Genomic DNA, 67,413 nt, shown 5'->3' with positions numbered 1-67,413 from the left:
GTTCACCTTCCTAGATATGGACGGAGGGGGGAGGACCTAGGACTTACCACAGGGCAGGGAACCTGGACTGCTCTGTGGACTGGAGAGGGAGGGGGAGAGGAGTGGGGGGAGGGGTAGAAGGGTGGGAGGAGGGGGAGAAGGGTGGGAGGAGGGGAAGGGAAATGGGAGGCTGGGAGGAGGTGGAAACTTGTTCTTTGTTTATGTTTTTTTTCTTCTTCTTTTCGCAATAAAAAAAAAAACATTGTTAGAGAAACTTGGTCAATAACTCCTATATCATCCATTCCTGAATCTTCCAGTGTGGGCTTAGTTGTTACAGATTGTTTCCCAATTTCTAAGTCAACTTCAACTATCTCTGTGAGGTAAGGAAGGGCATGGTGCTCTGACTAAAGGAGACCAGAGGCTGCTGTGAGAGAGGCGGCATCTGCACCAAGGCCACTAATGGGGAGGATTTTTGCACAGAACAGCTTACTCAGTGGGGTTGGGTTCTTGCTTTGAGATACCTTCAGCGTGGTTTAGCTGTGCTTGGCTGGCTCTTCCAGACTCTCTTGCAGCTAAGCAGACCTCACTTTGCTTAGCTTGCAGACCTTAGCATCTGCCTTCACATGCTCAGTAGACTAAAACCCCGCTTGGAGTTTCCTCAGTTTCCCAAGGATGTCATCCCAGTGGGTGAAGCTGAAGCAGAAACGACAGAGTAGCTTATGAACAGAGGGACACGTCAAGTAGAACTCCTTTACTTCCAATGATGAAAACAGAACAGTCCGAGTGGAGACGAAGGTCATGATGTGAAGACACAAGGGCAATGCCTGAAGTTGTTTCTTTTTCTCTCATCACTTCCTTCACGCCTGATGCTGCCTTAAAGGGTGTTGCCTAGCAACAAAGAAATGTGATGTATATTACATTGGTAAATCGTCATGTGCTGCTTGAACTCACTAAGAATCTGGCTCTGGAAGCAGAGTTGGCCCCCCTCCACTTTAGACCCAGGTATATTTTTGTCAAATGTTCTCTAAGACCCTTTATCTGGGGATGGGCCAGTGCCCCTAACACTGTAACAGGAAGGGGAGAGAACTGCAAACAACATCAGAAAAAAGACAGCTAGAAGTAAACTACTGTTGATGATCCTGTCTTATTAAAAGGAAAGAGAGAGCGAGAGAGAGAGAGAGAGAGAGAGAGAGAGAGAGAATAGGAAAAAAAAAGAAAATCTTCAGTGGGCATGGGAAGTCTGAAGTTCAACTGTGAGAAAGCTCAATCAGGAAGTCCAGCTGGCTACTGGCTGCCTCAACTTTCTCCAGGCAGTTTCTGATTGATGTTACTTTGTCTGCCCTCTCAAAGGCCACTCCTGGATGTCGTGATCGCCTGACTTGATGATATTTTGCTTTCTATCTGAAACTTCTTTATTCTTTTACTTTTGCTATCTGCTTGTTAAACTTGCTCATTCCAAACAGAAAGTACATGGGTCATTTCCAGACTGTTCAGAACAAAGGGTCAAGGGACAAAATCTTCTGTGGCAGAACTTCTGGTAGGAAAAATAGAAAGGCTGAGTTGATAGGGATTTGTTATCATTATTTGTTTGTTTTTGAAACAGTGGCCCTGGCTGGTCTCAGATGTACTATGTAGACCAAGCTGGCCTCAAACTCACAGAGATCCGTCCGCTTCTGTTTCCAAGTGCTGGGATTACCACATAACACCACATGAGCTGTTTTTATCTTTGAAGACAGATCTCACATAGCCCAGGCTTGCCTGGAAGTCCTGATCCTTCAGCTTTCATATCCCAAGTGCTGGGATTACAAATATGAGTCAAAGTGCCCAGCTGGATAAGGATTCTTAAGAAACTTTTCAACTTCATCTTTAGATTTAGAAATGTACTGAGTGCACAAGCTTTAATGTAGTTTTAGTTTTAAAAAAAAAAGTAAATAAAGAGCAACAGTGAAAAACCAAGATGCCACTTCAAGGTATTGTAGAACTTTAAGACAATTCTGAGGCCATTTCTGAGCCCTCTCAGCCTTAGTGCCTTAGTGTTCCCCCCATCCCCTGGGAACCAAGGACTTAACAACTATACATGCACGTACTGAAATGTTGGGAACATTCCATCTCCCTGAGTCCTTGTGAATGTTCTCCAGATATAACTCAGTTACTAAAATAGGGGCAAGATAACCCTTAGGTGTTGACTCAGTTCCTAATGTTTTGACTCAGTCCCTGGGAAGGGGTCAAAGTAACCCACAGATGTTCCCCCTTACCCCACCTGATCTGGCAACCACTCTCCCGCCCTGGCTCAGACTAATAACTGCCAGTAGCCTTTTGAATAAGCCAATCATAATAGTTGAAGAACAACCCATGAGTTTCCCAGCCTTGTTTCTGTGGCTTTTTGCTTTAAAAGTAGCCTGTAGCAGCTATTCAGGGGTCTTTCTGGCTTCTCGAATGCTGAAAGACCCTGTCGCAACAGAATTAATTAAATCCTCATGCTTTTACATCAACCGTGGTGTGAGAGTGTCTTCTTGGGGGGACTCCTCCTCAGTAACTGGACTCCACGGTCCAACAATATGGTCCTTCAAACCTTTGAAATTCAAGAAATTATACAGTTTATAAAAACACACACAGTGAGGCTGGAGAGATGGCTCAGTAGTTAAGAGCACTGACTGCTCTTCCAGAGGACCCAGGTTCAATTCCCAGTACACCCACATGGCAGCTCACAATGGTCTGTAACTACAAGATCTGACACCCTCACACCGACATGCATGGAGGCAAAATGCCAATGCACATAAAATAAAAATTATTTTAAAAAACACAAAAAATGAATTGAACTATGGCATTGTATAAAACAGAACTTTATTTAACTAAAGGATTCTTCCTGAACTAGCTCTTTTAGTCAAAGATAAGCAAGAGGAAGTACTGGAACACTTGGGTAACTAGGGGAGACCAGTAGCAAGACACTGAGCCTCCTGGAGCAATCTCTGCTGCCCCTCTGGCCCAGGTTCAGCTGCTTTGAATGCCAAAAGATCCTACTTCATCTGGCTTCATGAATTGGAGAATTCTGTAACAGGGCCCCAGACCTTAGTAGGCCCCTAGACCTTACTTAGCACAACTGACTTCATGATGGAAGTGCTATTCAGGCTGTAAAACTCGGGACACAGACAGTACCATCTCCCAAAAACGAAAACAAAGACCTAATCCATCAAAGTCCATAGTTGTGGGAAAGTCTCTAAATGTATTAACCTTTATTTTGGCTTCTGTAGTTTTGCTTCTGGCTAACTATTCTTGTTAACTGAAGTATGTCAACTCAGAGCTTAAAAACTCATCCTGAGTAAGGTTCAGTGCTACCCTGGAATCCCTAGTACCTAGTGTAGTCACTGGTTGGCAAGTAAAGACCTTCTACTGGCTTAAACCCATGTCCAAACAGTCTCCTCTGGTGAATACTCCACAACAGTCCTAATAATCCAGACCCCAAGCTAGAACGGCCACCAAGGTCCTGGACACCCAGTGAAGGGAACTTAAAGTCACCCCCTTTGGGTGCCAGCGCTCCAGGCATGAAACACCCTATCCGGTGAGATGCAGACTCAGCTATGACTTCTGAGCTGTCCGAGTCTTCAGTGAAGGAGCCAAGTCCTAACTTGTCTCCAGCTGGGGAGGTTGAAACCAAGCCCTTCTTCTCAGCTCAGTGCTCCAATCCAACAAAGGAAAGAGACACCTCTGGTCAAAGTAGAGCACACTTTCTCCTCTGATCCAGGTGGGTGCACGACACCGACATGTCTGTGATGCATCAGTGCAACATCCAAAAAAGGTCTTGCTCGTGAAGTGGTTTGGAACAAGAGACAGCTCAGTTTTGAAATCTCCACTTCTCTTCCTGGGCCTTCTGTCTCCATTGCCTGTCCCTAACAAAGAGCTTTGCTCTGTGTCTATCAAACAGGAAAGAAATAAGGAGTCTCTTCTCTAACTCAAAATCTTAACAGTGTTTACAAGGAAAGAATTTATGAAACCTACTGATCCAGGACAGCATTCACCTGTGGCTCGCAGAATTTATTTACTGTGGATACTTGTTTTGTTTAAGGTTGCTTTCAACCTATTGTCTGCTTTCAGTAAATGATTTCTACAAGACACACCACACCATACACACACACACACACACACACACACACACACACACACACACTATTCTGGATTAGGGACTTGGAAGAGCACATATAGTATAATAAAGTTTTTTGTTTAGCTTAGCTTAAAAAAGTCTGATTACCTGGGAAGTCCAAGGCATAGTAGTGAGTACTCCCCCCCCCCCCCACACACACACACACTGTGAGTGAGCATTGATTACATTGTTTTCTTAGATGCAAGTCAAACTTTTTGTTTACTGTTTTTCGAGACAGGGTTTCTCTGTAGTTTTCCAGCCTGTCCTGGAACTAGTTCTTGTAGACTAGGCTGGCCTCGAATTTAAAGATATCTGCCTGCCTCTGCCTCCTGAGTGCTGGGATTAAAGCCAAGTCAAACTTAAATACACTGAATAAGCACAAGAGAAAGAAACAGATTGGGTATGTAGTTTTAAATTGTCTTGAGGCATATAATTAATTTGGTTCCAAGGTTGGGCAAAAGTTTAATTTCAAGAAGCATGAGGTATTTTCAGAAAAAGTTATATTATGTGTGTTCATTGACAGAGCTTTGGACATCTCACTGATTCCAGCTTCCGAATAAGATGATGAGGCTATGGCAGAACCATGATTTTTAAAGTTTTGGGTTTTTTTTTAAATTTGTTGGTATACAAAAGATACGTTAGGCAAGAGATTGTGTTATAGGTTATGTTGTCCTGTACATTATGAGTATAAAATTGGTTGGTAACAGGCAAGGATATGGTATTGGCATGAGAACAGACAGGACGACCAATGGAAGCGAATAGAAGACCCGGATATCAATCCAAACATCTTAGAACATCTGATCTTTGATAAAGAAGCAAAAAATATCATATGGAAAAAAGAAAGCATATTTAACAAGGGGTGCTGGCATAACTGGATATCAACATGTAGAAAAAAAATGAAAATAAACCCATATCTATCACCATGCACAAAACTCAAGTCCAAATGGATCAAAGACCTCAACAGAAAGCCAGCCACACTGAACCTTATAAAAGAGAAAATGGGAAGTACACTTGAATGCATTGGCACAGGGAATCACTTCCTAAATATAACCCCAGCAGCACAGACACTGAGAGAAACAATTAATAAATGGGACCTTCTGAAACTGAAAAGCTTCTGTAAAACAAAGGACATGGTCAACAAGACAAAAACGGCAGCCTACAGAATGGGAAAAGATCTTCACTAACCCCACATAAGAAAGAGTTCTGATCTCCAAAATATACAAAGAATTCAAGAAATTGGACACCAAAAGATCACATAATCCAATATAAAAAAAATGGAGTACAGACCTAAACAGAAAACTTTAACAGAGGAATCTAAAATGGCTGAAAGACACTTAAGGAAATGCTCAACATCCTTAATCAACAGAGAAATGCAAATCAAAACAACTCTGAGATTTCCATCTTACACCTGTAAGAATGGCCAAGATCAAAAACACTGATGACAACTTATGCTGTAGAGGTTGTGGGGAAAAGGGAACACTTCTGCATTGCTGGTGGGAATGCAACCTGGTACAACCCCTTTGGATGTCAGTATGGCGATTTCTCAGAAACTTAGGAAACAACCTTCCTCAAGACCCAATAATAACCACTTTTGGGTATATATCCAAAGGATGCTCAATTGCGCCATAAGGCCATGTGCTCAACTATGTTCATAGCAGCATTGTTTGTCATAGCCAGAACCTGGAAACAAACTAAATGACCCTTGATGGAAGAATGGATTAGAAAATGTGGTATATTTACACAATGGAGTACTACACAGCAGACAAAATAATGACAGCTTGAATTTTGCAGGAAAATGGATGGAGCTAGAAAACATTATTTTGAGTGAGGTTACCCAGACACAGAAAGACAATTATCATATGTACTCACTCATAAGTGGTTTTTAAACATAAAGCAAAGAAAGCCAGCCTACAAACCACAATCCCCGAGAACTTAGACAACAATGTGGACACTAAGAAAGACTTACATAGATCTAATCTATCTGGGAAGTAGAAAGTAGAAAAAGACAAGATCCCCTGAGTAAATTGGGAGGATGGGGACCTTGGGGGAGGATTGAAGAGGGGAGGGGAGCAGAGAAAAATGTAGAGCTCAATAAATATCAAAAAAAAAGCAAAAAAAAATTTTTTTAAAGAAGCAAGGATATATGTGTGTGTATATATATGTGTATATATATATGTGTGTGTGTGCGTGTGTGTATATATAATAGAGTCTTCAGATAATCTTCTAGGGAATAGGTTTGAAGTGCAAAATTCCTGTTGTGTAAAGGAGCAAAGGGGAATATACCCAACAATCTACAGAAACTAAGCAGTAATCAGTCTTCAAGATCTCCAGCCTCCACGTGGAAGCCCGAAAATGTGAGCCTATTTCCCTGTTGACCAAAGGTCAGAGAGTTGAAACTTAGTTATTCCTTCAAGGTTATTGTGTTTCTTCCTCAAAGGTCCCACCTAGAGGTAGGTCAGAGTTCTGCTCTCTCAACAGGTGTGGCTAATAGCCAGACCTCCAACTTCAGGAAGAGAGAAGTAGTTTGTTCCTACTGCAAACAAAAGTCTAAGGATCCAACTAAGGGGCCAGTTCCTTTATGGAGATAATTTTGGATTCCATCCAGGGAGTGGTTTGCCTAGAGAATAATTTGGTCTAGGGTATGAGCATGATTTGTTTTGTTCTAGCAACAGAATATTTTATTATGGATGTAGACCGCAACCTTCTATTGGTCTGTTCATTCCCTTGTATCATGTTAATGCAGTTTTTTTGTCTTACCCCTGGGTCAGGGGTATTTTAAGCAGTTGGAAATTAAATGTGGGTGAATTTCAGTACTCACTGGAATTCCCTCCCAATACTATCCTATATGTTTTTCTGTTTTGTTTTATTATTTTCATTCGCATCTTCATATTCTTTACTAATATTTTCTAAATCCCCACGCTGCTACCCTGGCAAGAGGTACTTCTGTCGAGGCTGGTCCCGACACCTCCAGCACACTGTAAGAACACCCGACTTTGACCTAGAACCTCTATGACCCTTTGTCAAAGTAAGTCTTTTCTTTGAAGTTAACTGCCAGATATTCTATTATCGTCTGACGGATGGCAGGTGGAAGGAGGCAGTTTGTGATTTTGTGGAAAACTTTGGTGGAAAGATGGGAAAAGGAATCACATGGGGAGGGATCATTAACCACCCGGCAAACATGCAATAAATACATACATGTCGGTACACGCTAGGGGGCTAATGAATAAGGCTTTACAGAGGGGGAGCTATCATTCAGACCTTCACAGGGAGGCGCTTGTGGCTGTGTTCTAAATGGCCCTACAGCAAGTTGTCTTTGTAGTTCATGACACTGAAGATAAAAGCTCTTCCGTTCATATGTTCGTATTCTAGGCATGGTGGTGCTCTGGGCAGCAGAGGTAGGTTTGATGTATATAGCAAATCTTGGGCAAGCCAGGGCACATAGTGATACAGAGAGCAAGAGAAAGGAAGAGAGAGAAAGAGAGAGAGAGAGAGAGAGAGAGAGAGAGAGAGAATTATTAAAAACAGGCAACAGAGGAAAGTTCAGTTAGCCTAGAATTTGGCCATTTCCTATCCTCTTTGTTTCTGTAAATATACGGTTCAGAAACAACTTACTTTGTCTATAAATTAGTAAAGGAAGAGAACAGAAGGTGTATAATATGCTACAGGGAGAAAGGAAAGAAGAAAAAGACATATTTACTACCAAAGGAATGCAGAAAAGCAAACGGACCTTGTCACAGAACATGCCACAGGTCAGGCCACAAAACTGAAGGTGTACAGAGAAGGGTCAGCAAATGGGACTGGGTGATAGGAAGGGCGAGGCAGATGTGGGAGTGTGGGTTGGGATTGAAAGAGGAGCTAGCCACAGAGGAGAAGGTTGGCACATACGGGAACTAGTAAGCAAATACAGTGAGAATACTCACTATGGAGAGAGGGGTAATGTGGTAGTTTGAATGTAATTGGCCCCATAAGTTCATTAGGAGTGGCACTGTTAGGATGTGTGGCTTTACTGAGTAGGTGTGGCCTTGTTGGAGGAAGTGTGTCACTGTGGGGGTGGGCTTTGAGGTCTCCTATGCTCAAGAAACACCCAGAGTCTCAGGTCACTTCCTGTTGCTTACCCATGAAGATGTAGAACTCTCTGCTCCTTCCTCCTCCAGCACTATGTCTACCTACACACTACCATGTTCCTCCATGTTGATAAATGGACTAAACCTCTGAAAGTGGTTGTAAGTCACCCAATTAAATGTTTTCCTTTATAGAGTTGCCATGTTCATGGTGTCTCTTCACAGCAATAGAAACAAACCCTAACTAAGACAGATAGCATATGGAGAGGGGACATGGGAGAGGGGCAGGATTATCCCAGAGCAGTGCAAGACAAAACGAAAGGAATCCAATCAAACTCATTGTAGATAGTAGATACCAAAATAAACATCTGTACAGTCCAAATGTTTGCTACCCTCATCTGACTCCTACACTGAGATCTGCCTCACAGAGGGACAGTTTTGGGAAGCAGACCCTTTAGACGATGATTACCAGAAGCCCAACATGTAGGGAGTGAGTGAAGTTCTGAGTGAATGTTAACTCTTTGACGTGAGTCAGCCATGTCAAGGACCAAGGAACCAGAGTCAGGAAAATGGCAAAGCCTTTCTCTGGGTCAGGTTAGGAAAGGCAAAGCCTATCTGAGAACCGGTGTTTAAGAGTAGTTGACAAAAGCCAGGCAGTGGTGGTGCACACCTTTAACCCCAGCACTCAGGAGGCAGAGGCAGGTGGATCTCTGTGAGTCTGAGGCCAACCTGGTCTACAAAGGTTAGTTCCAGGACAGGCTCCAAAGCTTCAGAGAAACCCTGTCTCGAAAAGCTGGGAAAAAAAAAAAGAATGGTTAGCCGGTCTACAAAAGCTAGCATGGCAGCGTCTGTGTTGACTGTAACCTGAGGTTTCTGACCTACGAGACTCCACAGTAACATAGGCACCTACAAGGCTGCCGGCCTACGGAGACGCCACAGTAACATATGAAGGGGTGACTCCATCAGTGTGTGCACAGTCACCTGATATTTTCTGTATGTGTGTCTGTCCTTTCTTCATGGCCCTAGTTAGGGTTTCAGAACAAACTATGCTGGTCAAGGCACCAAGGAGCTTGACTCAGAGGAAAATTCTGAATAGGAAGAACTGGCCTTCACCAGACACCAATTCTGTAGGTACCTGGATATCGGACTTTCCAGGCATCAGAAATACAAGAAATAAGCATCCATTTTAATAAGAGCCAGAACACAACCCCTCCTCTCCCTCTCCCTCCAAATCTTGGTTTTCAAATACCATTGTAAGACATGACTGAATCACAAGGTGGTGGTATACACCTGTGATCCCAGCACTCAGGAGGCATCAGAATGAGGATGTCTGAGTTCAAATCCAGTCTGGTCTACAGAGTAAGTTCAAGGACAGCCAGGGCTACAAATAGAAACTCTGTCTCAAAAAGCCAAAAGAAAGAAAGAAAAGGAAGGAAGGAAAAAAGAAAGAAAGAAAGAAAGAAAGAGAAAGAAAGAAAGAAAGAAAGAAAGAAAGAAAGGATTCAATCTATGACTGGAAAAAATACAAGATAAACCTGGGGCATTCTGTTTTGCCAGAGAGTAAGAAAGTGTTCCAGGAATGATAAGCTGCTTCAAAGAAACCAGCTTACAGAAACATGGACTGGCCAAGGAAGAAAAACAGACCATGAAAATGTTGATAGTAGCTGGTAGTAGCACACATTTAATCTCAGCACTCCAGAGGCAGAGGCAGGTGGATCTCTGTGAATTCAAGGTCAGACTGGTCTACATAGTGAGTTCCTGGACCTTCAGGGCTACAGACAAATGTATATCTCAAAACAAACAAATGTTGGTAGTGAAACTGAGTGCTCAATGGCAGAGCACTTTTCCAGCTTGAGCAAGGCCCTGGTTTTATTTCTAAGGAAGAAAGAACAACAAAATTAAAAGTATGCTTGAAAACAATATGTTAAATAATAATTGCTTTTTTAGTCTATTGGCTAAGATCAAGTGTAGGGTCTGTTATCATCAGTTTAATGATGACAGTAACAACTCATAACCTGGTGGATAAAATAAGAGGGTACAAGTCCATACAGATAAAAAACTATTTAAATAGAGAGTTTGATGAGGAATAAGTAATAATTTAATCTACAAGCACCTCCTCAGAAACTATGTAATATTTACACAGAGAAAAAGACAGATTAACTGTCCTAGTTTCTTTTGTAGTGCTCTGATAAAACATCATGACCAACTTACAAGGCAACTTGAAGAAGAAAAGGTTTATTTGGGCTTACAGTCCCAGGGAATTGGAGTCCAAGCGAAGGCCCAACATACTGAATGAAACTCGAAACAGAGAGCGCACTGGGAATGGCCCCAGGCTCTGAAACTTCAAAGCCCACCCCCAGTGATGTAGTCCCTCCAACAAGGTCAGTCCTATTAAGTTTCTCCAAACATCCAAGACTACGAGGGACACTTCATTCAAGCCACCACACTTGTCATGAGGAAACCTGACATATGCCCCCTTAGTGCTCATTGTGACGAGACCAAAAGAGAATCACCACAGATGTCCAGGCCCCAAGTGCACAAATGAAGGCATGAGTAACTAGACATGCCCAAATTGAAGAGCATCGCCCAATCATGTTCTACAATCTAAATCTGTCAGTATCATGTAAGTCAAAGAAATCCTGGGGTGGCGCTGTCTCAAAACGGCAGAAACTAGAGAAACATTACAATGAGACCCAGTGCTGCCTATGAACGGAACATTTCTTTCAGTTAGAACAGCTGCTACCAGGGGGCTGGAGAGATGGCTCAAAGGTCCTGAGTTCAATTCACAGCAACCACATGGTGGCTCACAACCCTATGTAATGAGATCTGGTGCCCTCTTCTGGCATGCAGGCATACATGCAGGAAGAACATTGTATAGATAATAAATAAATAAACCTTTAGGAAAAAAAAAGAACAGCTGCTACCAAGGCAACTGGTAAAACCTGAAGGAGATCTGAGGTTGACTTACAGACGTGAATGTTAGCTTCCAGACTTGATGGGACATCACATCAGTCACTTAGACACTGTGTTTGCCACTCACCTTAAAATAAATATGAAGAAGAATAATTAAGCAAAATCCAACCCTCTGCTGTATACAATAAAAGTATCAGAATCATGAAATCTCTGTAGGAAAGAAGGGAGAGAGCCGAAAATCATGGCCCAGCTACAAGTCCACCATGAAGACGCCAACAAAGCCGCCTTCTGGGGACAGTAGCACGGCTAGGCCAGCACTGTTTCTCACACACATTTGAGCTTCAGGGTCAGAAGAGAGCATGGGAGAGCCCAGGAATCTTCTGCCATGCTCCAGAATTCCCCAGAACACAGAGGCTGCCAAGACTGATGGCAGCTTCACTCCACTTGATCCTCCCTATCCTAGCACCAAGTGCAACCTGCTAGAGCCAGAGGGGTCTAAGAACTTCACCTCTCTACTGAGGACAGACGTGCCTTTATTTTCTATTATTTAGCTCTTATTCTCACATATGTATCCCATGGTGGTTTTGCTTCTTTGTTATCTACTGCTGTTAGGCTTTAGGGCTTTTGTGTGTTTCTCCACCCAGTCTGCGACAAGCACTCTCCTCTGTTTCTCGGCACACCTCATATGCTCCCTTCTCTGTCCGGGACCAGCCTCGACAAAAGTACTTCTTGTCAGGGTAACAGCATGGGCATTTAGAAACATAGTAAAGAATATGAAGACGTGAATGAAAATAATAAAATGGAGAAACATAGAATAGTATCAGGAGGGAACTCCAGTGAGTACTAAAATTTGACCACGTTTAATTTCCAACTGCTTAAGATACCCCTGACCCAAAAAGGTAAGAGTAAGACAAAAAAAACTACATTAACATGATACAAGAAAATAAACAGACCAATTGAAGGTTGTGGGCTATATCCATAGTTAAACATTCAGTTGCTAGAACAAAACAAGTCATGCTCACACCCTAGACCAAAACCTTCTGTAGGCAAACCACTCCCTGGGTGGAAACCAAAGTTGTCTCTTTCAGGGAACTAGAATTTAGTTGGATCTTTAGACTTTTGAGGTAGAAACATAACTACTACTCTCTTCGTGAAATACAAGGTCTGTATATTAGCCACACCTGTTTTGTTTTGTTTTTTTGAGACAGGGTTTCTCTGTAGCTTTGGAACTAGCTCTTGTAGACCAGGCTAGCCTCAAACTCACAAAGATCTGCCTACCTCTGCTCCTGAGTGCTGGGATTAAAGGCGTGTGTTGACAATAACTCTGAGAGAACAGAACTCTCTGATCTACATCTAGGTGGGAGTTTTGTTTGAGGTCGAACTCACAAAGACCCACCTGCCTCTGCCCCTGAGTGCTGGGATTAAAGGCCTGTGGTGGCAAACCACACTTGTTGACAATAACTTTGCGAGAGCAGAACTCTCTGATCTACTTCTAGGTGGGAACTTTGAGGTAGAAACACAATAACCTTAAAGGAACTAGAGGTAAGTTCCAATTCTCTGACCTTTGGTCAACGTGGAAATAGGCTCATATTTTCGGGCTTCCACACTTCTTAGTCTTTTAAATTCTTTCTCATCCTTATCTCCCTCTTCTCTCTCTCTCTTCCTTCTCTCTCCCTCTTCCTCTTCCTTCTGAGACAAGGTTATTTTGTATCCCAGTCTGCTCTTGAACTCACATGTAGTCAAGAACACCATTGATTTCCTGCTTCTCCTGACTTTACCTGTGAGTGCTAGGCCAATGAGCTCTTTCTGCTTCTTAACTATAACCCTACATAGCTTTCACAGTCTTGAACATCTGTGGTCTCTAACAGTATCCTGCTTACCCCTCCCAGTTAGTTTATTTACTGACCTCATTTTTTTTTCAGGGTTAATCTGATACTTATCCCCTTTTCACCCTACTTCCTCCTCTCCTAATCTTATTTACTATCCAAGAATCTTCTATATTGTCCTTGGTTGTTTATCTTCTAACTGTTATTATCCATCAAAGGAGCCACTGTTCTTAAATGGCTAGTGCGGAGTTTGCGTGGTGGTAATATCCAGGACTCCTCCAGTTAATAATCTACTCAGGGAACAATATAGAGTTTTAAGCATCCTGAGCTCTGGGACTCGGAAATTATTTTCTGAACTACACACGTCAATTCTATGACATTCAAGTTTGAATATCGCCAATACTTAAACTGACACAATACAGTTGATTTTGAAAAGTTCCCAGCACCAAAACAACCCTTGATGGATAAATCTCAATGCAGCAACATAAGAAACCTGAAACCCAAGGCAATATTACCCCTCCTGCAGCAATAGCCCCAGGGAGAGTGAGTTAGATGAAATCCTAGACAGAGAATTCAAAACAATTACCCTAAGTGTGTTAGAAGAAAAACAGACTTCTGCTCTGTTCACAAACTGTTGAACAGAATAAGGAAGGCGATGCAAGTTATGGAAAAGGAGTTTAAAAGACAGAAAAACTGAGGAAGAGCCCGTCTGAAATGCTGGAAATGAGAAGCACAGGTCAAATAGAAATATGGTGGAATGTCTCAATGATGGCATGGGTCAAGGAGAGGACAGAATCTCAGCTTGAAAACAAGATGCGGGACTGGCATTTTCCAACAAGGACAAAATAATCAGAAGGCATGAGCAGAAATTCTGAGAGACACGACTCCGTGGAAAGACCAAATGTATGGATTATGGACAGAGTGTAATGGTCTCCCTTTAAGAGAGAAGCCATGTTCCCTGCCCCCCCACCAAGGCAAGCTGATCTTCAGCTTCTAGCAAGAGTCCCTTCTCTTTTCTGTCTCTCCTCTCTCCCCCAAAGAGTCAGCTTCTGCCTCGCTCCATTCTCCCCACTTCTCCCCTTCCCCCTTCTCTGTCCTCACTGCTCTTCTCCCCTCCATAACCCACTAAATAAATATCCAACCTCACTCCGCCTATCCATGTCTCTGTCTCTCACCTGCCGCATGGCTCCCTGCCCGGACCAGTGTGGTCTCATGGCATGCCCATCTGTCTTCCTCATGGGACTAGCTGCCACTCATGGCCCACTGCAGCCACTTGGGGAATTGTGCCATCCTGCCTGGGACTGGCTGCTCTCGGGACCCTCTGCCCACTGCCTGCCCCTGCTTGGGGACCTGACGTGTGGTCTCATGGCCCGCTGCCAGCTACAGTCCCTCAGGAAACTGCAGCATTTTTACTTAATCCATTACACAGAGTAGGACAAAAATCTCATTCTATATGAACAAAACCTGTTATTAAAAGGAATTATAGTTTTTAAAAAAGCCTCCAAGAGTTAAAACAAGGTGGCAATTCAGATACAACAGGCACTTAGGACGTCAAACAAACAAGACCAGAATATAACCTCTGTGCCTCATATTAGAATTAAAACACTGAATATACAGGAAGTATATTGTGATCAGCAAGAAAGAAGTACCAAGTCACAATAGATGCAGGCCTATCAGGATAACAGTGGGTTTGTAATAAAGCTGAAAAGATAAGACTGACAAGCCTTCAGTCAAACCAACCAAAACAGATGAAAAGGCAGCCATTATAACACATACCAATAAAACTCAGAAAATCATTAGCTCAAGCCAGTGAGACGGCACAACGGGTAAAAGTGCTCGGGCACTACCCTGACGACTAGAATTTAATCTCAGGCAGACACGGAAAGATGGCAGGAATAAATTGACTCCACAAAATCTTCCTTTCCTCCCTCTTCCACACACACATGCAGAAATAATGATGATAATAATAACAAAATAATAATAATATTTAAAATTAAAAAGAAATAGTATTAGGTCCTACTTTTAAAACATAAACTAACTGAAGAAAACCAAAAGAAATGGAGGAGTTTCTAAATGCATACGACCAACCAAAATTTAAACCTCCATCTCACCTCACCCTTTTCACCATATAGGAGTCCGCAAAATAAGGGCGTCTATTTTATCCAGGTAGCTGGTGTTCTTGGCGCTTAACTATCTTCATTCTCTCCAGCCTTGGCAGTTAAATCAACACCACTAATTTCATTTTCAGTGTGTACAGAACAAACACAAGAAAAGGTTCACAACAGACCTCCTGTAGTGAAAAACAATTGTATAGGGGAGGGTGGCACCCAAAAATATCCCAGGCATTAATCTCTGGAACCTGTGAATGCTCCCTTATTTGGAGAAAGGGCTTTTCCAGGCTTGATCGCAGTTCTTGAAATGGGGGGATTATTCTGCATTATCTGGGTAGACTCTAAAGTAATCATAAGAGCCCTTAGAACAGAAAAGTAGATGAAGATTTTACCACAGATACTGTTTTGCTCCCAATCTGATGATGGGAACAAGATGCTATGCTGCTTTGGCATCTGAGATGAAGGAGAATTCTACAAAGAGTAATCCTGTATACAGGGAACAAGGCAGGTTCCCCCAGGAGCCTCTGAGGGAATCTCAGCCTTCTAGGCACTTAGATTTTGCTTCATGCAACTACTTGGAGATTTCTGACTTCTAGAACTATAAAATGACAAATATGTATAGTTTAAACCATAAAATTTGAAGAACTGTTCTTAAGGCTTCAACTTGATATCCAACTGTTTCTCCTTATACCCAACATTATATCCAAATAATGACAATAGCAATGTCATAATTCTGCCTAACTTCCTATGACTATCTTATATATAATACAAAATGTGCCAATTCCCTCTTCAAAGCCTCAGCAACTTCAACATTGCTCAAAAGTTCAAGTCCAAAGTCTCTGCTGAGACTCAAACTGATCTTTTACCTGTGAGCCTCTGAGGTGGCAGGGAGGAATTACATCCTCCCTACATAGGAGTCACCACCATCACAAAAAGTTTCTTTGGAGGCCATTACAGAAAGCCACAGCTGGTCAAGATGCTGAGAGCTGATCATGTGATGCCCAGTCCCAACTGATGCGTCTACAACACAAGCCCCACGGCTAGGAAAGATATATCTCGATTGAGGGAGCTATTATGGTGCTAGTAAGAAACCTGGCACTAGGGAAACTCCTAGGAATTCACAAGGATGTCCCCAGCTAAGACCCTAAGCAATAGTGGAGAGGGTACCTGAACTGGCCTTGCCCTGTAATCAGATTGATGACTATCTCAAATGTCACCATAGAACCTTCACCGGTAACTGATGGAAGCAGATGCAGAGATCCACAGTGGAGCACTGGACTGAGCTCCCAAAGTCCAGTTGAGCAAAGGGGTCAAGACCATGGTGGGGACACCCACAGAAACAGTTTACCCAAGCTAATGGGAGCTCACCAACTCCAGCTGGACAAGGAAGGTACCAGCATAGGACCAAACTAGACCCTTTGAATGTGGGTGACAGTTGTATGGCTGGGGCAGTCTATGGGGTCACTGGCAGTGGGACCAGGATTTATCCCTACTGTTCAAACTGGTATTTTGAAACCCTTCTCTTGGAGGGATACCTTGCTCAGCTTAGATATAGTGGGGAGGGCCTTGGTCCTGCTAGACTTTGTTGATTCCCATAGGATCTCTGAGGCGTGAATGGGGTGGGGGGTTGAGAGGAAGGTGGAGGGAGCAGGAGGAGGGGAAGGAGTGGGAATTGGGATTAGTATGTAAAATGAGAAAATTTGTTTTTTAAAAAAGTAATTAATTAATAAAAACCAAACTTATGGAACATAGTGGAAGAGGGGGCAGAAAGGAAGCATCAGAGGACCAAGGGAGTCTGCAATGAGATTGCGTCTCTTGGAAAAGACTGGGAAGCTACATCCATGTTACCACAACAACGGGGTTGCCTAAATAAGACCCAGACAATGGCAAGACCAAGGGACATGTTAATGTGGAAAGGAGAACTATCAAGAGACCCTACCCTTGCCAAAGATCTACAGACTTCTGGGAGAGGGGGACCTCGTCCTCCCCAGGGAGATGGCCCCTACTTGGTTATCCAGTTCCAACTGTACACACACAAGCAACTAGACAGACTCAGCAGGTTACATTTATATATTTATTCATTTTTATATGTAACAATAATTAAAGAGAAGGTGGCCACGAATTTGAGAGTGAGCAATAATGGGATAGGGAACAGTTGGAGAGAGGAGAGGGAAGAGGAAGTGATGTGATTATATTTTAGCTTTTTAAATGGCAAAAAAATTTTGGAAAGAAGTTTGGAATTAGGGAAAATGGGGAAGAATAGTGGGGGAGGGAAAAGAATGATAACAAAAGATAGTGACATATATAAAAAATCAATAAAAACAATAAAAGCCCTATACTTAGGGTTAATATTACTCTTTGTTGTTTATAAACACACCTATTAAAATTCTAATTTTTGATAGCACATGTTCTAACTTGTATTTATTCAAACTTTCAAAGAACTACCTTTGATAGTTTTTAAAATTATTTTTCACTTTATTTCATTGAATTACTTTCTTCAGTTTTCATTATTATACATTTTTAGGTTAATTATTTTCTTTTTCATATCTTAAATGCAAGCAATTATTAAAATTTACACTTTATGTCTTTGACTTGGGTTTTTTTTAAATATTTATCTATTTATTTATTATGTATACAATATTCTGTCTGTATGCCTGAAGGCAAGAAGAGGGCGCCAGACCTCTTTACAGATAGTTGTGAGCCACCATGTGGTTGCTGGGATTTGAACTCAGGACCTTTGGAAGAGCAGGCAGTGCTCTTAACCACTGAGCCATCTCTCCAGCCCCTGACTTGGGTTTTTGTTAGCCTACTATTTTCTTTTTCAAGACAGTCTTGTCTCCGTGAGTCCGAGGCCAGCCTAGTCTACAAGAGCTAGTTCCAGCACAGGCTCTAAAGCTACAGAGAAACCCTGTCTCAAAAAAAAAAAAAAAAAAAAAAAAAACAGAACAAAAACAACAAAAAAAGACAGTCTTGCTGTGTGATCCTACTGTCCTGATGGTGACTCTCTGAAGGCTGGTCTGGGCTTCCTGGGAGGCACAAAGCCCCTGTGCTCACAAGATAAACACAGGGGAACCAGGAATGCTAAACACAAAGGGTTGTCTTTTCATGCGGGAGACTGACCAGCAGTTAACAGCCTGGTGACCTTTATGCTATCTGTGTGGCCCAGACTCCACCGGATCCTCTCCCAGACCCTTATCATGCGCTGTTAATCTACAGAACCCATCTTTATGGAAGGTGTAACACACTTTTAAAAAAAAGTGTTTCGATACAGGACATAGTCACGTCTTAAGCTTTATTGATCACACGTAATTAAATGAATCACCACCAGGAAATATTTCACTTTCAAAGTGTGCTGTGCTTCAATATGCATAAAATAGCTGGGCAGTGGTAATGCATGCTTTTAATCCCAGCTCTCAGACGGCAGAAGCAGGCAGATCTCTTGAGTTCCAGTCCTGTCTTGTCTACACAGAGAAACCCTGTCTCAAAAAACAAAACAAAAAATAAACAACAACAACAAAGCAAAAAGCCCAAAATAAACTACTTGGGGTCAGACTCCCAAAGTTTGAACCAACACCAGCTACTGAGTCATGCTGAACCAAACCACCTTCTTGCCTCCCATGGATCTTTACTCTGTTGGCCATGGTGGTTGCAGAGACCCCCACAGAACTTGAGTTACAGTACCTCCTCACCTTGTGATGTGGGGGTCCCCTCTGTGTGCTGTGATTACTATTAATGAATAAAGAAACTGCCTTGGCCTGTTGATAGGGCAGAACTTAGGTAGGCAGGAGGACTGGACTGAATGCTGGGAGAAAGAAGGGCGGAGTCAGGAGACGCCATGATCTGCCGCTGGAGATAGATGTGCTGAAACTTTGCTGGTAGGCCACGACCTCATGGTGATATACAGATTAATGGAGATGGGTTAAATTAAGATGTAAGAGTTAGCCAATAAGAAGTTAGAGCTAATGGGCCAAGCATTGTTTTAATTAATACAGTTTCTGTGTGGTTATTTCGGGAGCTAAGCTAGCCGGGCAGCCAGAAGAACAAGCAGCCACCTCTCCAACAGCCTCATCTCCTGAGTGATGGGAATCACAGACAAGACCACCGTACTCAACTATGTTTGTTTTTAATTTTAATATTTAAGGCTATCAGTCTTCTATTTAATTGAAAACATGCAAGCTTTGATAAGAAATATTAAATTGCTAAAGGCCAGTCATAAAATTCATTTTTTCTTCTATTTCCATTCAATCTAGGCTATGGCTTGCATATATTATAACAATGTATGTATTGAATTTTCCAAAGCAATATTGTGTGTGCACATGACTTTGTTTCATTTATTGGGATTTGGATGTTCATTTTATTCATGTACATGAATTGATTTTCAGCTTTTATTCATATCTACACCATGTATTTGGGATCATAATATTTCCTAGCCTGGCTTTAGCTACAGGTTATAATTTCTGTATTTATTGCCATTTAGTTAAGACATTTTCTAATTTTCCACATGTTTTAAGTATACGTGTTCTTTAAAACATATTTCTTTTTTATTTTAGTTGTATGCATATGGGTATTTTATTTGTTGCTGTGGAATAATCTTGTTGTATGCTGTGAAGATGTATCTTGGCCAAGGCACATTTTTTATTGGTTCAATAAAAAACAAAATAGCCATTAGCTACGCAGGAGGGATAGGTGCAGCAGCCAGACACAAAGAAAGGCGGAGTCACAAGGAGACACCAGGGCTCAGAGGAAGCAGCATAGGCAGTACAGAATAAAGTTAATAAAACCACAAGGCAGAAAGTAAATTAATAGAAATGGTTTAAATTAAGTTATAAGAGCTAGTTAGAAACAGGCCTAAGCTGTTAGTCAAGCCTTCATAATTAAAAGACATCTCTGTGTGGTTATCTGGTAGCTGGCTGGCAGGATAGAAAAAGTCCAACTACAGTCTGCACGTATAGTCTGTGTACCACATGTGCCTGGTGCCTAGGACACCAGAAGGTGTCAGGTCCCCTGGAACAGAAGTTACAAACAACCATAAGCCATCTTGTGAACGCTGGTAGTCAAACACAGGTTCTTTGGAAGAACAGCCAGCAGTCTTAACCACTGAGCTATCTCTCCAGTCCCTAGAAATACAATCCTTAATACTCAAATATGCAGGTGTCTTATTGGGGTTACTATTGCTGTAAAGACCGTGATTAAAAGCAGCTTGCAAAGGGAAGGGTTTATTTGGTTTACATATTCAGCATCACACACAGTCCATTGAGGGAAACCAAGGCAGGGACTCAGTTCAGGGAGGAGCTGGTGCATAGGCCATGGAGGAGTGCTTCTTACTGGCTTGTTTCTCATGGCTTGCTCAACCTGCTTTCTTTTTCTTTCTTTCTTTCTTTCTTTCTTTCTTTCTTTCTTTCTGTTTCTTTCTTTCTTTCTTTTAGTTTTTTTTGTATCTTTTTCACTTATTTTTTTAAAAAGAAAACAATCTTTTTTCATTTTACATACCAATCCCAGTTCCTGCTCCCTCCCCTCCTCCCATTCCCCCCACCTGTCCCCCTACCTCACCCCCATCCACTCCTCAGACCACCAGCCCAGGGAAGCCACCATCCACAATGGCTGGGTCCTCCTACATCAATCACAAAGTAAGCAAATGCCCGGTGAACTGGCCTGCAGCCCCATCTTGTGGAAGAATTTTCTCAGTTGAGGCTCTATCCTCTAGGATGACTAGAGTTTATGTCAAGTTGACATAAAACCAGTCAGCACAGCAGGCTTTTCAGTTACTATTTTCTTTATTGGTTTATGACTTAATTTCCCTGAGGTCAGAACATAATTTGAACAACTTAAATTCTTTGAAATGTGTTGGCTTCTGATGCAATGTACCAATTATACTACATTATATATCCCAAAGATGGTCCTGTTTCCCCAGCCACATGCCTCTCTGCGATGTGACCCTGCACTTTACGGAACAAGAACTGTCACTGACCAAGAGAAAACAGCTGGCCTGGTAGTTCTCTCATCCTGCTGGGAAAATGACCACCATGGAAGAAGCGTGACCATCCTGGAACTAAGGGCTTGAAAGATTCAACATAGGTGAAAGGACTCCGGAGGTGACAGATCTTCAGGGGAGAAAGGGCCAAGGAGTGCCACAGTGCCAAGACAAGAAGCCATCTTAAATCTAGGCCAAGTTTGCCTTAGGATGACTCCAGTATTGACTCTTTCTGACCAAAGCTACATAAGAGACACTAAGTGAAAACCATCTGAGTCTAGGCAAGCCAAAGAAGCTTAAAAAAACAGTAATCGATTGCTATTTTAAGCACCACATCTTAACAGCGATTTGTTTATTGTTGTTGGTTTGAAAAATCTCATGTATCCAAGGCTAGCCTTGATGACCTTGAAACATGGTCTCAGGTAGCCCAGAACGGCCTCAAACTTGTTCTGTAGTTTGGCCTTGAATACCTGATCTCCCCTGGATTGCTTGCCTTCACTTCTAGAATGCTGGGATTACAGGTGTGTGTCACCATGCCCAGTTGATGAAGCCTATGGTTTACTGCATGCTAGACTAGCGCTCTTCTTAAGCCCTCGACTGAGCTTAATCTCAGACCAAGGGTAATTTGTGATGTCTCAGTGACTATGCAGAATGTGATTGATTTACAGAAATGTTCCTGATGGGGCTGGAGAAGCAGCTCAGTGGTTAAGGTGCAGCTCTGCTCTTGCAGAGGACCCCAACTCAGCTCTCAGCACCCATCTCAGGTGTCACAACCGCCTGCAATCCCAGCTCCAGGTGGTCTGGCACCCTCTTCTAGACACACACAAATACATATACACACAGTTTAAATTTTGAAAAGATTTACCTTATAAATGTCCCATGCATATTTAAAAATAATTATCAACTGTAATATTAATGTTCTGTTATATCAAGTAAGTCAAATTCATTAGCTTGTGTATTTAAGTCTGTATTCTGATTACTTGCTTTCATAAATTACTGAGAGAGAGGTTTTTTTAAATCTTTCACGGCGATTCTTTATTTGACTACCCTCCTTTTAGTCACCACACCCAAACCCTGTTGAAGACTGAGGGCCTCTCACTGGCTAGGCAAATATTCTACCACTGGGACTACACCCCAAATCCCTAGGTCTATAATTTCTTTCATTCTGTTTCCTATTATTTTACTGTCAATATTTATTGTTTACTTATGTATCTAAGCTAACATATAAAGTATTGAGTTTCATTATGGAATTTTTGTACATATATATATTATTCATCTCTCTAACCAACTACTTTCTCTCACCCCATCTGGTCCCTACCGCCCCCCCTCAGCTTGTTACCCTTCCTGTTTTCCACATGTATTCCACTACAATACCTACCTACATATATACCTTCTACCTATCTCTATCTATCTATCTATCTATCTATCTATCTATCTATCTATCTATCTAATTACTCCTCCATCTCTACGATCTCTTCTTTCCCTTATAGTCCTCTACTTTTATGAACACACACACACACACACACACACGAAAATTCAAACCCAGAGTTTACATATGAGAAAAAAATGTATTTGAGTCTGACTTATTTCACTTTAATGATCCCTAGTTGTATCCATTTCCTGAAAATGTCATATTTCCTTTTTCTTTATGTCTGAATATGTACCGCATTTTATCTTTTTGACAGGTAATGAGCATCGAGGATGATTCTATTTATTAGTGCAACCAATAAACATGAATGTGTGCTGTGGGACAATGGTTTTACCCTGTAAAGATTTGTTTCTTGTACTTGTTTAATAAAATGCTGATTGGCCAGGAGCCAGGCAGGAAGTATAGGTAGGGCAAGGAGAAGAGGAGAATTCTGGGAAGAGAAAGAGTGAGTCTGTAGTCAACACGGAGGAACCCAGACACAGAGGAAGCAAGATGAGAATGCCTCACCGAAAAAGGTACCAAGCCACATGGCTAACACAAACAAGAATTATGGGCTAATATAGGTTATAAGTGTTAATAAGAAGCCTGAGCTAATAGGCCAATCAGTTTATGATTAATGAAGACCTCTGTGTGTTTCTTTGGGATGGGATCAGGCAGGACAGAAACCTCTGTCAACAAATGTGTGAAGCTTGAGAGGTGGCATAAGCTCAGTTCTGAGCACCTATGTCAGGAGGCTCAAACCTGACTATAACTTCAGCTCCAGGAGATCTGATGCCCTCTTCTGGACTGTGAAGGTACCTGCATAGACTAGACACACACACACACACACACACACACACACACACACACACAAACACACAATTGTTTCTTTAGTTTAATTAAAAAAAAAGAAAACAAACTTAACAAAACTAATGGCAACAGAAAGACCTGAAGTGCAAGTACTTTTATGATATATTGACTTGAAGTCCTTCAGCTAAAACCCAAGAGTGGTACAGCTGGGTCATAGTTCTTTTTTCAATTTTTTTGAAGAACCTCCATGTTGATTGCTACATTGGTTACACTAGTTCATTTCAGCACCAGGACTGGCAGAGTTGAAGCAGCAAGGACAGCTGGGTGACCCCATGGAATCTCACATGGTAAAGAGAATGAGGAGGGCGACCATCCAATAGAAGAGCCCCACAGCTTCTGGCAGGGCAAAACCCAGATGGTGTAGAAAAGTTGCTGCTCCATAGATGGGTTCCTGGCATAGCCAATCATGCCAAATCATGCCAAATACCGTTTCAGTGCAGGTCCCTGCCCTCATCACACCAACTGTGGTGGTGGCCCCAGTACTAACTGCTGCTATATCAGTGTTCTGGGATTCCCATCTGGCCATTTGGAGAGGGGAGCTGCTGCAGGTAAGCTATTAGAAGAGGCCTCTGGTCTTCTCAGGAGGGAAGCAGGCACACACCTGATAAGAACTGGAGAAGCGAGTAGCCTTGGTGCTCTTCATTGTTCCCATCTACCAGCTGTAGCCCTTGGTATCTGGGGATTAATTTTGTCTGGTAAAATCTTGGTCTGATCACTCCTCTCTTTAGGAACAGAAATGCTTACTTTGTGCCTCTGTCTGATGGGAGGATATAACTTCTTTTATTTTATACAAACCTACAGCTAAGAGACTAGAATTCTAAAGTACTGGACTTGTTGAAAACTATGGGGACTTTAATGTTGGATTGTATACATTTTATGTTCAAGCATGGTCATGAGACTGTGTGGACAAGGAATGGAGGGTATGGCTTAAAGGTGATGTTTGGGTGTCTCACTGACAGGGGACAGAGCTGTGAGTGTTACCTGTCAACCTGACAGGATCTAGAATCACCTGGGAGTAATTTATCCCAGCAACATAAAAAGAAACTATGACATGTGTCATTTTATTTCTTCATATTTCCAAGTCCTGCAAAACTTAAGGTGTCAACTGATTTTATTGTTCCTGGAAGCATTCCAAGGACATATTATTATATTTGCATTATCTATCTAAAATATAATAATCTTGTTTGAGAAACAAATGTTGGAGATTTTTATTTACTGTGTACATGTTGGATAAACACTGAATACTCTTACAATAATCCAATGTAAACAACTTAGTGTAAACTTACGTAACACTCTTAATAATTAATTTTCAGTCTACAGATAGTGTTAGATTCTATGTAAAACCTAATCAATAGAATGTGACTGAGATAAAGTGTTCAGGAAGAGGTAATATTTAATGTTTCAGGAAAAGATAATTAATAGGTTTTTTTTTTCATTTACAAGTTCAGAAGGGCTTAACTAAAGACACAAAAACAAATAAGGAAAAAGTACCAAACAGACAAAAATACAATTCTCAAATGTTGAGGCTGAGTTAGAATTTTATGCTATTAAATTTGAGTTGTAAAGAAAGGGTAGAACTAAGGCTCACACACATCCAAATAATACGCACAAAAAGAAAAAGGAAAAGGATACATTTTCTTTAGACAATTCTATAGCTGCTATATGTTCCAGAAGGACAAACGGGTTTAACAAGATATCTTCAAAAATAATCCCATTTATGTCTTCATAAAGTAATAAGCCACCAAACTCTGTGTAAGAAGTGTTTCTGTGTTCATGTGGTACTGGAACTGAACCCAGGACCTTGTACAAGCATGGCAAGTGCTGTACCACCAAGCTTTGTAACTGGCCTCTCCTAACATTTTATTTTGAGACAGGGTCTTCCTAAGTTGCTCAGGCTGGTTTGAGCTTTCTCTCCTCCTGCTCCAGCCATCCAAGCACCTGGGATTACAGGTTAGCAAAACTGCCTTCTTGAGATTGCCACATCTCTAGGTTCATTTAAAAGGCAGAAAAGCAAAGTCCAGTGGCACATACCTACAGTTTCAGTTTATTTATAACGCTGAGGCAGGAGCATTACTAAGGCCCAGAAGTTAGAGGCCAGCCTGGGTAACACAGTGAGACCTTGTCTCAAAAAGGGTATAGAATATTAACACAGAGGTTCCAGCATAATCATATAAGAAAACAGTATAAATACGAGTCCAGAAAATCAGGAAAGTCACATTCCAGCTTGAGCTGGGCCTCATTTAGTCACTCCGGCAGGATATCCTCTCAAGTTTTCATTTCCTTATAAGGCACAGTATTAGGCTCATGTTCTACTATGGGGACTATGAGGCACCTGACTCACTATGTTCAGAAACAAACGTTTACAGTTCAAGTATAGCATCCTAACTTTTTAAGTCAAAATAATGACCAGAATCATAAAGGTTGGCACTTCAGTACTGAACCTAGAAAAAATACGATGCAATACTAAAGTCAAAATCAAAAGCGCATTTGACAGAGATATTCTAAGTGTATGTATGGATGACAATAATTCCATAATAATTGTGCACTTGCAATTTGTGACTATGTCAAAAGGGAGAACCAAAATGATTCTGAGTTTTCTCAGGACATATGTTGAGAAAGAAAATAATTCTTTTTCCATTCTCATTTAAATTATAAGCATGTCATAATGTCTTATAAAAAATAAATGTAAGTAAAATTTAACTTAGTTTCCTCCTTAATTTGTTTTTTATAGAAGACATATTAATTTCATTTTGAACATGATATGCCAAATATCCCGAGCTTCCTGGAATGAAGTCATGTAATTCTCCAAGGAATTTCTCCAAGGCATCAATTGATATATAACCTATAAAAATAAGAAGAAATAGATACATTTGAAATTCTACCGTGCTATTTTATTTTCAGTGTCTTTGATTTATTAGTTAAAATTTTTACAGAATATTTTTAAAGAACTAAAAAGAAAAATAATACTGGTGAGAAGATTCTCAAAGGATGACCTTAGGCCTCTGCTCTTTCTGCTCCCCCAACCCGGGGCTGAGACTGCAGATCCATCCACCGCACTCCGTTATGTAGGACTGGAGACCAAACCCAGAGTCTGTACATGCCAGGCAAGCACTCTACAGCTAAGCTATGGCCCCAGCCCTTAACACTGGTTTCTTTTTACGCCTTAGTTTACAAAATAATGAGTTTTATTATGACCTTTTCACTAAAACACATTATTGTACTTTGCTCGTATTTGTCTCCTCTCTTCTGCCCATCTCCCCTTCTCGCTGTCCTAGTTTTGTTTGTTTGAGACGGGGTTCACACTTTAACCTAGGTTAGACTGGAACACACTTGTAGACAAGGCTGGCCTTGAGCTTTCAGCAATCCTCTGATTCAACTCCTAAATTCGCACACTATTGGTGTAAACCAACACACTTAATTATTCCTTCCACTTCTGAAAAGCATAGATACTTGATAAGCAACTTCGAACACTGAGAGTGCAATGTCCATACTGGGGCTGGAACATTAAAGTACGGAAACTAGAATGACAGGGAATAACCGGCCTAGATTGTAACCATTGAAAACTGTCTCTCCAGGTACCCAACAGCACAGACAGCGCATCTGCTCTACAGAGCAGACATTTCCAAGCACTGTAAGATTAGATAAAGTTCTCTAGTGAAAAATTAATAGCAAAGTCAGTCCTGCTATTGTATTGATTGTCCTAATCAATACAAGATATGGCTGTCATGTTGATATAATTAGTAATCTGAAATATATATGAATGCCAAAAAAGAAACCCTGCCTAACTGCAGAGATATTAAGATCTTAATATTCAAAGATCTTAAGCAGTAACTTGATAACAATTATTTATCATTTGAATGATTATATTTTACATGTAATACAAATGTTTTGTGGTTTATACTAATACTAAAAGCAAACATTCTAAAAATTCTAGAATATCCCAAGTATGACTGAATTTAAAAGTACCACAAAAAACAATAGAGTTTATACATAAAGCTTGATGGTTTTAGTAATAAAGTCCATTCATAGTTTAAAATTATGAATCCAGCCATAGAAAATTAGTATCACTAATCTATTTCAGTCATTGGACATCTATTTCCTTAGCTCTTTTTGAACATTACTGAGACATCCCATGTGTATCCATGACCTCTGCCTGATGGATAAGCACTTGTGTAACCAGTGAAGAGAATGCTTATTGCAGACACTATGTGGGGTTTCTAAATGCTTACTGCACACATGTGTAGAGTGCACCAAGGCCTCGTACTCACAGAGAAGTGCTAAGAGAAACAGGACGGTTAATCACACAAGGGTGTCTCCTCAATGGAGGAGATAAAACTGAATACCCTGCATTCCACCCAGAAAGCTAAAAGTGGAAGTTGCTAACAACCTGGTGACCCCTTTGCTATCTGAAGAGACAGACCTGACCCTAGTTTCCCAGACTCTTTCCTCCCTAAACTATTACCCATCCTTAGGGGAGATGACACATGTATTTCTTGTACTGCTGACCTCTATGCTATCAGTCAGAGACCACATTAGCTATAAAACCCACCCTCAAGGTCACAGGTACTTTGTAAAAGAGTTGCTATGTAATCATACATTAATCTTTATTGTGCACCTGGAATTAGAATTATGGGAATTATTGTTGCCTGAAGACTCTTTTTCAAATTCGATTGTGTTTAAATATGCCTAAACTAAAGTGCCTGGTATTAGACTCCCCTACGTCTGACTCACGTTGATGGAGTCAATCTGCACAGGGTTTTCATTTCATCTCTGTGCAGTCTGCCCCCTGCCTGTATACCTGCAGGGACCTCCTTACACATGCACTACGCAAGATTTCTAAACACAATGGGAAAGAAATACAAAATTAAGTCATGCATGCCTTTAATCTCAGCACTTGGGAGGTAAAGGCAGGCAGATCTCTGTGAGTTCAAGGCTAGCCTGGTCTACAGAGCAAGTTCCAAGACAGGCTTCAATGTGAAACCTTTCATTAGAAGAATTGTTAACACCATAAACATACAGACAGACAGTAGAATGGTGGTGGCTTTGAGCAGAGCTCAATCTTCCAAGGCAAAATGGAGGTCGCTTCTTCTAGGTCTCAGAGGAAAGAGGAGGTTTTGTGTTATGTGGCAATTAGTCCACAGAAAGAGCTCAGCTGCCTCTGGCTCCACAGTAAAGCCTGATCCTAGTCGTGTAAAAGGCCCTGAGTTCAACCTCCAGCACTACAAAAACAAAAACAAAAGAGCTAATCCCTGAGTGTCAGAAATAAACTGCAACTGTCTCATGCAAGCAAGAGCAAGCATCCCTCCTGTCTAGGGACAGAAAATATGAAGCCCATGCTTGGTCCATTCTGCAAGTTATTGTTTGAGAAGATGAACGGCACCCTTCTATCACCATGGTGAAAGCAAAGGCTCTGCTTGGTAACAGCTTGTTCTCCCTCGTTTCCTCCCTAGCGGGGTTGCTCTAGTTTTCACCTCAGTTTACCTGTTACCATGTTGTTCACGGGATAACTCCGAAGAGGGAAGTACATCTGCTTTTCTACAACTGGAGTGCTTATAAGATGACTCTCCGCACTATAAAAAATGGAACATACAGAAAGTCACATTTGTGTTTGAATTTTTAATTTATATTACAAATTAAGATTCATTCCACACCTTTAATTCCAGCACTTGGGAGGCAGAGGCAGGCGGATCTCTGTGAGTTCGAGGCCAGCCTGGTCTACAAGAGCTAGTTCCAGGACAGGCTCCAAAACCACAGAGAAACCCTGTCTCGAAAAACCAAAAAAAAAAAAAAAAAAAAAAAGATTTATTCCAGACGATGTATATAGTAATTTAACACTTCTTTAATCAGGTTTTACTTTTACTTGGTGAAAATGTTAATTGTAAGCTTTCTTTTGTGATACTAAGAAAGACCATATACCTACTTTTGGTTTTCTTAGTTACGTCACAAATCAAACATTTTTTGAATAGAGGCCTTGGTCATCTCAATATCCCCCAAAGCACAGTAATAATTTATAATTATATAACACAGGGCTGGGGTTATATCTCAGTGGTAGAGCTGTTTCCTAGCATGCATGAGACTGGGTTCAATCCCTAGCATTGTCAAAAATGTAAAATAATATATTATATACACCATAATTAATCATATTTGTACACACATGTGAAATCTTATGTATGCCAAAAGAAAAGCACAGTAGACTCTATAAATAGTCATAGTCTTTTGTTATTCAGTATTTAAATTATCCACACTTCAGCATAACAAAAAGAAACGAGGTCAGGGAAACCATGAAATACAATGAGATTTTTAAGTAACTTAAATAAATAAGGTTTACCTTAGATCATGGGCCTGCCTATTTAAGACCTGATGCCTCCTCTATAGTCTGTCCTCTGAGGCAAAGAATTGATAAACTCTGTATTATTGCACAAGCCTATCTTCACAATCCTGGCTGTCCTGGAACTCACACTGTAGACCAGGCTGGCATTGAACTCACAGAGATCTGCCTGTCTCTGCCTCCCAAGTGCTGGGATTAGAGGCATGTGTCACCACTGGCCATGTGGTAGTTTGAATGTAATCGGCACCCATAAGCTCATAGGGAGCGACACTATTAGAAGGTGTTGCTTTGCTGGAGTGGGTATGGCCTTGTTGGAGGAATTGTGCCACTGTGGGGACAGGCTTTGAGATTTCCTATGTGCAGGAAACCACCTAGTTGACTTCCTGTTGCCTGAAAGTCAAGATGCAGCCAACACCATGCCTGCCTGCACACCACCATGCTCCCCACCATAATGATAATAGACTGAACCTCCGAAACTATAAGCAAGCTCCCTCAATTAGGTGTTTTCCTTCTAAAAGTTGCCATGATCATGTTGTCTCTTCACAGCAATGAAAACCCTAACTAACACAGCCCAGCATGATTTGCCTGGTCCCCTTTGTTGTATCAAGTAAGATGAAGTCATGCAGCAAACAACTCTAAAGCCTACTTCTAAAGAAATTGGCTCTGAGCTCTGAACAGCCTACCTACACCCCTTCAAGTAAAAGATTTCTGACTTTTTCTCTCTCAGTCTTTTGCTCATCCCCTCCTGTCCCATGTTGTCAGCAACATCCACCTCTTACTTGAAGCTCCTCCAAGGTTTAAGATTCTGTTAAGTAATCTCTGATAAATGCTCTAGCCTCCTTCACTCTTCTCCCACCTCAGGTAGCCACCATGCTGCCTCTAGTGTGATTTACTGTCTCTCATAATGCTTTCCTATCTCAAGCCAATCATGCCTCATCATAATTGTGAGGCTCTACCTCCTAATAAAGCTCATTGATGCAGGGCAATTTCCAGTCTACTCCTTTCCTGAGTTTATGACTTTGGTTTCTAACAGTTTAATCCTAACACCAAGTTATAACATCAAATAAGGTTTTCAACTTTTGGGAAAAGTGTTGATAAAATATTACATGCAAAGTAAAGGGACCTCAAGATGACCTCAGTTCTTTACAAATTGTGTCTTACTATAAGAGAAAAGAGACATATATTACTGAGTGGTAGAACTATTTCTGATTTAAATTTCCTTTATTATTTTCTATATGTCTTATTTTCACAAATTAAATGGATTTCTACTTTTTTTTAATTTTGGCATTTTTGAAATAGGGTCTCATAAAGCCCAGGTTAGCCTCAAACTTGCTATGTAGCTGAGGATAACCTTGAACCTCTAATCCTGTCCTCACCTCCAGGGTGCTGTGATTACAGGCACGCGTCAGTACATCTGGCTTATGCAGCACTAGGAATCACCCCAGAGCAGGCACATCCATGCACACTAGGCAACTACTCCAACAATTGAGTTGCACCCCCAGCCTATTACATTTACTTTAAAATAAAACAACAACAAAAAGTTAAAATGTACATGGCTTTAAAATTTGAGGAATATTTGGAGAAAGAAAAATAGCACAATGGTTAAAAGTTTAGACTCCACATGATTTCAAATTCAGCTGTTCTTTCTGAATAAAACTGAAAAAAAATACTTAGCTGTACAGATCTGTTTCCTCAATTGTAAAATGAATGGGACTGATTGCATATCTAAGTTGTGAGAATCAAATGAAGTAATGTGAACTGCTTGTCTCACAAATATTTATCAAATGTTAAATATCATGCCATTTAGTATTGATTGCTATCACATGTATTTCAGGGTACATTTTATTTATGTTCATATTCTGCCATCTGGTGGTTCCACAAAAAAAGGCTCTACAGATGTAGTAGAATTCTTCAGCATAACATGATAGGGTTGCTGAACACATGAACTCACAGTGTCTATGACAACATGCATAGGATTATACAAGATCAAGTCAGCCAAAATTCCAGCACAAGTAGAGGAAGGAGCTCATGAAGCCCCAACCCTAGCTGAGAAGTTGTTGGATACAAGAGGGAGAATCAGTTTTCTTCTGGGATGCAGCCCCAGGAAGGCTGTCCATGCTCCATTAGATGGTCCAGTACCCATGCACATAGAGGCAGCACTAAGTAGATTCAGTGGGTTTTTAAAGCAAGAGAGAAGCACCAGGTATGGTGGTGCACACCTCTAATTTCAGCACTCAGGAGAGAGGCAGATCTCTGTGAGTTTGAAGACAACCTGGTCTAAAGAGCAAGTTCCAGAGCAGCCACAATTACAATACATGAAATTGAGGGAGATAGGGGAGTTAAGGAGAGGGGGTAGGGATGTATTTGATCAAAATTCATTATATGCATTATAAAATTCCCAATAAAAAACGAAAATAGAAAAATAAAAGGCAAATTGGGTAGTAGTGGTGCATATCTTTAATTTCAGCACTTGGAAAGCAGAGATAGGCGGATCTCTGAATACAAGGCCAGACTGGTCTACAGAGTGACCAGGGCAGCCAAGATTACACAGAAACAGTGAAACCCATCTTGAAAAATACATAAAGAAAAAAGGAAGAAACCTAGGGTATATTCACATAATTGGTCTTTTTAAAAATGTAACAGTCTTCCTATGCACCCATAGCCCAGATTAACCTGGCACTCACCTTAAACCCCAAGAGTATACCTAAAAAGTACCATGCCTGGCATTTTGTCATGTATGTAGGCATATGTGTGCAAGTGTTGGTGTAAGTGCACACAGAATATGACCATGTATGTGGGAGGCCAGAAGTTGATGGTAGGTGACTTCATCAATAGTTCATCACCTTATTTTGTTATGTATTTATTTTTTGTTTTATGTGCATGAGTGCCTTGCCTGTATATGCACCATATGCATGCCTGGTGCTCTCAGAGGTCAGAAGAGTGTTGGATCCCCTGGAACCAGAGTAACTGATGGTCATGAGCCACCATGTGGATGCTGGAATTAAGCCCAGATACTCTGTAAGAGCAACAAGTGCTCTTAACCAATGAACTATCTCTCAAGCCTCACTTTTACTCTTTTTAATAAAAGTTCATAAGACTTTGGACAAATTAATCTTTTTAATCTTAGATCTCTTCTCTAAAATGAGAATGGTGATGATGATAATATCAATCTCAAAGGAATTGTGAAATTAAAATAAATATACAATCAAGCTCAAAGATTTCTACATTCACTTTGAGTAGCAATGAAGCATATTAACTCAATACCTTTCTTTTTTGTGTTCTGTTGTTGGCTCACTGCTTTCCCTTTTATTTGATGTTATTCTGCCATGCTGTAAACAGCAAAATAAATCACATTTTAAAAATTTAGCACACTAATTATCTAATTATTAACTTTAAAATTAAATTAAAATATAATCAAAGGCTATTTAAATTTATTCTTTTAGTTCAGTCATTGTAACCTGGCAGGGAAGCTTAAAAATTTTGTATATATATTCACATAATCATGCTTTTAGAAGAGCATAAAGAAGGATAACCAGGATTTTAAATGCTAGCTATAGTTATAGCAGGTAACTGAACTTGGTTTGAGGGAAGAGGAAGAATACAGGAAGGAAGGAATGAATCAAACATTACAGACTTAAGACTTTCTTAAAATTCTTGACTTCAGGATTCTCCTTCTTACAAATCAAAAAAGAAAAAGCTAAATAAATTGTTCCCTCTTTAAAGTGATTGTGATGGAGATATGTTCACTTCTGAAGTTGTAACAAAACTAAAAGTATATTAAGCTTTTCCAAAACATTTGTAGAAATGACTCAGATGTTTATACCTAATGTATTTAACAGAATATTGTTAAAAATTCCATATTTAGATCATAAATCTTCCCTAAGTAATAATAATGTTCCAAATTACTTTCCAGATTTATCTTTGTTATTTTCATTTGATAACTTTCTACATATAGATTATGTGATTATAGTATTATAATTAGCTGATATTCAACACTGATAAGTACTTTGAAGGAATTGACAAGATCCTTTATCAAATAATGTCTAGATAATAATCAATAAAAGTATGTTATATTAATATTTTTATTTATCTGTCTGTCTGTGTGCCTGTGTAAATGTACGCCACATGCAGGCAAGTACCCACAGAGGCCAGCAGAGTGTACTACAGGCCCTGGAGCTAGAGTTACAGGCAGTAATGAGGCACCTGGTGCAGGTGCTGGGGTTCACTGGTGAACTGAATTCTGGTCCTCTGGAAGAGCAGGAAACGCTCTTCACCTGAGCCAGCCCTCCAGCCTTATACTAACTTTTTAACAGAAATGACATTAGATTAGGTTGAGGCTAAGAAAACTTGGTTTCGTTATGCTAATATGTGATTACATGTTCTAAAACAGATTTTTTTAATCTTCTATTTATGTCAGCATTTTTATTTATAAAACTAAATGATCTTAAGTTCCTTTTAAGTCCCATAGTACTGGTAGACTGAATACTTTAACAAATAATTTTTAAAAATCATGATCATTTGTGTAGAAACATTGTCAAATCAGAGATTAGATATTTTCAGAATTTATCATCTCCAAACCAAAGATCCTGAAGAGATTATGATTTCCAAATGATAACACTCTGAGAAATAAAAACAAATTAGTGGGGCCGGTGAGATGGCTCAGCAAACAAGAGTGCTTGCTGAAAATCCTGATAACCTGAGTTTGATTTCCTGAGCCCACAGGGTAAAGGGACAGGACCAGCTTCCCCAAGCTGTCCTCTGACTTCCACATGTATATTGTGGCATGTGCCACACAAAGAAGTAAATAAAAAATTTAATTAATGAAAGGAATACGAAACCTATAAATTAATTACTTGGCTGTGGAAACATAGATTTTTCTATTTTTCTCAGTCTAAAAAATTATCCTTAAAAATAGTACAGAAATACAATATATATATATTGCACTTAAAGAAATACTTTTGTTACCTTGAGTGTGTTCTTTTTCAGTTTTGTGAGATCATTTGAAAACAACATTTCTGCCGCGCGGTGGTGGCGCACACCTTTAATCCCAGCACTCGGGAGGCAGAGGCAGGCGGATCTCTGTGAGTTCGAGGCCAGCCTGGTCTACAAGAGCTAGTTCCAGGACAGGAACCAAAAGCTACGGAGAAACCCTGTCTTGAAAATCAAAAAAAAAAAAAAAGAAAGAAAGAAAAAGAAAACAACATTTCTTTTTGGGGGGTAGGGTGTTTCTCTGTGTAGCTTTGGAATCTGTCCTGGCACTAGCTCTTGTAGACCAGGCTGGCCTTGAACTCACAGAGACCTGCCTGCCTCTGCCTCTCAAGTGCACCACTACTGCCTGGCTGAAACAAAACATTCCTATTCCTTAAGATCTAGCAAGAATTTTCTCAAAAATGTATTTTTATCTTTATACCCCTGGCATACTTAAGAAAATTTAACAAATCATAATTATTTAATATTCCACGAATCAGTTTTTCCAGTTGCTCTCAAAATGCCTTTTTTAGACAGGGTCTCACTAATAAAACCCTGGCTGGGCTAAAACTCACAGATCTCTGATTGCCTCTGCCTCCAAGTGCTAGGATTAAAGACCAGTGCCACCATGCTTTTTATATTAAAGAAATGTTTCTTTTATATTAAAAACATCTATATATATATATATATATATATATATATATATATATATATAGGATCTGATCATCACATTTGGTTGTTGTCTCAATTTAGAACGTTTTCTCGCTTTTATTGTGACAGTCACTATAGAGGTCAGGCCAGTTGACTGACTTGAGGCATAGTCATTTCCTGGAGTCATGTGAATAACTCATAATTGGATCTTGAGAAGCTTTTGAATAAGAACTCAGCATAGATAATACTGTGTACTTACTATATCACAACAGACTAAGCCAAATGAGAGGTTATTCCAGTATTAGCGATACCAGTTTGACCATTTGGCTAAAGTGGTATCTTCTAGTATGTCCATTTGCAGATATTGCTTGTCTTTGTAATTAGTACAATCTGTGGGTGATAATTTGGGATCATAGTTTTAACATCAATTAATGGCTCTTGTCTAAATCAATTATTATATTGGTGGTTACAGAATGCATATTTTTTTATTGTGTGTGTGTGTGTTGGGGGCAAGGCACCCAATAAGATACAGCATGCACATGGTGCTATGAGGACAACTTGCTGGAGCTGGTTCTCTCCTTCCACTATGGAACCTGCCCGGGCCATCAATTTTATCCAGCAAGCTCTTTGACTAACGGAACCATCTTGCTGGCCCAAGGAAGAATTTTCTACTTTATCATCCTTTTTTCTTTATTAGTTGCTATTCCTATAATGAAAAGTTTTACTTATACCACCTTTTTCTTTTTTCTTATTTTCCTGTCTTTTTTTCTTTCTGCTTTTGGATTATCACTATGAACTAGCTGATGCCTTTTTATATAATGTGTGATTATCTGTCTTCTTTTCATGCTGAAATTATCTTTATTTGGCTACTGCATAAAGATTTTGAAGTAAAAAACAGACAAATTTGAGTAGAATGGCAAAAACTAAACAGCAATATTGCATACATTTATTAAGGAACAGTCCTCAAAACAAACAAGTGATACTGCGCAAGAATTCACTCAAATCTCCACCAGCAAATACCATGTACCTATTGTTACTCTATACTCCTGAATAAAGAAACCAAAGTTTCTTGTTTATTTTCCAGTACTAGAAACTGAAGCAAAGGCCTCGTATGCTGAGGAGACAGTCTACTACAGTGTTCTAACCCAACACTCAATTCTCTGTTCTTCTTTTTCTATTTTATTTTTTACAGGTTTATTTTTTGACAGGTTTACTTTTTGACAGGTTTTCGTTTATTTTTTTTTTTCCATTGACAGGTTTTCTTAAACTTCTGATCCTCCTGTCCCTACCTCCCAAATGTTAGCATTACAAGCGTATGCCACCATGTCTGGTTTTTATGCTGGCTGAGGACTGAATCCAGGGTTTCTTGGATGCTAAGCCTGCACCTGAGTTTCTTATAAGAATGGCTTAATTTATACCAAATACTTCAGTTTTACTTTCGTATTATGTAAAAACTGTGTCAAACCAGATAGTATTCAATAATAGCATACTCTTAAAATTTCTTTTTTTTTTAAATTTCTTAATCTGGATCATTGATGCATATGTCACAAATTATAATGCTTTCAAATTTTTGAAACTGTACATCCCAACCAAGTATTTTAATTCCCTCTTACCTTTTGTATTGGAAAATTTTCATCTTGTTCCCAAATAAAACTACCAATTTTTCTTCGTATTTCTGTAGTGAGAAAAACAAGTTCAATATTTTTAAAAGTAATTTCTGGGTTTTGCATAACATTTGAAAGTTGCAGATTATGTTTATTTTACTTGAATAAAAATAACCTCTTTTTTTGATTCTACTTGATTCAAAATAACCAGATTCCTGCTGAAAAGCCTAGGAGTCAGCACTTGGGAGGCAGAGGCAGGCGGATCTTTCTGAGTTAGAGGCCAGCCTGGTCTACGTAGAGCTAGTGCCAGGACAGGCTCCAAAGCTACAGAGAAACCCTGTCTCAAAAAACAAACAAAAAAAAACTGATAATAAAAGCATAAGAAGAGAAGGAGGAGGAGGAGGAGGAGGAGGAGGAGGAGGAGGAGGAGGAGGAGAAAAGCCTAGGAATAGCCAGGCAGTGGTGGCACACGCCTTTAATCCCAGCACTCTGGAGGCAGAGGCAGGCAGATCTTGTGAATTCGAGGCCAGCCTGGTCTACAGCAAGAGTTCCAGGACAGGCTCTAAAAGCTACACAGAGAAACCCTGTCTCAAAAAGAAAATAATTTGCAATCCACTTTCCAGCTGATTCCAGTATATTATAATCATTATGGTAAACTTTTTTCTTGGGATGTGGTATGCATGCATGTTTGTTGTGTAAGTATGTATGTGGTTGCACACACATGAGTATGATTCTGTATACCTGTGTATAACATGCAGAGGCCAGAGGACAGCATTGAGTATTTTCCTCTGCCTTATTGCCTTCAGACAGGGTCTTTCACTGAACTAGAAGCCCACTGATTCAGCTAGACTGGCTGGCCAGCAAGCTCCTGGGATCTTTCTGTCCCCATCCCCCAACTGCTGGTGTTAAAGGCAGTCATGGCCATGTCAATACGTGTGGAGGTTAGGAATTCAAATTCAGGTCCTTATGCTGGGCAAATTCTCTTCCTCACTGATTCACTTCCCTGCCCTTACTTTTTCTACTAGCATACATTACTTCATTAGATATGTGTCTCTGTTATGCCAAATATTAATAAATAAGACAATTGTCACAGTAAAATGCCTAAAGTTGTTAAGTATGTAGAGTTGAGGTTCTCAAGAATAAATTTATTTTTCTAAAAAGTAGATAAACACTGTCTAGTAAAATAGGAATTCTATAAAATTAAGTATATCTGGTGATTTTTATCATCTTAATAATCTCAAAATTCTCTACAACAACCCACTAGAAGACAAAAAGGGTCTAATTACACCAGACTTTTGCTGACCAATATGGTAGCAATGGTAAATTATGTTGAGTCATATTGAGGTATGGTGTAAGTGTAAAATCAGCACTGGATGTTTAATACTTGGTATCAGAAAGAATACAAAATATTTTTTAAATTTCATATTATTGAAATGATAATTTTTCAATATTAGGTTAAATAAAAAAAAATTAAGATTAATTTTGCCTATATCTTTTTAATATGACTACTAAACCTTTTAAACTCATAGTTCACAGTGGCATCTTATCTACTACTCTAACTAGGCACGTACAATATCCTAGTTTGAATGAGAATGGCCCCCACAGACTTATACTTGAATGTTTGGTCCCCAGATGGTGGAACTGTTTGAATCCTCATGGGAGAAAGTATGTTACTGGTGAAACTGTTTAGGAAGGATCTTCATTGGAAAAGCATGTTACTGGCAATGGATCTGAGGCTTCAAGGGACTGTGCAATTCCCGGTGGTCTCTAATTCCTGTCTGTGGATCCAGACGTGAGCTCAGCTGCTGCCTGCCGTCATGCTCCCCGCTATGATGGTCACAGACTCCTTGCCCTTTGGAACTGTAAGCCCCAAATAAACGCTTCCTTCGATAAGCTGCCTTGGTCATGGTGTTTTACCACAGTATGGAAAAGTGACTAAGACAGTAGTTACCTTTTTTTTTAAGAAGTATGTTTTTATTTCAAACATTTTTTAAAGATTTAAATATATGTTAGTAGAAGAGGCTAAACTCAAAGATAAAATAGAAGTTATAATTTAAAATAAGGTTAATAAATTGGATACTCATTCTATAATACAAGCTCCTTGAAGGTAGGTTTTTGGCACACGTGGTTTTTAAAGATGAGGCCAGGCAGGGCTACATAGCAAAAACTTGTCTCAGAATTTTTGAAAAGATGCTGGACATGATGGTACTTATCTATAAATTGGCACTCAGGAGGCTGAGGCAGGAGGATGGCCATGAATTTGAAACTAGCCTGGGTTACAAAATTAGTACCAGTTCAGTCAGAGTGACATAACAGAGCCACTCTCAAGAACAAAAAAGAGAGACAGAAAGGGAGGAAGGGCAAGAGAGATAGAGATAAAGTTATTTTAACAAATCTATTTTGCCATAAATCATTAGTTTGTTTGCATAACCACTTAGACTTAAGTGTTATAACTAGGTTGTGCTGAACACTAGTTACAAGAAACCAATCTTTGCAGTTTCTAAGGATTCTTCTAGGAAAATAACTGAGTTTTTGGTTTGTTCTGCTTTGTTTTTAATATTTTCCTCACTGGAATCTGTAAACAGCTTCAGTCTGTCTTTCTAGAAATGGACACAGAACTATGAAATAAGCAAAATCTTCACCAGAACTGACTGACTAGGGGATGGAGAGATGGCTCAGAGGTTAGCAACACTGTATGTCCTTCCAGAAAACCCTGGTTCCTAGGACCCACATGGAGGTTCAAAACTGTTTAACTCCAATTCCTGGGAATCTGATGCCCTCTTCTGGCCAGCACAGGTACCAGGCACCACTGTGGTGCACCAACAGATATGTTTTGGCAAAACACCCACATACAAAAAATAAAGAAATTTAAACAAGAAGTGGGTTATTAATGAAAGACCTACAAAAATGAGATGTGTGAGGTTAGGTGGACAACCTGGGTTAAGCTTTGGCAGACATGCTAAGAACATGCTCCAAGCAGGGAAAACTGAAAGCTCCAAGCAGGGAAAACCGATCTCAAAGGCAGCTCACTTACTTTTCCTTCTCACATCATATGGTTTTTGAGATAATGTGAAAGTACATAGTAATAATAAAATAAATTTACTATTATAAAAAATATTCAAGAAAAAATTAGAATGAAGAGAATCAACAGTAGGAAACAACACATTTATTAATACTCACCACATGTCATGCACTTTAACCTATTACCTCATTTTATCCTCAGAATCACTTGGAAGAAGTCAATGGATGTTAGATCACAAAACTGCTGGGCATGATGGTGCACATCTTTAGTCCCAGCACTAGGAGGGCAGAGATAGGTGGATCTGTGTGAGTTTGAGGCCAGCCTGGTTTATCTAGTGAGTTCAAGGCCAACCAGGACTACACAGTAAGATCTTGCTTCAACACAAACACCAAAAAACAAATTAAGTACTGGATCCTAGCTGGTGAGCACTTGACTTTGGGGGTAATACCTGACTCTACCCTATTCACCAATGAATTCCAATGAGAACAGTGATTGGTAAAATTAAATCTGGTTATCTTAATAGGGATTGGCTGGGTTTGGCAAACAGATGGGTTTATGATCTTTGCTAACCTTTTTGCAGACACGCAGGAGGAAGAACAAAATGGCCCAAGGCCACTGAGTTTTTCCTTTCAGTATTAGCTACCGCAGAGAGATAGTAGGCATGAAAAACTGTAGCATTATCTTCTATGTACTCGGTGCTGTGATATAGTCTAGAAGAAAGGAGATCTTCTAGGTTATGACATAGACAGGAATGCATTCCCCCTTTCAAAAGAAAACCAAATGATTGCTAGGATCCTGCTAACATTAAAGAATACATTTATAATGGTCTTTGTTTCCTGGCAAGAATGAATAAATTTCAGGTTCATTACTTAGCTTGGGGACCTAAGTGTAAGTAAATCTCAGCTTTAGAATTTACAAAAGACCACCTAAAACAGTAGTTAGCCATCAACAGTGGACTGAGGGCCAGCAGCCCAATGAGTTTCACACATAGTCACTGCTATTATAAGAAACCAGTTAATTCTGAGGTAGAGTGGCTATGCAGTTCGAGAAGCCTTCCCATGCAGAAGATATGGGAGCAAAGAAAGAAAGACATTAGAAAAACTGACATATATGAAGGAGCAATATTGACACTTAAGGTTGACTAGACTATAAAAGGCATGGAAAATTAAAGAGGTTTTAGTTAATCTAAATCCACAGGCAGTGGGATGAGGACAGGCCAGGGGCAGGTCTCCTGTAAACACGCGACAGCAGTTATGAAAGGAGATGGCAGAGCACATGAAGGCAGAGTACTCTCTTAGGAAGCTCCCGTGACAGTCCTGGCAAGGGGGAATTCCAGTGCCTGTAAAAGCGGCAATGAGGCGGAAGTCCGGCTACGGTTACTGGAGCCTGTTCCTTGCTGTTAGGCGCCAATTCATTCCTGGTAACAGAAGTTGGTTAAGATGCCTGAAATCCCGGCACTTGCAATGCCAAAACAGGAAGAGCATGAGTTTCAAGGCTAGCCTGGGCTACAGAGAAAATAGACCCCCCCCAAAAAAAAAAATAACCTAAAAAAGATGGGTAGATTTTCGGCTTGAAGAATTCAAGATGGACTCTGGTGTTGAGGCGACATCTGGTTGACAAGCATGGAGTTAGGGACCTACAAGTTTCTAGGTGGCAGCAGGACACTCAAAACCAGGATTCCGTTAGAGACCGGAGGGACAGGTAGAAGGCCAGGGCGGAAGGAAGGAAAGGAGAATGGTATCCCTCGCACTGAGGGCTGCAAACTTGCTGTTCCCCAGTGCTGGTAACTGGACCGCTACTCCCCTGCGTGGCTCTAGGCACACGATGACAGGAAAGGCTCTAGCCGGTGGCCCCGGGTACCTCAGCGTGTCCGGATGCGAGGCATCACAGCTGAACAGGTAGTCGGCGGCCTGGGCATCGCTGATTGCCCCGCCTTCGTCCACTGTGGAGGCAAGAGCACGTGTGGGCGCCTAGCAGGGCAAGCGCCCCCAACCCGGATGGGGGAGGAGGGCTTCCGGGGACACACGGGCGCCCACGCCCTGCCCCACCATCTTCCTACCCCAGAACTGCCTCAAGTCCTGACTGACGCTCCGGCAGAACCAACCACGCTGCCCCTGGAACATGGCGCCGCCTGCCTCCGGGCTCCCGGGCGGGGCCTAGAGCCGAGACCGCTGATTGGTCCGAAACCAAGCGTGATGATTGGTTCCCAGAAGAAAAAGGCGGGAAAGGTCGCGGGAAGCCGGCAAAGAGGCACGAACTACCATAATTGAGAGACTAGCTACGGAGGATGAAGTTCCCTGGACCTGGTGGGTTTTAAACACTGAGGTGTGTGTGTGTGTCTGTCTGTCTGCGTCAGTGTGTCTCTGTGTCTGTTTTTGTGTCTGTCTCTGTGTCGTGTGAGTGTGTGTGCATGTGTGTGTCTGTGTGTGTGTATCTATCTTTGTGTGTGTCTGTCTCTCTGTGAGTCTGTGTGTTTGTGAGTCTGTTTGTGTGTGCGCTTCCGTGCACGTGTCTGTGTCTCAGGACAACTTTCAGAAGTCAGTTCTTTACTTCCACTGTGTGGGTTCCAGGGCTTGAACTTGGGTGGCAAGGGCTTCCTATCAGCAGAGCCGTCTTGCCACTCCCCTGTATCATTTTTTGGTTGTTTTCAGACAGTCTCTTACAACCTAAGCTGGTCTTGAACTTCAGCTGAATATGGCCTTGAATTTCTGGTTCTCCAGCCTCCACCTTCAGAGGGTTGTGATCACAGGCCTATGTCACCATGTCTACATTAGATATTCTTGAGGATAGAACTCAGTGAAAAGTACCCAGAGTTGGCACAGAACACACTCAGACACAAAATTCTAAGCCTATAGGGCCAGGCTATGACATTCCTCTTAAACTGAGTGCCACAGAATTTTTGATATGTCATTTCTTATTTATTGCTCTGTTCAAATTAGTCTCAGATTTCAGTAGAACATTTTTTAAAGTGGGTTATTTAATTTTTTTGTTTGTTTTTTGAACGAGTCTCCATGGATTTACAGGCTAGCCTCAGACTTGTGATCCTATGCTTCAACCCCCACATGTGAAGATTTACTTATGGCTTAGCTGCATTAAAATGAAATACTGGTCTTTTTGATCAAGTCTTTTGAAGTTTGTTACCATTTTCTTCTATAATGAAACTATATAATCAGTAAGGTTATATCTTTAAAAACAATGTTCTTAGATGGTCTAGACTATAGTGTTCTGTATATATGTTTGTTGGGTCAAATTACTCATATTGTCTAATGCTCTGTCAATAGGAAAGCCATGTAAAAATCTTATGGATCTATCAATTTTTTAAAAAATATCTATTTATTTATTATGTATACAGTATTCTGTCTGCAGGCCAGAAGAGGGCACCAGACCTCATTACAGATGGTTGTGAGCCACCATGTGGTTGCTGGGAATTGAACTCAGGACCTTTGGAAGAGCAAGCAATGCTATTAACCACTGAGCCATCTCTCCAGCCCAGATCTATCAATTCTTATATGTTTTAAATTTTATTTGTATGCAGGCCTTGTACGGCACTACTTTTAATTAGACTCATGTAAACTCATACTTGTTATTTTCTGTTTATATGAACCATTGAGCTCTTAAATATGCAAGGCAAAACCTCAAGATACACAGAACACGAGATAATATTTTTGGCCCCAGGCAAAGGATATTTTTTTAAATTGAGATATAGTGTTAACCATGACCAAAAAATTTGATTCCTTTAAAATTCTCTTCATCCAAGTCACCATAACTAGGGTGAATACACACAGTACTACAGGGGAAGGTACCTGCAGCGCAAATAATCAACCAAGGATTAGTACCCAGAATATATAAGTAACCCTATAAAACAATAAGAGAGGAATGGCCCAATTAGAAAATTCAGCAAACTTCCGAATAGACCTTCTATAAAAGATGCACAAATGACCAATAAACACATGAAAATTTGCTTAATCACATGGTTGTTAGGGAAATGCAAATTAAAACCACAACGAGATACCGTTACATGCTGACCTTATTAGTAAAAAGTGGATTGGTGAAGACAAGAGTCACAGGGATTCCTGCTGCTGCTGCTGCTAGTGAGAACGTAAAGCTGTACTTGCTCTTTGATCTGCAGTCTCACTTAAGGTTATGTCACCCAGCATTTATCACGTGTCCCTGGGGAAGCTTGCTCCATGTGCACATGCAGCGGTACACATAGAGTGTTTATGGCGGCCTAATTGCTAAGGACAATAACCAAAAGGGAAAAGGAAACAATCACTGTACGCTGGGTATTTATTTAAACTACTCTCTCCTTTAAATTTTAAAATTATGGGTGTTTTTTTTTTTTTTGGGATGTGGCATGGTTTGGATGTGGAGGTCAGAGGACAACTTGAGTTGTTGTTCTTTCCTTCTACCACATGGGTCCTAAGGACTGAACTCAGGTCGTCAGACTTGGCGGCAACTGTCTTTACCCACGCGTGATCCTGAATTATACCGTATTTTCATACAACGAAACACAATAGTCCTTAAGCACAGAGGATGCTTTTCAGCGTTCCACGTGGTTGCCGGAAGCTACTAATGCTAGACCCTATATATACTATACTTTCCACCACTACACATGTATAGCTCTGACAAATTTTAATTTGTAAATAAGACATGGTAAGAGATTGACAGTAATGAAACAGAACAATTATAAAAATATATTGAACAAAATTAATGTATTTTCTCTTAACTACTGTAAGGCGGTTAGTATGTACATTGTGAATGTGCTGCCCTCTTGATCCCAAGTGGGAGGAGTAGGAAGGCATAAGATTCTGTCCTACTACTCAGAACTGCATGTTTTATTTATTTGTCTGTCTGTCTGTTTATGCAGTCCTGGGGATTCAACACCCAAACCCTCAAATATGATAGATAAGAAGTCTCTACCACTGAGTTGCACCTCCAGCTCTCAGAGCCACGATTTTAAATTAATGAATCATTTATGTCTGGAATTTCCCACTGATATTTTCAGATCATGGTTGGCTACAGGTAACTGTAGCTGTGGTACATGAAACCATGGATAAGAGAAGGAATACTGATACCTCATAATTTTGAGTTTTAAAAAAAAACCAGGAACACATATAACAACATGCTATTTATTTTTAAGTTCAAAAGAAGTTATAAAATTAAAATATATATTTTAGTAATATACAAATATTTAATATAGAAAAAATAAAATAATCCTTGTATAGAAAAACCAGCTATAGTTTGTATTTTTAAGGAATTTTTATGTAAAATATTATTTATTCATTAGGGTATGTGTGTGTGCCTGAGTATGCATGCATGCCACATGGATGCAAGAACCTGAGAAAGTCAGAAGAAAGCATCAGATTCCCTGAAACTGAAATCACAGGTGTTGATAAGCAGCCCTGTGGGTGCTGGGAACTGAATCTGGAGCTTCTGTGAGAGTAGTAAGTGCTGTTATCTGCTGAAGCATCTCTCCAGCCCCATCTCTTATGTTCTAATACAAAACATAGAGTAATGAGTACCTGAAGAATGGGAGAGGCACACAGGAGCCACCAATGTTTCATTACTGTTTGGGTCCTAAAGCTAAGTTATTAGTTAATTAGTATTTTTATTATTATTTTCAGAAAACTTCTACATATCTACCACTTGCTTTAATCATTGTGCAGTTTTAGAAATAATTAAAGTATATTATTTGATAGGGGAGACAATGATAACGCCGAGCAAAGTTCCAGGCTCAAATGAGTCCTCACCGCATCCTGGTTGGAGTGAAGTCATTGAAAGACATAGTAAGGGGCTGGACAAATGGCTCAGTGATTAAGAGCATGTACTGCTCTTTCAGAGGACCTAATTTGAGCTACAGCACCCACATCAGGCAGCTCACAACCACCTAAAACTCCAGCTCCAAGGATGAAACATCTTCTTTGGTACTCCGCAGGCTCCTGCATCCATGTGGCACACACTCAGATGTATACGCATACACATAAATAAAAAAATAAAGTATTTTGTTTAGAAAAATAGTAAGTTTTAAATATAGCCTTTTAATCATGTCATGTTAGTTACCAAACTCATCTATTATAAACATATACATGTTGTACATGAAAGCAACTTAGGTTGGAAATTCCAAGGAGGGGAACTAGGACCATTTCATCAAGAATAATGTGAGTCTTAAGAACTCTAAACTAGCTGTGCAGCGGTGGCTCACGCCTATTTTAATCCCAGCACTAACTAAGGCAGGCAGATCTCTGTGAGTTCAAGGCCAGCCTGGTCTACAAGAGCTACTTCTAGGACAGGCTTCAAAGCTACAGAGAAACCCTGTCTTGAAAAATAAAAAACAAAAAGAGCTCTAACCATAGAAAGAAGGAAGAATCTAGAGGATGAACATGTTGAAAGGAGTAGGATGAAAAATGCTGTTAACTGAAATACAGTCAGGACTGGTGAAAAAGGACAAAGCAGGTGGAAATGTGGATGTGCTTTTTTATTAATTCTTTGGGAATTTCTTTTTTTATTGAGCTCCACATTTTTCTCTGCTTCCCTCCCTGACTCTCCCTCCCCTCTTCAGCCCTCCTCCAAAGTCCCCATGGTCCCAATTTACTCAGGAGATCTTGACTTTTTCTACTTTCTACTTCCCATGTAGATTAGATCTATGTAAGTCTCTCTTAGTGTCCACATTGTTGTCTAAGTTTTCTGGGATTGTGGTTTGTAGGCTGTTTTTCTTTGCTTTATGTTTAAAAACCACTTATAAGTGAGTACATATGATAATTGTCTTTCTGTGTCTGGGTTACCTCACTCCAAATAATGTTTTAATATAGGAGAAACAGGTAACTCTCACTAATAAAGCAGGAAAAAAGAACTGAAAAGAGGAAAAAGAGCCAAATGTTTGCTCGACTAAAAAGTATGTTGAGAGAATGCAGAAAAGATTAGTTATAAGCTAATTCAAGCCGTTTTCTACTTTAAGTCTCTGAAGCAAATTTTCAAATTTACAGCAGCATGTTTTGAAAAAGAAATGAGATGGGTTTTTTGTTTGTTTGTTTTTATTTTTGTTTTGTTTTTCGAGTTAGGGTTTCTCTGTGTAGCTTTGGAGCCTGTCCTGGAACTCTGTAGACCAGGCTAGCCTTTAACTCACAGAGATCCGCCTGCCTCTGCCTCCTGAGTGCTGGGATTAAAGGCGTGTGCCACCACCGCCCAGCAATCTGGATTTTTATAATCAAACCCCAGCACTGAAAAGAAGATAATTAAACAGGAAGAAGAGTGAAGATGTGCAAGCCCGTCCTCTTAGACTCAGGCTGGCAGGCATTTGTAAAGAAAGGGCTTCCAACCATTGCAAAATCAAGGAGCAGTTTGCTACAGAAACAAAACACGAGGATCGTACTCAGGGAAGCGCCTGTGTCTTGGAAGACCCCAGAGAAGTAGAATGTTATCTTGAGTGGCTTCAGCAAAATCCATGTAGGAAACTGAAATTCAAGTCCGTTTGTGAATCCTGCTTCCATTATTTCAAAGTTCCCCGTAAATTGGAAAAAAAAAATCCAGTGAAATTGGTGAACTATTTCAATATTTTAATAATGCTCTGAATTTATACAATAGTATGTAATTACTGTGGATGTATGATATGCAATGGTTCTTTATTCTCTCCACCATCATTAAGGCAGGGGCAGAAGTAGGGGAAAAGTTTCTCCATGAAAAGACAACTGAAGGTGTAAAGATGGGTCATGGTCGCAGCGTTATAGAAGGACACCTGCCCTCCCTCATAATCCACGTATATGCCCACCCTGTTGAGCTCACCCAGTTTCAGACTACAAGAAGGCAAATCCAGAGCCTTTAGATCAGTTTGGTTCCTTAGTCTTAAAAGCCAGAATCCTTGCTCAGGAGTGAGAGGGCAACTCCCTTTCCGAATGATAGATTCTTTGACGACTCCAACTGTCCATTTTGGCTTCTTTCCTACTTCCACTTCCCAGTACCACTTTCCAGAGGTGAAGCCTTTTGAGCCCAGTACAGCCACACTGGAATCAAACCTCTCTGGGCCATCAGGCATTACCTGCTTCACATCACCATGACACACACTGGTCTGGCTTTTGGATAGCACCAGATTTGGATGAGCTGTTTTAGGATCCAGAGTTATTTGAGACAGGCCTAGTAAGAAAATGAGATAGCAGGAAAGGAAGTGAATGCCATTTTCCATAGTAAGAAATAATACTAACATAGATACTTTGTTTTCATTCCAATATGCAGAAACCCTTAGTCAGAAAGTTTCCCATATACTTTCTGTTGCGTGGTATCCATGTTGCTATGTATAGACCTTTTTATATTAGGGATAAAGATAGACTTTGCTCTGAATTAATTTATGTTCTACTGAAGAAACAATACAAATAACATGAATCTTGACTAATGCCAAATTAGGTAAAATTAGGTGAGGCTGTCCTAGGAGATGTCCCTGAGGAGCATGTCTCAACTGGGATGTAACAGGAAATGTCCACTCTGGGCAAGCAGATACTGGAAGGAAGATGAAATGCAGCTAGGTGCTTGTGTAGGAGAGATTGTCTGTTAGAACTCGGGAAGACTGAGGTACCTGGTAGAGATTGTGTTTGGTTTAACATGCAGAGAGACATTGTAGCTCTAGAGTGGTGTGTGCCACTGCTCTTCAGAGTGGAGTCCACAAACTATGTGGTTACCAGCCTGGGACAAGATAACACACACAATGAAAGCCACATTTAGAAATTTGTATGACAATCTAACAATGTAGTTTTATGTCATTTGAATCTGGTAATTACAAAACCAGGCCTGTACTTTGTAAACAGTCTTTAATTTCACATTTGTAACTACTTAATTTATATTGTATTCTACAGTAATAGAATTCTGTGACAGATGAAGATATTTTTAAAATATGTAAAAACTAAGAAAATTTGCCTCATAGAAATAGACTAGTGATCACTGGAGACCAGGAAGGATAGGAGGGATGGGGTAGAATGATATTGGATAACAGAAACCCAAATACAGTAAGATAGTTGTTAATTTCAGAGTTTTATAGCACAACATGGTAATCATAATCTACTATATATATTTTTTCCCAGTGAATTTGTTTTGTTGACAGTGCTGGAAATTGAGCCCAGGACCTTGTATATGTAAGGCCAGCACTCTATTACTAAGCTGTATCCCCAGGCTTTTTTTTATATATTTTTAATCAACTAAAAGAGTTCAAATGTTTCCAGCACATAGAAGTGATAAATGTTTGAGGAAACATAAATACTACTAATGATTTAATTATTGTATGTTGCATACTTGTATTAGATATTATATTGCATCCTATAAATGTCTACAAATATCATGTGTCAATTAAAATTTAGTTGGAGCTGTAGCGTACACCTATAATTCTGGCATGTAGGAGGTTGAGACAGAAGAATCCTAATTTTAAAGCCAGCCTGAGCAATATAATGAGATCCCAGTTTTGTTGTTGTTACTGCTGTTTAATGTTTTATATCAGGTACGTGCCTATAATCCTAGCACTTGTGAGGTAGAAACAGCAGGATGGGGAGCTCAAGGTCATCCTTGGCCACACAGAACTCTCAGTCAGCCTAGGCTACATAAGACTCTATCTCAAAAAATGTAAGTTAAAAAAAAAATAGGAGCTATCAAAAAAGCAATCTGTGACGGAGAAATGGCTCGAAAGTCAAGAGCACATACTACTCTTGCAGAAGAGTTCTATTTCCAGCACCCACGTCAGGCAACTCACAACGGCCTGTATCTCCAGCCCCAGGGAACCCAACCTTTTTCTGTCCTCTGTTGACAGACAGCCACACTAAGGAGAACAGACTCATACATAGACACACTTTTGTTTTGTTTCTTTAAATCCCTTTTTAAACAAACATGGGTGATAAAGGACAAAACAATCCAACAAAAGTGTGGTCAAAAGATTGAATATATCTCACCAACAAGGCATAGGAATGGCAGAGAACCACATGGAGAGATGTGCAACAGGATTAGACATTAGAGATGTGTACATTAAAACAATGATGAAATGTTACTATATTTAAGGTTAAATAGTTAAAATTAGAAAGATTGACAATAGCAATTTTTGTCAAAATGTAGGGAAAATAGTATTTTCATCCATTGCAGGCAGAAATGTAAACTGATTCCTCCAGTTGAGGGAGAAAAGGGGTTAACAGTTTCTTATAAAATTAAATGCAAATCTTCAACCTCATCACTAGGTCTCCTTCTTAAAGATTTGTAAACAGATTCACACAACTTTATTCTTAACTGCCCTAAAGTATAATCTACCCAAATGTTCGTCAGTGGAAGAATAGATAAGCATATTATGATGTGTCCCTTAAACAAAATTACTGCTATGTGCATCTACATAGGCGAATCAAAGGAAGTGCTGCAGCAAGTACACGGTGCTGTAGTATGCGGTTTACATTAAATCACGAATTGAAAAGACACATCCAAAGTGAAGTAAAGCGGGTCAGCAAGCACTAAGGGCTAGAGCTATACAAAAAGAGCTGACTGCAAAGACATGTCTTTGTGTGTGCACACATGTGTTTGTGTACACAGGTATGCCCATGCATGAACTTTTGCGTGTGGAACTCAGAGGTCCACTTTAGGTGCCTCCTCAATCATGCTCTGTCTTATTTTTTGAGACAGGATTCTCACTGAATCTGGAACTCATTCTTTAACTAGACTGGCTGCCCAGCAAGCCTCCTAAAGATCTACATTTTTCTCCAACTCCATCCCCAGTTCTGGGGTTACAGTTGTTTGCCCCACTTTTTACATAGGTGCTGCAGATTCAAACTCAGGTCCTCGTGTTTGTTCAGCAAGCACTTTATCCACTAAACCATCTCCCCAGCCCCCATCCATCTATATTTTAATAACAGAGATGGATATGTTTGTTAAAACTCATCAGCTTGCACACTGAGAATATTTAGGTAAAATTGGCAGATTCTGCTCTATTAATTATACTTCAGTGAAGTCGTTTTCTTTCAGTGTTAGTCACCTGGAAAATGTGGCAGGGATATATTTATGATTTTAACTAGGTTAATAACAAACAATAATAATATCCATATGAATTTTGCAAAAGCTATCTAAAATTTTATTTCTATACATATCTAGACTATTGCTTCTTTTTCTTGAAATACCACTTGTGTTATTTTGTCCTGTTCAGACCTTGATATTTGCAAGAATACAAAAATGTGCTCATTAGTCATATCTACTGAAATTAGATACAGTTTTCTTCTGGAGAACTTTTTTTTCTGAAGCACTGATGATCTCTTAACACTCTCTTATAATGTTGTGTTCTATGCTGTGACTGGCAAGCCCTAAAAGACCTGTAAGGACTCCAAATATATACAAGGAGTACGTATGGAAAATGCCTTCAGAGCAGAGACACTCCAGAGATTCGTGTAGCTGATGCAGCAAAATAGGATAAATTTGTGGCCATTTCTACACATTCTAGATCAAACAAAATCATAGGCTGAGGATTAATTATAATATCAGACTCTTATGTATTATTAATTCAAAGATACATATTCTTAAATCATAGCAACAAAAGAAAAAGAAAAAAGTATTTTTGACTAAACTCCACCCCAAGGGCTGGAGAGATGGCTCAGTGGTTAAGAGCACTGGCTGCTCTTCCAGAGGTGCTGAGTTCAATTCCCAGCAACCACATGGTGGCTCACAACCATCTGTAATGAGATCTGATGCCCTCTCTGGCCTGCAGGCATACACACAGACAGAGCACTTGTGTATACCTCCATCCTGTCTCAAACAAAAGAACTAACTGGGGCCACAGCAGAGACAGCACAGATGAAATGTAGATTAAGGGTCATAGGAATGAGTAGCTACTTCCCACTATACCTGGGCAAAGAATGGACTGCATTTCCTTCCAGGTTATATACTGGATGGGACCTTTGAAGCGGCCTGGGCTCAGCTTTTTGGAGATAAGCTGACTGGGTGTGAGTGCCCTTATTCCTTTCTCCACACTGTAAGGGACACAAAGAGTTTATTTTTTAGACATCCTCAGGGACAGAAGGCAAGGGACAGAGTGCCATGGAGGAGCACTTACCTATCTATGAGCTTTGTGATGTCCTAAATGAGAAAAGGAGAGAGAGAGCAGTCAGTTGCCTGTTTATCATCTCTGGAAGTCTGTCTGGTTGTTCTGGTTGAACACCATCCGGGTTTAATTGTCAATACTGGCTTCCTGTGCAGGTGGTCCTCAGCCCATCTTCAACAACAGTTTGTATCCTCCATGGGCTTTTTCCTCAACACCCCAATCTAACCCGGGAAAAACTGACCTCTCACTTGCTAACCTCCTGATTTCTGTAATCCCAACTCTCATAGGAAACAGTAAAGGTGCCAATAAGTTCATAGTTAAGGTCAACTTTTTTTAAAGTGAACACTTCCAAATCCTCCCACAAGATAAAACCAGAAGTAATCCCAGTGCCAAGGGTAACTAAACTTTTGAGTCCTGAGGTGATCACCAGTGTTGCTTTAGAGGTGAGACTTCAGGTAGCAAAGTTTGACAAAAAGATTTTTAAATATTTCAGATTATGATTTCTGTAAGCCCAAAACTCAACAAAGGTTATCAGAGACATTTTTTTAAAAAAAGAAATAAAGCTTCAAGGTTCTTTATGGGAAAACAAAAATATTGATGAACTTGTACTAATCGTGTGTTTTAGGGATGTGAAAGCACAGCTTTCCACTGAACTCAGAACAAAAGCAGCCTACGTTTCTCCCAAAGGATCTTAAAGCGCTGCCATGGTTGGGTTGGGTTCAGATCAATTGAGCTTTCCTTGCCCCCCAACCCCAGGCCCTCTTTCCTCCAAGTGTACCCATAATCAAATTGGTGTGGAATCTCACTTTGAGGAAGTCGAAGGGATTCTGCTGTTCAATCCGTGTCTGAATGTTTGCCAGCATGTCTCTGGCAAGAAGACACTGTTCCTGAAGCTGGTTCAGATTCACCTCCATCTCCTCGCTCAAGACTTTTCCCTCATTCCGGAGCTCGTTTAGAACGTCCTTCTCTTTGTTGTGCAGGAACTGATGCAGTTTTAGAAACTCCAGGGAAAGTTGTTGTTGCAATTGTATCTTGTTGTCCTGGAAACCTCCATAATCATCACCACGATTACTACTGAGACTAGCTAGCACTTAGAGACAGGGGCTCACCCTACACAACGCACCTTGGAAAATTCCATACAAGTGATTACTTAGCATCAACATTCAGTCCTGCCTAGCAGAGCCCTATGGGAGGCTTAATCCTTCTTTCCCAACTAGTTTAATGGTTTAAGAGGAAAGGTTTTGTTTTCATTTTGTTCCTCAGTGCTTGGATAATAACCGGTGTTCTATTAAATAATGTTGTGGAGTCATTCAAACATTCTAAAAAGATTTTTTGTGGGGAGAGGGTGGTTTTGAGACAAGATTTCTCTGTGTAGCCTTAACTGTCCTGGAATTCACTCTGTTAACCAGGCAGGCCTCAGACTCAAGAGATCCACCTGCCTCTGCCTCCAGAATGCTGGGATTAAAGGCATGTACCACCACCACCCAGCTAAACATTCTAAAATTAATACCAATAATACCTTCCTAGACTGGCAAAACAGTATCTACCAAATGATACTGTTAAACTTGGGCCATAAGGATCCTGGGGAACCTGTCCTTTCAAAACCAAAACGACTCTTGCTGCCAGGACAACATAAAAGAAACAGATTATGAACAATGCATAAAGTGCTAAACTTGATAATCACTACACTTGAAGTTTGTGCATGCAAGGTGTGTGTGTGTGTGTGTGTGTGTGTGTGTGTGTGTGTGCGCGCGCGCGCGTGTGTGTGCGTGTGTGTGTGTCCATCCACAACTTCCTCCCTGGTGAACTAACTTCTTAGTTCCTCATTGTCTTTATTTCTAATGACTTAGAACTTTTTCCACTTATTCTCAACCACACATAGAATTTTATCATTTACAGAAAATGTATCATCTCCATGTATCATGACTTTTTGCTCCAAGTTCACTTGTTCCCTACTGGGGAACTGTTGAGAGTTTGTATTCAACCTGGGCGTGGTGATTCAAGGCCCTATTCCCAGAGCTTGGTGGAGGGGACAGGGGGACAGAGGCAGGCAGATCGCTATGAGTTCAAGGCTAGCCTGGTCTACATAAGTGAGTTCCAGGGCTAAATGAAGAGACCCTGTCTCAAGAAAACAATAAAATAAGTTGGTAATCATTGCCACCCCCCCCCCGTTTCTGTTAATAAACTTCTATCTTCATTGCCTGTCTTATATAGCTTAGATTCCTTGTACAACTATTATTAAACTTGTACAACTATTATTAAACCTTGTACAACTCTTAAAGTAGTCTTAACTGTTCTTCTCACCCATGTGTTTCCAGTTTCCCTTTCACCTTTCTCATGATTTCCCAGTCTAATTAGTTCCACTTCCTCTAACTGCATTTTTTTTTTGATTTTTGAGACAGGGTTTCTCTGTAGCTTTTGGTTCCTATCCTGAGATTAGCTCTTGTAGACCAGGCTGGCCTCGAACTCACAGAGACCCGCCTGCCTCTACCTCCCGAGTGCTGGGATTAAAGGCGTGCGCCACCACCGCCCAGCTTGCATTTTAAATATTAAAATTAGTATTTATCTTAAGCTCATTCTATGCTTTCTAGGAAATACCCCCCCAGCAGCTTTAAATACCTTTAAATCTAATGCTGACAGCTTTTCTCCAGCTTTTGGGCTCCAGATTCGCTATTCACTCCTATTTGATCCATCACCACATCTATATGGTCACCTCCCTACACCATATGCTCTTGTTTATCTCTATATATACACTGCTCTTTAGTTCAGTCAAGTGCTATTGTTCTTGGCATACTAACCTGCAACAGTTTTCTAACCATATGGTCTTATCATTGTCTCTCTAACTCATTTTCCTCATGCATGCTAGGCAAGTATTCTACCAACAACTGAGTACATTTCCAGCTCGTGACTTCTTCAGCGCATTGTCCTTCTCCACCTAAATTAGAGTCTCCACATAGCTCTCTCTTTGCTACTCTGTTTTCGGATCATATTGTACTAGTCACTATTGTTATTTCTTGGTATTGCTGGCATTATTTAATACCTGTCTCCCAAATTAAGATTCTAATGTGGGATTCTAATGCCTTGACCCATTCCATAAATGTTTGTTGAATGAATACTGGTTGTAATTTCTGTGGAGATAATTGTCACATAATTTAGCTCCCAACCTAGATACTGATTTGCTGACTCTTTACTATTGTTTAGCACTCCTGTGAAGCCTAAAGTGGAAAGACATGTATAGGCAACAGCTTTACATAGTTTGGGAGCAGTTAAGGAAGATAAATCAGATGGGAGGGGGTGTAATCTGAGAATCCATGGTTCAGGGGTACCAGGTTATAAACTCAAAGGAAATAAAAGTATTTCTTTGGACATAGCCATCTTTAGTAGGTTTTACTGGGGAAGTCTTTATTTTGCCACAGGGAAAGGACAGAACAAGCAGATCTCAATACCACATTGTTCACCTAGTGACTTAACCATCAAAAGACGGCATGTTAGGACAAAAGGCAATCTGTTCAATTAATCAAATATTGGGAACTTTTCCCACCAGATGTTTCTTCCTACCCTGAGTAGCACTAGCACTAACTCTGTAACCCAGGTGCGTTTAGTATATTGATATAGCTGGAGTTACAGGAAGGGGAAATTCCAGCTCTGCTTCATAAACCCTTTCCCCTGCCCCTCACCTTGTAAGCAGCAATAGCATCTTTCTGCATAGTTCTGAGAGACTGAAGCTCCTTGAGGGTGTTCTGAAGTTGGCTCTGATAGGTAGCTAGCTCATCCTAGAAATAGCAAATAGAATTAACCCACAGCAATTTGGGAGATAAAGAAAACAAAGCCCAAGTACTGGGGAGATGATGGCTCAATTAGTAAAGTGCCTGCCACACAAACATGAGGGCCTGCATAAACGACTGGACATGGTGGCACACACTTAAGTCTAGTGCTGGGAAGCTGGAGACAGACAGACTCCCTGGGACTTGCTGGCTGGGACAAGCCAGCCCAGCCTAATCTGCAATCCCAGGTCTTTGTGAGAAACCCTGTCTCCAAAAACAAGGCAGCCAACTTCTTGAGGTACAGCCTAAAATTTTCCTCTGGCCTTCACATGCATATACACACATGCCTATAGCACAAAGAGACATCTGTGGGACAGGAAAAGAGCTGTGCCAATAGCACAGGGAGGCAGATGTGGAACAGGACAGGCTAGGCAAGGTGGGGAGTCCAGTCCTGGCTCCAGAAGAGATTCTGACAGGGTGTACAAGGCACACCAGTATTTGTTTGAACATAGAAATTTTAACATAATAAACTATTAAAGTTAGCGCATTGCTGGGATGGGTGAGATGGCTCTGTGGGCAAAGGCACTCATTGCTAAACTTGTCAACCCAAGTTCAGTCTCCAGAAACCACATCATGGAAAAAGAACCAACTCCTTCAAATTGTTCTCTCTCTCTCTCTCTCTCTCTCTCTCTCTCTCTCTCTCTCTCTCTGTGTGTGTGTGTGTGTGTGTGTGTGTGTGTGTGTGTGTCTCACACACACAAGGAAGTGGGGTGGAAAAGACATCTAAAAAACATGGTGTGCCGGGAAATAAATAAGCTCTGAGGTGTTCCTTCTTTGGAGTTCTCCCACTCTCTGGAGTTCTCTCTCATTTTTTTCTAGTAAGTCTGTGTTCACTCAAGTAAACTCTTGTAACAAAGACATGTTATACTTCCACTGTGCCATAATTCCTGCCTCTTGAGAACTGTGACTAGGGCTGAGGATTAGCTCAATAGCATAGTACTTGTTTTGCTTACACTATGCCCTGGGCTCAATCCCAGGCACCACCAAAACAAAATTTTTGAGTATAATAAGCAACAGAAACAGTTAAGGTTGACATCTTATTGTCTAGATATAGGGATTTGAGGAGACTACCGTAACTGCATCTGGACACCTTTCCCTACGCTGTTCTCATTGGAGCATTTCCTTCTCCCTTCTGCCCATCCAAACCCAAACGATTCTCCAGTTCTAGTCTTATACCTTTCCTTCATTGAATCTCCCCTGACCCTCTCAGAAATCCAGAACACTTAGAAATTACAGATGTGACAAACTTCACTCTCACTAATAATTATCATGTACTGTTTCCATTGTTGTGCTTATTTGACACTTCATCAAAGTTTGAAACGTTTATAGCAGGAACACTCTTTTCTGTTCAAGCTTTACCCAGTGTGTGACTGAAGGAGTCAGCCATCGCTCCCCCATAATGCCTTTCCTACATGGAGCATCTCTAGGGAAAGAACTTTCCAGGGCATGTTGTATTTCTGAGGGTGCTACACTTTCTCATTATTTGAATAAAGGGATGAGGTCAGAAGAAAGAAGCAGCCCTCCAAAAGAGTTTTCCTAAGGGATTCCTCGCCACCCAGGTCTCACACACCGTAAAGAAACGGACAGCATCAGAGATTTGCAGGAAATCCTTAGACTGCCCCATAGACAACCGTGCATCCTTGCATTGAAAGCAGATCATTTTCCCTTCTGGCTTACTGAACAGTTTCAGGTTCTCTCCATGCTCTTGGCACTGTGGATGGCCCTTGAGCAGGGGTGACTTCTTAATCTTCTCTACCAGCTTCTCCAGCACAAGATTGAATGTACAGTTGTTATACTGGCATAGCATCTTACAGTCAGGACAGAACGTTTCCTTTGCATGTAGTTTCCAGAAGTTTTGAATACAGACTTGGCAGAAGTTGTGGCCACAGCTCAGCATCAGTGGATCACGGAACCAATCATTACACAGTGGGCAGTGTAGCTCCATCGTAATATCTTGTATCACCACTTTTGAGGGTGCGTGGGTGGTTGGATCAGACATTTCAACATAGTTGCCTGGATCGAAGTTGGAGGAGGGCCTGGAGGATACCTTTGGGAAAGAATAGCTTAATTAAGGCTCTCTCACTGCCCATTTCAATACACATGGATGTAGAACTCCATTCCTAAAGGAGCTGAGAATTCATTCACCCAAAGCATCGTAATCTCTTCTTTGAAAATAATGCAATGGAAGCTGAAGAGATGACTCAGCAGTTAAGGGCATATACTGCTGTGGCAGAGGACCCAAGTTCAGTTCCCAGCATGCACTAAAAATGGCTATAACTCCAGTTTCTGGAAACCCAACACTTTTTCTGGCCTTCACAGGAAGTACACTCATTTGGACCCATATACACATAATTTAAAATAATTAAATAAATAAAATAAAAATAAAACAATACAGTGAATTTAATGTCTTCTAACATCATAGTTTGTGATGTTATTTCAAGCTTTAATGCAGACCCAAAGCAGGAGAAGAAATTACTCTTTCAAAGCTAAAAATACACATTTTGCTGTACATTACTCTCTTTACCAATCTTCTCCAATTATGCTTTGAAATTTTTATTTCCAGTTTCTGTTTCATTGATTATATTTTTATTTTCTGTGGATCACGCATACCTAGAAATGAAGTGTCTGGGGCATCCTGAGCACACAGTTATGATCCCATTGACATCAGAATACACATTATTTTTATGTGTACATGGAACATTCTCTAAAACCATATGTTAAGTCACAAGACAAATCTTAATACATTTGAAAGGATTAAAGTCATATGAAGTGTGTGATGGTCTGAATAAGATTGGCCCCTTTAGGCTCATAGATCTGAGAGCTTGGTCATTAGGGAGTGGACTACATGACAGGGATTAGGAGGTGTGACCTCTTTGGAGGAAGTGTGTTCTTCTCTTTTGTTATCGTCTTCCTGACTTTGACTTTAAAGGGATCAGAGTATAGTATGGAAAGGTAATGGCAGTTGGTTTTTCTCCTCCAGAAAATGTAAACAAAATATTTGCTGCTCAGTTTCCTTCAGTGGCCAAGGACAAAGAAGAGTGTGAGCAGACTTCAAAGTCGTGCAGTAGAGGAGGTTAGAGCCTGATCATCATAGCAAAGAACTGCAGGCGACAAATTCAACCTCAAGCTGTTGTGGTGGGATGGGCCTGCAATTCCAACATTTGTGAGGTGGAGCAGGAGGATCTTGAGTTCCAGACCTACCTGCATAAAGAAATCTCAACTCAAAACTTAAACCTACCAAATCAGAACACCAAACAGTAAGTTTCATAAGTAAAAATTTAGGGAAAATGATAAGTCAGCAAGGTGGGGGGGGATGTCCATGTGTTGGGATTTCTTGATGAGCTTTAGTGGGATTTCCCCTCTTCTGGTAAAATATCATTTTCTTTAGTCTCTCTGACAACACTAAAGTTTAGAAGTCTGACTTCCTTTAGTTTTAAGGTGTCTTAGAACAAGAAAATCTATTCAAAACCTTTATCTGGGCTGGGGAAATGACTCAGCAGGTAAAGATGCTCACCTCCAAGCTTGAAGACCCAAGTTCAATCCCTGGGACTCACATGGAGGAAGGAGTGAACAGATTCCTGCAAATTGTCCTCTGACCTCCACACTTGCTATTGCATGCACACCCACACATGTACACAAAATACACAAATCTAATTTTAAAAATATTAACTTCTCTATTTTAACTTAACACACCAAATGTGATAGTATGAAAAATTATAATTAATAATTTTCATCAAAAGATAATAAGGTTATTAATAAAAAGTAAACTTTTGTATAATGTTTATTTCCGTTATTCAAAAGTTATGGTAGATTTTCTTAGTTTCTTACCCTCCTCTCTTATTTCTGTTTTTTCAGAGGCCTGGAGAAAGCATAGAAGGTTAAAGCTATACATTAAATATTACCTTGATTTCCTTTCTTGATCCACAGTCCGTACCCCATTCCTATGATCTTGTTTTCCACACTATCCAGAAAGCCTGCAGGGTTGTTGGAAACTTACCTCCATGGAGCTTGGTCATCAGGCCGCCAGGGGGCAGAGACAGGCAACTTGGCTTTGCTCAGTGAGCCCAGGATGGCTGCAGACCAGTAGTCCTGGGCTTGTTAGTTTGCTAGGGACAGAGTCGGGGCCCATGAGAGGAGGAGGGAAAGTCCAGGAGCTGGAGAAGAGAGGCAAGGCCAAAGAGAGGTCTGGCAGGTTCCGTGACAGTTTGTCAGTTGCCTTGGTCATATTCACTTTCAAGAAACTCTGATCGGATTGGAATGGCCTGCCAACCCCTTTCATTTTAGTTTATTTGGGGTAGGGTTCTTTTAAATTGAGGTGGTAATCTAATTTTTAAATATTTAATCTTGTGTGTGCGCCTGTGCATGTGTGAGCCACATGTGTGGAGATGCCCACAAAGACCAGAAGAGGGATCAAATTCCCTGGGGCTGGACTTACAGGTAGTTGTAAAAATCACCTGATGTGGGTGCTGCAATCAGACTCTGTCCTCTGTAAGCAAAGTACATGCTCTTGAAGGCTGAGCCATCTCTCCAGCCCTGGTAATGTCATCTTCAGGTTTACAGATCTCACTTCTGAATGAGGCTGCTCTAGAAGAGAGAACTCAAACAGCAGCAGCAGCTATACACCTGACTTTAGAGACAGCCTTTACACCCCTCTCCCCGGGCCCGCCATCTCAAGGACACTGGACCTTTAGCGGGTAGCTCTTTCCCTCCCACCTTCTTGCCCTCTATTGAAGAAGATCTGAGCGAGTAGCAGGGCCTGAGGTTGGGCCCTAAGGAGGCAGGGAAGATGCTTTCACATAGGTTGCTCTAGTGCTTTTAGCTTAGAGATTTGCACTAGACCATGCTCATCCAGGGCATGTAAAGAACTATCTCAGAGCCAGCAGTTTTGCTGTTTTGTTTATAGTAATTCTAACTCAGTATATTGTCTGCAGTGGGTAGTGCCTGTCTGCATAACTGCCCATATGCCTTGCTCCTCTGGCTTTGCACAGGCTGTCCCTTCTGCTAGGGGGCGCTCTTTGCTAAGAGAGTTGCTGAGAAGTCAGAGAGAGGTAGCTCTTTATGTAGCTGCACCTTACAGCTGTTCCCATCTTAGCTCTGATTATACTCCATTGTTTCTTTCATAAAACCTATTTGCTTTATATATCTCCCAAGAAACTGTGAGCTTCTTGAGAGGAAGGACTACCTTCTTAGACCCCCAGGCCTACCACACTATCGATATGTAATAAACGTTGGCTGAGAGAGTGAACGAATGAGGGGCACCTGTGGATGGCCTCTTCCCCAGCCCCGCCTCCTTTCTGTTTGCTTGTTTGGTTTTATTATATTTGGGAGGAGGTGGTTTGGTTGTTTAGTTGGCTTGTTTTGGTTGTTGTTTTGGTTTGGTTTTGGTTTTTGATTTTAGAAGCAGGGCCTCTTTACATAGCATTGACTGCCTTGTAATTCACTATGTAGACCAGATTAGCCTCGAACTCACGAAGATCTGCCTACCTGTGCCTCCCAAATGCTGGGATTAAATGCCCTGCATGGTATGTTTAGTTTTTTATATTTGATGCTATGATTAGCTCAGTATCTTGTACAAGCACCCTAATTACGGCCCTAACCCAGCCTTCTTTCCAATTGGATGGCTGAACAACCGCTGCTCTTCTGCCTTGTTCAGAAAAAGAAGAGAGTGGCTCTTTCACAAAAAGCACTCTCCTATCACGGAAGCCAAGGGGCATGGGGACACCACACTAGCAGTTTCTCTGTCTTCCCTGTAGAGGATCAGTGAGACTGGTAGAGCCATGCTGAGGGCCTTGTTTCTTTTGTGTGCCTCAGAAGAAAGGAGTATAAACCACAGGAACTTTTCATCTGATGCAAACTAAGAGGGGAGGGACGATCTCTCCAACACTGCCTGATTGACATCTTCTATAGCATGGGGGTCTCGTGTCACTGGACAGCACAACAACAAAACCCCACGTTTGCTCCAATCAGAAATCTACCTGCATGATCCCGGGGCACTGAAACTAAAGGTGCAGGGGAGATGCACAAGGCTACCTTTAAAACTTACGCTCTGCTGGCAGAGAATGCTGTGGGCTGCTAGGCATGGTCATGTACACCTGTAAAACCAGCGCTTGAGTGACAAGCGGGGAAACCAACCAGTTCATGGCTAGCCTGGAGTTCAGAGTGAGTCCTTGTCTCAGAAATCCTTTTTAAAAACCCACAGAACTGTGTGCTAATAAATATTCAAAACTGTTAGCAGTGAGGCTGCTGCTCCTAACTTTGGAGCTGCTCCTCTTTTTAGAACTATCTGGTGAAAAGCTGGGCTTGGGGGCTCATGCCTATTCCCAGCCCTTGAGAGATGGAGGCAGGAGGATCATAGTGAGTTAAAGCCAACCTCAGCTATATGTTTGTTTGAAATGTCTAGGGAGGTGGCTCTGTATGAAGAGTGCTTGCCCTACAAGGTTAAGGACCTGACTTGGAATCCCCAGAACCTGCTTAGAGCCAAGTGCAGCAGCTCATTGTAATCCTGGTGTTCCTACCATAAGACGGGAAGTGGAGCCAGGAGGGTCCCAGAAGCTTGTAGGCTAGCTAGCCTACAGAAAAGAGAACCTATCTCAACCTCGGTGGAAGGCACGGACCAATACCCAAGGATATCCTCTGACCCACACATGCATGCTCCCTCCACGTGCATGCTCACACACAAAATAAACTGCCCCCACCAAACCCCTGCTGCCCAGTGAGACCACTACCTTCCTGGGAGCCTTTGGAAGCTGGGTGGTGGGCCCCAAAGGGTCAAAAGAGTAAGAGGAAATAACAACCAACAACGTATCTCAAACACAGTGGCAAAAATACTGCACAATACAGCATTACTGTAGGGATTTGGGTATAAACCATAGAACCTGGTAGACAATTGGAAACCTCAGAAGGAAATTAGTGGAGCTGAGGAGTGGGAGCCGTCCCTAGCACTCCATCACAGGCTCCAACCTAGTCACCCAGGCAACACTACGGAGACACGTGACTCTGGTAGGCTCTCCTCTCCACTCTGCCTCGTACAATCACAGGCCATGACTACATTTTACCTCTCCAGGCAGGGAAAGAGAGGAGGCTGGGCAGCCCTTGAAAGCAAAGCCCATCACCTCGTCTCTACGTAAGCATCCAGCAGCTGATCGGGAACCTATCTGTTTTATCCTTTTCATCTCAAGAATTCCTGCCAGGGAAGCTATTGGGCAGGAGAACTGGAGCATGTGCTGAGTTTGTTACCCTGGTGGGGCAGGACCATGCTAGGCTGTGTAGATGGAGATAATCAGGGAAAAGGCTGTCAAGGGACACCCCAGGTTACAGAGCAGAGATCACCAAACAGGTTGATAAAGTGTAAATTCCATCTAGAATTCCAGTCTTGCTTCTCCTCCCCAGCCCTGGTGCCCCTGCCTCCTAAAGCTTTGTGAACTGCTCACTCAGAGCGGGTTGCCACATCACCAGACTGCAGGCAAAAGGTGCGGGTTGGTTAGCAAAAGGACTTCCCCACCCACTCCCCCCTAGCTTCCTCTTTCACCAAAGCCCTTTGTAGGAAAAGGGAAGGGCGATTGTTCTCCTTTCCCATCTGCCCACAGAGATTACATCAGCAGTCCCACTGTCTAATCAGTCCCCAGTGAGGCTTTGGGAAATTAAAAGGCACCTTCTGGTTACTCCGATGATGGCATTACTTGTAGTATCCAGAAACTGAGGGTCAGAGGTCGCAGCCTACAGTCACACAAATCTTTATAATCTGGGTTTACAATCACATGTAAAAATGTTTTAAATTGTTTTATTTCTTGAAATTGTGTTGCTATGTCTGGCAAGTACAACTGAATAAGTACAAGGTAACTCAAAAGGTATAGTTTAGGATTTTTGTTTGTTTTGGTAATTTTACCTAAATTGTCACCATTTCAGAAAAGCATCACAGAGACAATAGAATCAGAGCTGAGGCTCAAACAATATGGCAAAGTGTGGTGCCAGAGAAGCCGTACACACACACACACACACACACACACACACACACACAAGCCAGGTTTACTGATCAAGGTTTAATCAGTGGGCACAGGACTTAGGTACAGGAAGTTGGAAATATAGTCCTTCTTGGCACCCTAAGTTTCAAAGGACAGGTAGCAAGGGTTCACCCCTCTACCAGCAGCCCTGGGGTTATTTTCAACGTAATAAGGGCATTTTTAAGGTGTCTTGTAGGGATCTGGAGAAATGGTTCAGCAGTTTCAAGCAAAGTTTGGTTGCCAGCACCAAAGTCTATAATTCCAGCCTCTGGCCTCCAAGGGGACTAGCCTTCACACACACACACACACACACACACACACACACACACACACAGCCATGACCAAGTTTCTTTGTAAGGTCTCTTGGTGGAGGCTGGGGTTCTTTGTCCCAGGTCCCTCTCCCAGGCTCTTCTTGAGCTCTTGGCTTCTGGAAGAAGCAGCCTTTGGAAGTGCTCCTTTCCTTCGGCTGAGTTCCCAGGCTGCCACTGAAGTCTTGTGATGTCTAAGTGAAGGAAGAACTTCCCATGAAGCTCCCCTACCCTGCTTCAGCTCAGCAGTAACACAACCATCTTCAGTTCTACTGAAACTTGACTAACCCAGCAAGATTAAACAAGAGACTGAGTATCCAACACTATACCTAGTACTCCAAGGAACTCTGTCCCAGATTGTTGTCTTCTGGGCCCATTTACCTCCCATAAAAGCCATTAGTGGGGGTGTGGAAGATGCCTCAGTCTTTAGGCCTTAGGACCTGACTGCAACCCTCAGTACTCATGTAAAAGCTGGGAGTGGTGATATTGCCTATCATCCCAGGGCTGGGGAGGTGGACACTGAGGATCCCTGTCTTAGTTATGATTTCTATTGCTGTGAAGAGACCCCATGACCAGGGCAACTCTTAGGAAGGAAAACATTTCATTGGTACTGGCTTACTGTTAAAAGATTTAGTCCATTGTCATCATGGCAGGAGCATGGCAGCATGCAGGCATAGTTGATGTTGGAGATGTACCACCTGAGAATTCTACATCTGGATCTGTAGGCAGCAGGAAGAGATGAAGACATACTTCCTCCAACAACACCACACTAACTCCAACCAGGCCACACCTAATAGTGCCAGTTCCTACGAGTCTATGGGGGCCATTTTCTTTCAAACCACCACAATCCCTAAGGCTTGCTGGCCAGCTAAATCTCCAAATTTGAGGTTCACAGAGATTCTGTCTCAAGATATAAGGTGGCAAGTAATAGCAATTGAGGAAGACAGCCAACAACAAGCACCTCTGGCCTCTGCATCCATACACACACATACATGCATGCACGTACAAACATATTCATACAAAAAATTAATTGAAAGGCTTAGCAGTTAAGAGTACTGGCTCCTCTTCCAGAGGACCCAGGGTTTAGTCCCCAGCACCCACATGGTGGCTCACATTCATCTACCAACTCTAGTTCCAGGGGATCTAACACCCTCTTCTGAACTTCCTGGGCACTAAGCATGCATGAAGTGTACATATGTACATTTCAATATACATATATGTACATGTATCATATACATAAAAATAAATTAATAATTCTAAATTTGAAATAATAACAATTGAATGAACAAATGAATAAGCTTACTATTAATAATTACTTCACTTTTGGGTTATGGTGAATATTAACTAGTAATTAATTGTTATAACAAAATACTTGACACAAGCTACTTAATAAGATTTATTTAACTTACAGTTTTGAAATTTCAAAATTAAACAATTAGTACAGACTCTATGCCAAAGGTTCCTCCTCCTTCATACCAACAGCAATGGGAAAGATGGGAGTGAGCAAGTGATTACACATCAGACCAGCAGAAGGGATGGAAGGGGCCAGGTTTGCTGCCTTTCTAACAGCCTTTTCAGAGCTCAGGAAGACCTCCTTGCTCTGGAAGCACCACAGGACCTCCCACTAGACCCCACCTCTTAAAGGGCCAGCCACAAAGGGACTTTTGGGGGATACAGCTAAACTGTATCAGAATTTCATAGTAACTTTTGTATTAGGATTCAAACTTAGTTCTAAATTGATTAGCCTCACTTTGACATTAGCCCTTAGAAACTGAACTGGTAGTGCGACTTTCAGACTGAGTGTGCTGAAGGCCCAAGAGAGTTTCACAGGAAACCAGCAGCCGCTGATGCCCCGCCTACATCCGACAGGAAGAGCCAGTCTTCGGTTTCTGCATGCCAGTACCTGCACACCAACGTATCTGGGCTTTCTTCCTATCACAGAGCCCTGTAGAACCAGCAAAGGCTAGTCCACATTGCCAAGACAAACTTTAAGGTGTAGTTTTCGCTCTAGAGCTCCCAGTGAGAGCAGCACTTCTGAAATCCCTACTCCTCTCAGTTTCTCCCTAGTCCCTGTCACCAACCTCTCCTATTGGTTTGCTTTGGAGTCTTAGTTATGTTCCTCTAGACCCCTAGTTCAGGACCTGCTTCTGTGATACCCTCTTCAGAGACTCACTAGCTCTCCAGGTGATAAAAAGCCACACGCACACAGCAGACATTTAAGGCTACCTAGAAACCACTCCACTTAACACTCTAACAATGTCTAGCAAAAGCCCCCCCCTTTTTTTCTCCTTTATTTTGGAGTAAAAATAACAAAGAGGAAGTAACCCATGGGGTTGGGGGAGAGGATGGCTAAACACAATGGCAGACTTCAGTCGGGTCCGTGTGTTTACCAAAAGGAAAACATCTCAGATTTCTTAGATTTTTTTTTTTTTTTAGATTTCTTAGATTTTTAAAAACTGATTTATGTTGTGATAGGCCAAGGATGAATAATTGCATCCAACTAATAAGATGTACAAAAGGTTTGATATATGATCAACTATTGTTTTTAATTATATTTACGAGCAGATATTTTTCTTTAAAATTATCAAAATGGTTTATTTCTGATCAAAATACTCATTGATGTTTTATATTTCAGATATCTAAGATGTTAATCTTCACATGCAGAGTTGAAAGTTATAAAGATAATGTGTCATTAGTATTCCCCACTGCATGCATACATTGTCCAGCATATTAAAAACTGAGAAATACTTTAGAATTAAACTGGTCCAAATGAAGCATCTTCAGATCTGAAAAGAAAAAGGGAAGGAAAGGGAAGGGATGGAAGAAAGGAGGGAGGGAGGGAGGGAGGGAGGGAGGAAGGAGGGGTAGGGAAGGAGGGAGGGAAGGAGGGAGGGAGGGAGGAGGGGCAGGGAAGGGAAGGAGGAAGTTAATAGAGCAAGTACTTTATTTGCATAACAGTCACCACCAACTGGGTCTAGCTTCTGTGTGTAACCACCTTCTTAAAGGAAGTGGTTCCTGGCTCCACCCTTTGGTGATTGTTTGGTCAGTTATCCAACCTCTCTTAATACTATCTCTCACAAATCAATCCCCCTTTCCTAGAAATAAAATAATACAAGATTTGAATGAGATTCTGACCCTCAAGATCCCTGGACAGTGTGATTTATTTTCTACCACTAGACTGCATCTAACACAGACGCCTGATTTCCCCTCTCTCGTGCTCCTAGATTTCCTTCTGATACAGCTATAGTGTCTTTACGTGAAGTTCCAACATTCTCTGTTCATGACTTTCTTAGAGTGGTCTGGAATCCTTTAGAAGGTAAACCTAGTGCCTACCCAGTGAGACAGGACAGAAGGCTGAGGGGTGATGCATCTGCAGAACTCAGCCTCCCCGCTC

At 41.0% G+C, this 67,413-nt stretch overlaps 3 protein-coding genes across 3 annotated transcripts in view; all 3 read right to left on the bottom strand.

The window, feature by feature from the left end:
• Positions 1-25,973: 25,973 nt before the first annotated feature.
• Terb2 (telomere repeat binding bouquet formation protein 2) lies at positions 25,974-41,973 on the bottom strand. The gene is made up of 7 exons (XM_041678699.1): positions 41,910-41,973; positions 41,711-41,792; positions 40,421-40,560; positions 36,838-36,899; positions 32,870-32,934; positions 28,759-28,847; positions 25,974-26,119 (listed from the first exon to the last, which is right to left on the bottom strand). Exons 1-7 carry the CDS (start codon positions 41,971-41,973, stop codon positions 25,974-25,976), a joined length of 648 nt encoding a protein of 215 aa, XP_041534633.1.
• Positions 41,974-47,438: 5,465 nt separating this feature from the next.
• On the bottom strand, positions 47,439-57,725 carry Trim69 (tripartite motif containing 69). Its single transcript, XM_041679244.1, has 6 exons — positions 57,282-57,725; positions 55,565-55,660; positions 52,694-52,927; positions 51,900-51,922; positions 51,692-51,816; positions 47,439-47,977 (listed from the first exon to the last, which is right to left on the bottom strand). The coding sequence occupies exons 1-6, from the start codon at positions 57,708-57,710 to the stop codon at positions 47,439-47,441; spliced, it is 1,446 nt and encodes a 481-aa protein (XP_041535178.1). The 5' UTR covers positions 57,711-57,725.
• A 7,677-nt stretch (positions 57,726-65,402) lies between these two features.
• B2m (beta-2-microglobulin) overlaps positions 65,403-67,413 on the bottom strand; it is a 5,876-nt gene continuing 3,865 nt past the window's right edge. The window contains exon 4 of the mRNA XM_041679040.1: positions 65,403-66,805. The gene's annotated coding sequence lies outside the window, so the exon portion shown is untranslated. The remainder of the gene's footprint in view (positions 66,806-67,413) is intronic.

This window comes from Microtus oregoni, unplaced genomic scaffold (genome assembly GCF_018167655.1).
Source record: "Microtus oregoni isolate MIOR12 unplaced genomic scaffold, Mior012 000031F_ref0000149, whole genome shotgun sequence".
NCBI classification, from domain to species: domain Eukaryota; kingdom Metazoa; phylum Chordata; class Mammalia; order Rodentia; family Cricetidae; genus Microtus; species Microtus oregoni.
This window is presented reverse-complemented; position numbering and strand designations above follow the sequence as displayed.

Coding starts and splice junctions, on each gene's coding strand:
- Terb2 (XM_041678699.1), bottom strand. CDS start 41,973: ATGTTCCAGGGGCAGCGTGGTTGGTTCTGCCGGAGCGTCAGTCAGGAC. Junction 32,935..36,837: donor AAAATTTTCCAATACAAAAG/GTAAGAGGGAAT, acceptor TGCTGTTTACAG/CATGGCAGAATAACATCAAA. Junction 26,120..28,758: donor CGTGAACAACATGGTAACAG/GTAAACTGAGGT, acceptor TTATTTTTATAG/GTTATATATCAATTGATGCC.
- Trim69 (XM_041679244.1), bottom strand. CDS start 57,710: ATGTCTGATCCAACCACCCACGCACCCTCAAAAGTGGTGATACAAGAT. Junction 55,661..57,281: donor ATGCTGTCCGTTTCTTTACG/GTGTGTGAGACC, acceptor TGCTATTTCTAG/GATGAGCTAGCTACCTATCA. Junction 51,817..51,899: donor ATCACAAAGCTCATAGATAG/GTAAGTGCTCCT, acceptor TGTCCCTTACAG/TGTGGAGAAAGGAATAAGGG.